This window comes from Silene latifolia, chromosome 1 (assembly GCF_048544455.1).
Source record: "Silene latifolia isolate original U9 population chromosome 1, ASM4854445v1, whole genome shotgun sequence".
Lineage (NCBI taxonomy): Eukaryota > Viridiplantae > Streptophyta > Magnoliopsida > Caryophyllales > Caryophyllaceae > Silene > Silene latifolia.
This window is the reverse complement of record NC_133526.1, coordinates 191,676,934-191,749,022: the sequence shown is the minus strand read 5'-3', so window position 1 is coordinate 191,749,022 and position 72,089 is coordinate 191,676,934. Positions and strand designations below refer to the sequence as shown.

Here is a 72,089-nt window from a genome sequence, read left to right as displayed (position 1 = left end):
CCTCTTCCACATGGTGTCTGCCGTAAAATTGATGCTCTAATTACCGCTTTCTGGTGGCGTAATGATTGGAACAAGAATACAATACACTGGCTTCGACGTGAGATTTTGCAGTCTCCAAAGGAATATGGCGGTCTCGGTATTAAGAATACATTCTTGCTGAGTCAATCCTTACTCCTCAAAAACTTCTGGCGTATTACTTCCCAACCGACTACCTTACTTGCAAAGTTTTGGACTGTAAAATACCGGAAGGATCTACCTATTCCGAACTCCGGGTCTTGTGTCTCTAATGTCTCTTATGCATGGTCTGGCATATGTCGTGCAGTGAATTTGACGAAAGATGCTATTTGCTGGAAATTAGGTAGTGGTAAGTTAGTTGATATTTGGTCGAGTCGGTGGGTGAATGGAGAATTACCAACATTCAATACACCCTTTTCAGACCCACCACCACCTTTATCATCTTTTATTTTGGATTCTGGGGACTGGAACCCGTCTATGCTTTTCCGTTATTTTTCTTCTAAAACAACCAAAGACATCATTGCTATGGAACCTCCAGCCCCTGATATTGACGACTTTATTTATTAGAAATTTACTGAGGATGGTCTTTACTCAGCAAAGTCAGGCTACTTCTTCCTTTGGTCACAAATTATACCTGCTACCTCTGCTCGCTCTAGGGTTCACCAATTTCCTTGGCACATTGTATGGAAAAAGACGATGCCACGTAAGTTGTCAATCCTTCTTTGGCGTATGGCACACAACATTTTACCAACAAATGTTAATTTACTATCACGCGGTTTGAATGTGGCGCAAGACTGTCATCTTTGCCACTCTTCCCATGAGTCTATGGGCCACTTGTTTAGATCATGTACGATAGTTCAGCACTTATGGAAATCTTCTTGGCTGGGTATTAATCCCATGGTGAACCCTTTTACTCCCTTTCTCACATGGATTGCGGATTTTCTATCTTATCTTACTCCTCAATCTTTTGGCTCGGACACGGACTCCAGCTTGATCTATTTTTGTTGTGTACTCCGTGCAATCTGGACCTCTCGCAATTTGGTTGTTTTCAAAAATTGTCCTGTTGAGCCTGAAGGTATTTATCGCCTCATTGGTGATCTGGTAAGTTCTAATTCTCGGCTTCATCTGAGTAAGTCTTCTTTTGAAACGCATGTTGTGCGCCTTCCTTTTATAAAAAATGCAGGCATTACTTCTGTGCAAGGGGAGTATGGTGTTTGCATTTTAGTCTCTACACACCAAGTTCGGTCCTCACAGTGTTTCACTGGTGTTCTATTGGATTCGGCTTTGGGATGTTCGGTTTCTAACACTGTACGGGCAGGATCGTCGTTCATTGCTGCTGCACGATTACTCATTCTAGCTATGTGTTATGCTCAACAGAATTAAGAACTATAGCCACGTTAATTTCCGTGTTACATGTCGAAAATTATCCTCCGTTCTGGCAAACATATTGCCAGTACCAATTACTGTACGACACTCTGTCTTTCGGATCCGTACTTTGTTTGTACTTCATCCTTTATGGTCTGTAAGCCTGGCAACAGGCTAAACTTTGTTGTATTTTGCTAGTCTTTTAATTATAAAGGGTTCATTGTTGTCAAAAAAAAAGACCTCCACGCTCGTGCCTGGGTCCGCACGTGGTGGCTCCACATATATTTTCAGGTGGAGACGTGATGGTTCCACGTCCTAGCCTGTATCCAACCGTGTCGGCTCCACTTTTCCCCTTTCTTTTTTCGTTTTTTTTTTCAAGAAAAAAAAATCAATTTGTTTTCGCTGATTTTCTTTTATGTCGTTTAGTTTAACGTTGTTTCGATTATTTTAGAAAAATCGATTCGTTTTATATTGATTAATTTAACATTATTCGATTCGTAATTCGTCGTTTTGATTTGATCGTTAATTATTCGATATTAGTTATTAGTTTTGATTTATCGATTAAATAGTTTATCAAAAGTTTAATTGAAATGTTTGAGTCGGGAGGGATAGTTCATTAAAATAAGCGACAATTTGAAGTAATCCGTCGACAATTGGGTTAATATATGTGGGTAGCCCATTGATCAGAGCGAACCGTATTGGTCCTTTGAACCTTGATGTAGAAATATTTTAGTTTGAGCAATATAAAGGCCCACGATGATGAACCGGAAATGGACCCAATGATTTGCCCGCTTAAACATGACAAGGAGTCTAATTACATCTAGCAACATACCGGTCAATCAAGTGCGGGTTGGATCAGTTGAGATTTGAGGCATTGGGTTAATAAGCATCTGTGTTGGGTTGCACTATTCCGGATGTAACGGAGGGGTCGGGTCAATTTGAACTTTGAGTCCTCTGTTTGGATGCGGATTGGGGCAACGACACTCGAAAAGGGCAAGCTGTGATTCGGACGTAGACAGAGTTGTTCAGTGGACCGGGCCAGAGCGTGTCGCGATGGGTCGTGGGGTTGCAGCCTAGGCACGACCCAAAAATGAAACAGGGCTAGGTCGAGCCAGTGTCGTGCCAGATTCTTCCAGCCCAAAACCCGCCCACTGAGTAGCGGGCCAAGGCTGGCCGGACCCCTTTGTTTTTTTTGTTTTTGTAGTACTGGACCGGGTCAAGCCTATGAAATGTGAACACTAGCCCAACCCGAGGGGAGGCGGGCCGTGTCGGGCTGTGCTAAGGGATGGATGTGGTTTTGTGGCCCAGAGGTACGGGCTAGCCCACTATGTTGTACACCTCTAGTCCGCGTATATAGAGTAATGCCGAGAATGCGAGTTTTATCTTTCCAATTAATCTTTCAAAGAAAAGAATTACAACGACATCGATTTGAACATACAACGATTAAAAAATAGTTGTCACTCCATCGGTCGCATTCATTTACTTTTTAATTTTTTGTGTGGGATATTTTAATCAAAGGTGAAAGAAACTTCCCATTTGTTAGGCTGTACGAGTATATGTCGACATGGTACATGACCCGTACACCGGAAGGCCTAAGAGTTTTTCCTAATGCCACAGAAGATTATGTCAAAGATGAATTACCACAGGAGGGAACTCAAAATTTTCGGGGAAAAATGGAATACTGCGCGGTTTCTTTACAAGCACGCGGTAGAAATCGTATTCTGCCTCATAATCGTGTGCCTTGGTCTCTTTCGTCCTATTAGTATGGTAATGATGTTTAGCTACACCCGATTTCCCAAACCCGAACAAGCTTACTCGATCACATATGCCCAATGCTAGCGTCACAGCCTGCATACCGGAAGAGTAATGAAACAAAGAATCATGGGCAGAGTTCCACTGTTCAAATCTCTTATTCGATCCTTCACTAGCAAATCGTTTCAAAGAGTAGTACTTCACAACTCGAGCACATAACACGTCAAATCGCGGGTCAGTGACAATCAAAGGCGATTTATGAGACGAGTTGCAAACCACATAATCTAGAAACTGTGCAGGATGACACATGTACAGAACAATCGGAATGTTAGTCCCATAAGAGTGGCAAAAACAATCGTCTTTTCTTGCACAAACGTGTAGAACAATGCTATGTATGAACGAGATACTCGTCTTGGATCCGACATTCTTTTGGTAAGATACGATTGGAGCGTTCTTTAACCGGATCACAGCTTTATGGGAATCAATCAATCCTCCATACTCTTTGTTCAGCAAAATCCCACTACTACTGGAAGTGACCCTAAGAAAGTAAGAATAAGTGATAGTGGACTTTTTAAACTATAGTTTTATCAATGAATTTTGTAAGTATTGATAATTGATAACAGAGAATATTATCTGCAACAGAATGAAACAAATTTGAAAGTTTCAAACTTTGTAAGTATTCATAGTTTGATGTAATATGAAGAGATTCTGATCTGGGAATTGATTTTTATAATGACAGTTGCTGACAATATGACATAACCTATGAAGTGGATCTGTCTCATTGCAAAGATGCTTCCGGTTTTGCACTTCATTGACGTACCTTTTGATTCAAGTTATGATCGGTGACCGATTTTGGAGTAAATAATAAAGGGGTGAGGGTTAAATTATTGATTTTGTGGGTTAATATTTAAGACTCCATTATTGAGTCAAGGCCTCAAGGAGTCTGGTTGATAATTCTACATTGTATTATAAAAATCAGCGGCTCAGACTCCCTCCTAGCATAACTAAGGGTCTTCTAGTGATTATGACCTGGATTTTTTTCCTCTGTTTTTCCCAGTTTATTTCAATTATTATAAGTTAAGTTCTATCCAATTCAATTTAAGACATTAAAATTTAGCTCCTATGGATTTAGTTCAATGACGATGCGGTTACTTTAGTTAAGTAAGTTTAGATCCATTCCCATTCAATTTAGTTTAATTTAATTCAAGTAATTCAGTTTAAAAAGAACCATGTTTATATCTGAAATTTTGAGAAGTAAGTTTCAACTCATCTAAATGTCATCGAGTGTTCCACATAGGCTATGAATGAGACATAGTTTATACCATCTTATAAGCCAAGCGAACTACTCATCATATTGGAAATGTTTTAAGATGGAACACTTACTATACTTTGTCAAATGAACCCTTCTGTCCCTGTGTGATCAAACTTGTTTTCCTTATTTCACAAAAATCGAAGGCTTTTATATTATTGCCTTTAATTTGACCTTACGAATAGTTCAACCAAATTGCGGCGGGTAGCGTTCGTTTGAGTCAGGTTATTTCACACTCCGTATTTGCAAGGATTTATGTCGGATCGGGCAAATCCGGTCAGTTTAAGCTTATGTATTTTCAAGTGTGTATTATCAAATTATAATAAGGACTAGGTTTGGTGCCCGGCTTCGCCCGGGCTACCTTTATTTACCGTTAAATTTTATTTTCAATGAAATAAACTATGTTGGAGTTGTCTAACTCACACGTTTACTATTTGTAATATATTTTTCTACGGCATATCTTGTAATTATGACGAAATGTAAAATTTATTTTCAAATTATGAGACACGTTCACTACCCCGCTATTAATATTATTACTTTCACGACATTCTTTTTTAATATCACTACGTTCACTACTCCCGTGGTTACTACTGTTTCTTTTACTAATTCCTCTATTTTTTCATGTTAAATTCATTATTCCCGTTAATTTTATCCGGCCTATATTTAAATAAATAAAATATTTTCTTGAGTCGATTGGTTATTTAATTGTTCATACTTTTTCTCATTGTTACCACTTTACTTTCACTATATTCGTAGTTACTTTCACTACTCCAACTATCATTATTATAACTCTCACTACTCACACATTAATACCGTTAATTTTATTAATCTAGTTGCTGCTACTATTACTTTTACTACATTTAATTTAATGTAAAATTCTACGATAATACTAATTAATTCTATAAGTGAGGCATGTTAATTTTAAGGAAAATCACTATATTCTTGTATTTTCTAAATTTAATTCCTTTAATTTAATGTAATTTCCATAAATATTCTTCATCAAGGATCTTTATATTATACTTTTAATCAAAACTATATAATATTTACACTGAGGTCCCTTAATCGGGTCCATCACACGGTGCTAATGATTTAAAACTATATAGTATAATTAATTTGTATAATTAATACCGTTAATTTTATTAATCTAGTTGCTGCTACTATTACTTTTACTACATTTAATTTAATGTAAAATTCTACGATAATACTAATTAATTCTATAAGTGAGGCATGTTAATTTTAAGGAAAATCACTATATTCTTGTATTTTCTAAATTTAATTCCTTTAATTTAATGTAATTTCCATAAATATTCTTCATCAAGGATCTTTATATTATACTTTTAATCAAAACTATATAATATTTACACTGAGGTCCCTTAATCGGGTCCATCACACGGTGCTAATGATTTAAAACTATATAGTATAATTAATTTGTATAACTTTGTTTAATTACATTGAAGTCCCTTGGTTTCTGGATTTAATATATAGTACTAGTATTGGTGCCCGGCTTCGCCCGGGCTACCTCTACTTACCATTAAATTTTTTTGTTTATTAAATAAAATTACTTAAAGTTGCATAACCCATAAATTTATCATTAATATATTTTTCTATGACATATCCTAAAATTACGATGAAATAAATTTTGAGACAAATTCACTACTCCCGCTATTAATATTTTAATTTTATTAATGAAACAATAGTAATAACATTTCAGTACTTGCCCGTAATCATTGTTACTTTCACTACTCCCGCCGTAATTATTGTTATTGTTACTACTGCCGTATTAATATTGATAATTTCACTATTCCCGCCGTAATTATTGTTACTTTCACTTTTGCCGCATTAATATTGATTATTTCACTACTCCCGTTGTTATTTCTACCACTTTCACTAATCTCGCTGATAATATTGTTACTTTTACTATTCAAATGAGTGATTACTATCATATAACTATATCCAGTGTTACTACAATTTTTTTCTTTACTGACGAAATTACTTTTACTACTTAGGCATGCAATTTTAAGAGGATTATATATTTATATAAATATATTACATATATGTTTTAAATCAATTCGGAAGAATTATGCAATATTATATATTATGGAATCTAGCTTGAATTATTTATAACCTACTTATTATATTTTTGTATGTTAAATAATTAACATCTCTATACATCTAATAAACTATAATAAAGTTTAATAAAATTGCATAGATTTTAAATTTAATATATAATTTTATGTTGATAATAATTAATACCATAAGTGTGCATGTTTATACTAATTAATTATTTTATTTTAAGGAAATTGACCATCTTTTAGTCTTGTATAAATATTTAGGAAAATTACCAAGCATCTCTTTTCTTTTAGTCTCCTTAAAATTGATCATCTTAATTAATTATTTTATTTTAAGGAAATTGGCCATGTTTTAGTCTTACAAATGTTTAGGAAAGTTACCAAACTTCTATATAATTTAATTTTAACCCAAACTATATAATATTTGCATTGAGATCCCTTAATCAGGTCCATCACACGGTGCTATCGATTTTAAACTATATAATATAATTAGTTTGTATAGATTTCTTTAATTACATTGAAATCCCTTGGTTTCTGGATTTAATATATAGTATTGATTGATTGATATGATAAATATTTAACCCGTTTGGTTCAAATATTATCCTAAACAATTCGAGGAATAATATTTTCATAATTTTTTTAATCTATAAAAAATAATAAATATTTTTAAAAGTAGTTTTATACTTTAATTCTAATCTTAACCAAACACTACATCCTATTCGGAAAAAAACACCGTTTACAAATAAAATAAAAAAATCTCGCGCAAAAACGACGAATTTTCCCTCCTTCCTTTTGTCTCTCTCCTCGATCTCTTCCATCACACGAAAACCGATTAATTTTTCCCCAAATTCAACCCTAAACCCTAATTCCCCAAATCAATTCAATCAAATCGTAAAAAATGTACAGCAATTTCAAAGAACAAGCAATCGAGTACATCAAACAAGCCGTAACAGAAGACAATGCCGGAAATTACGCAAAAGCCTTTCCTTTATACATGAACGCTCTCGAATACTTCAAAACTCATCTCAAATACGAAAAAAACCCTAAAATTCGCGAAGCAATTACCCAGAAATTCACCGAGTATCTTCGTCGGGCGGAGGAGATTCGAGTTGTTCTCGATGAAGGTGGCGGGTCGGGGCCTGGTCCGACCGGGGTTGATGCTGCTGTAAAAGCCCGGCCTAAGGGGAAACCGAAGGACGGCGAAGGCGGTGATGATGCAGAGAAGGATAAGTTGCGATCCGGGTTGAATTCGGCGATTGTTAGGGAGAAACCGAATGTTAAGTGGAGTGATGTTGCTGGATTGGAAAGTGCTAAGCAAGCTCTTCAGGAAGCTGTGATTTTGCCTGTTAAATTTCCGCAATTCTTTACTGGTAATTTACGGGTTTTGAAAAATGTATACAATTAAATGAAACCGATGAAGTATTGTTCACTCCCTCCGCCCCATTCATTTGTCTACCCTTTATATTCTTTGTGAGACGTATTTTAATCAAAGGTAAACAAATGATTGGGACGGAGAGAGTATAAAGTTGGTTAATTTGAATATGAGTGTGTTTTCTTGCAGCCTTTTTTTGCCGATTTTTGATGGATGTTGGTGATCAGTTATTTGTATTTGGTGGATTTCAATTGTGTTAGACTCTTAGGTGAAAAACTGAATGTTGATGATTAATTGGAATGGTTTTGGTGAATTTTGATAAAGTCTGCTGAAATTGAGCCCTTGTCGCGTTTTTTGTGATTGTAATTGTGTGATAGGTGAACGATTGAATGTGGTTTGTTCACCGTCTTTGCTGAGCTTAGATGAATCTTGTTTAGTTAAAAGTAAAAATAATCGTAGAGAACCCTATATTTAATGATTTTTTGTTGGTGGATTATAGTGAATAGTGAATTTGTACGCGGTTTTAACTGAACTGCAATATGAATTTTAACTGATTGGTCTGCCCATGCTTAGGTAAGAGACGACCATGGAGGGCATTTCTTCTCTATGGACCACCTGGAACTGGAAAGTCGTACTTGGCAAAGGCTGTTGCTACTGAAGCAGATTCTACGTTCTTCAGGTAAGTGTGCTAGGTGTATGTTTGTAATTTGGTTGCTTTAGGAGTTACCTTTCTTATATTTCCTCTAGGAGTGACTAGGACTAGGTAATTTGGTTGCTGCGTTGTTGACGGTGTTGCATTTTGTATACTGATCGTCTATGACTACCAAGGCTCTCTTTAGCTCACGATTTTTTGAATCGTATTTTATTTATCGGAGTTCTCTGCTCACTTTTATTCTTTCACCCGAGGAAAGATAAGTAAACAGACCCCAACCACTTGTAAGGTGCACTGATTGGGTTTCTCAATCTATTTGGGCCCTGAAAATTTGGCTCGGCTCTGATGAGGAAACCTAATAAATTTTCAAAGCTCCTTTCCATATCAATAATTTAATCACACGCTTATGGGCTACTCCTTATGTTAACACCTTCAAACACACTCTCTTGATCTCCTTTCCATATCTGAAAATTTGGCTCTGATGAGGAAACGTAATAAATATTCTCCAGGACTAGGTAATTTGGTTGTTGTTTTGTTTACTAGAGACTACAAATGAACCCCCTCCTTGTTGACGTCGTTGCATTATTATATTATGATTGTTGATGACTCCCATGGCCCTCTGTAGCTCACGTAATTTTTATTCCCATCGTATTTATCAGATTTTTCTCCTCACTTTGCCTTATTCGTCTGAGAAAAAGATAAGTAAACAGATCTCAGCGACTTGTAAGGTGCACTGATTGGGTTTCTCAATCTATTGTATGGTGTAGTATAGCAGTTAATAATTTTGTCACCATAAGGTCAATCTTTTCTGCTTCCTTTGCATGGCCCCGTTTTTCTTTATGAAGTTGAGGTTTACAATATTTTGTTACCCTCTTCAGCTCTTTATTGTTGTTTTGTCAGCATTTCTTCCTCGGACTTGGTCTCAAAGTGGATGGGTGAAAGTGAAAAGTTAGTTTCCAACCTTTTTCAGATGGCTCGGGAGAGTGCCCCTTCAATCATCTTTGTTGATGAAATAGACTCATTATGTGGTCAGCGTGGAGAAGGGAATGAGAGTGAAGCTTCCAGACGTATCAAGACAGAGCTGCTAGTGCAAATGCAGGTAAATTTGTTATAGATTGAGCTGGATAGTTTGTTATATGAGCATTTTTCCTTAGCGTGAATTAACTTCGCAGTGGTGGTGTATCTCTCTCTTATGGGCTACTCCTTATGTTAACACCTTCAAACACACTCTCTTGATCTCCATCTCAATCTCGACCTCAATATTTGGGCCCTGAAAACTTGGCTCTGATCAGAAAACCTAATAAATTTTCAGTAGTTTTGACTTTATTCCGTTCCTTGCCAATTAACATTAAAACATTAAGATGAATTGTATATATTTGTATTGCAAGCTTGCAAATATTATTTTTCAGTATGTGGGATACATTTACTGTTTATTCATGATGTATTTTCTGATCTCTTTAGGGTGTTGGGCATGATGATGAGAAAGTTCTTGTTCTTGCTGCAACTAACACTCCATATGCTCTAGATCAAGTAAGATTTTCTCTAAAAGATACGGAGTTAAGCCAACTTGTATCAGATATTGTAACGTAAAGCTGCAAATGTTATTTGCAGGCTATTCGACGACGTTTTGACAAGCGTATATATATTCCACTACCAGATCAGAAGGCTAGGCAACATATGTTCAAGGTTTTTGATTGTTGGAGCTCATTTTCTCCTATATATTCCTCTTATATATGGATAGTGTGTTCTTATTCTTTTCTGGTGGCCAGGTTCATCTTGGAGACACCCCTCATAACTTGACCGAGAGCGACTTCGAATTCTTAGCCCGTAAAACAGAGGGGTTCTCTGGTTCAGATATAGCAGTTTGTGTAAGTGTCCTGATAATTTGCCCTTCTACACGTTTTTTGGTGATCTATACAAATTTAGAATTGTGTTTTGCTCCGGAATGTTTTCTGTAAATTTTTTATGTGCCTTTAATTAAGCTATAAATCTGCTGACAGGTCAAAGATGTGCTTTTCGAACCTGTGCGGAAAACTCAAGATGCCATGTTCTTCTACCAGGAAAAAGGCGATATATGGATACCTTGCGGGCCAAGCAAGCCGGGTGCTGTGCAAACCACCATGGAAGATCTTGCCACAAAAGGACTAGCTGCTAAGGTACTTCCTAAGTTCCGATTATATGTGAGATTGTGAACTACAGCCCTAGGCTAGTAGCAAGTACTCTCAAGCCTATCCATTTTAACTTTCAATTATTATCTTTGAATGTTGCAGATAGTTCCTCCCCCGATTTCAAGAACCGACTTTGAAAAGGTTCTTGCTCGTCAAAGGCCTACTGTTAGCAAATCTGACCTTGAAGTTCATGAGAGATTCACACGAGAGTTTGGGGAAGAAGGCTAAATTGTAATTAACCGTTGCTACTGGTACATAAGTGGTGGTTTCGTTTTGTATTGCTCAACTACAAAAAATTGATGTGTGAAGTGAAATTAGACGAATTTTCTTTGTATGTAATAACTGCATGCTTGGCATTTGATACTGATAACCATTGTACCTATTACCCCGTATATACGAATTTTTGTTTCACGAAGTTCTCCAGAATGTGTTGTTTTTAAATTCATTGATAATGATAATACTTGCGTAGTATGGAGTACATACTACGTAAGTAGTATGATGTAGAATACTCTCTTCATGAGGGGTCGGGTTTTAGAGCTAAATATGTCTTATTCTAGTGGTTAAGCGATAAACAATGCATCTAGAGTTTTAAGAATTTCTGGTAGTGCAATGAAATTTCTCGAGTTATGGCGTTTAGAATATTATAAATATCCAGTATGAAAAATCTAGATCAATTTGCTATGCATAAAGGTTACATTAAGCAAGGTAGGGGATTATCTCCCGGTTGCCACAGTCCCGAACAACTTAGACCAGAGCCCCTCGTCTTCTTGACAATTTAATTGGGCAATCAACGACGATTCCATTGTTGGCAACGTAAACTAGTCGCCTGTTAATCATCTTTCCCCAACAGCTCATTTTGGTTGCACGTCGAGGCCGACATGACACTCCTTCCGACAACATTGCACAATACTTGAGCCACAAGATCATGGGCACCATAAGTCAACTTCCATGGCGTACTCAGACCCGACATACAGACTCTCCAGGATCACAATCTGAACATCTGATACTCTGATAGCCTGCTGCTATTATCTGCAGAGAACTAGTGCATCATCGCTAACCTGCCAAAAATTTCCACGCATTTTCGATCCGTTCAAAATTTTATAGAACCAAAGATCTCTCAGTTCCTTAGGAACTGTCTACATAAGCAAAGATAGTAAGAAACTAGTCATTCCCAAGTTACCTATCAGAAAGAGAGGCAGCATCCACTTTGGAATTTCATGCCAATCGAACTTCATATATATAGAACTCGGAAGTATCTTGAGATGTCAGTTAGCTTAGCTGGTAAAAGTCATTGAAGAATGGAACTTATAACCCGGGTTTAATACCGTCATCCTCAAAACTGCCTTTTGGGCTTCCTTTGCGCCAAAAAGAAACTTGGAAGAAACTTCCACCTCAGAAGGGACAGAGATCTGATATGCGGGTTTTGCCCTCCACGAGAAGGTCACCAAAAGTCACCACATGAGCATGACCCTCCTTTGAAGTGATGAAACCGGTTTGAATCTCGAACAGTTATGTCTCGTTCTTCAATCTTGGATATCATCTTAAAAACGGTATGACAATCTCCACAGACCCGGAGATTCTTTACAATTTGGATAGGAGTACCAGAAGGGGTTGAAATTAATCCAAAAGCTAATGCCAGTCTCTCACTGTGTTGAGATAAAATGGCTTCCTTGTGCTCATCTTCCACGTCATGAAGAACATATGTCAAATCTGGGTGATATCCAGCGTCCTTCAATCGAATACATAACTCATCAAGCTTTGAATATATTTGATCCGACAATGGATGATAACGATCACCTGCCAAGAACGAGTAACTTTTGTTTTTAACCTCTATCCAGCTATAACCAGCTTCCTTTCTCACATTTCTTTGATCCATTAACCTCCTTACTTTGGCTCGTTCTTTCCAGTCCCCGGATACTGCATATATATTTGATAACAAAACATAGGCTGACGAATCATCAGGCTCAAGCAAGATAAGTTTTTCAGCAGCAACCTTACCCACCTCTACATTCCTTCGAACATGGCATGCTCCCAAAAGACTCCGCCAAACTGTTGCACCAGCTGGAAATGGCATATCATTTATGAATTTCATGGCTTTATCGAGAAACCCACCTCGGCTATAGAGATCCACCATACAAGCATAATGTTCCATGGAGGGAGGAACATTATGCTCCCTGACCATTAAATTAAAATACTTTTCACCTTCTTCGAATAGCCCTGCATGAGTACAGGCCGAAATCACACCAATGAATGTTATCCCGTCCATCTTTATCTTTTTCCTCCTCATCTCCTGAAATACCTCAAGGGCGTTTTTGGCATAACCGTGTTGTGCAAATCCAGAGATCATTGAGTTCCATGAAATTAAATCTCTTTCCCTTTGCCTTTTGAAGACCTTATTTGCACCATCAATGTTACCTTTCTTTGCGTACAATTTAACGAGAGCACTACTAACACACAAAGCATTGTTATATGCATATTTGATCGAGAAAGCATGGAACTGTTTCCCCTGCTCAGATGTTGCTTCAGTCCCTGCACATGAATGAATGACACTGCAGAATGTATACTCATTTGGAGTCGACCCTTCCTTAGTCAACTGACGAAATATGCTAATAGCTCCCTCGGTGTCTCCTACTTGTACAAATCCAGTCAACATTGCAGTCCAGGTCACTATGTCCTTGTGGCTAATTTTTTCAAACACTCTACCAGCTTCAATAGTATTTCCAGTCTTAATATAAGCATCCAGGAGAGCAGTTCCGACACTTAGCGAGTCCAAATATCTTGTTTTGACCACCAGCGCGTGTATCTGATGAGGCGGAAGACAACAGTGAGCTGTGAGAATAGATGAATAAGTGTAATCATTTGGTTTGATACCCAATTTGTTCATCTCACGAAAGATGTGAACTGCTTTCTCCTTTCCGTCATTCTGCAAATACCCAGTAATCATGGCTGTCCAAGAAATTACATTCTGAGTTTGCTTCATTGTTTCAAACAACTTAAAAGAGTCGTCCATGACACGACACTTGCTGTAAGTAACCATTAGAGCTGTTCTTATATTTAGATCAAAGTCAAACCCACTCTTAGTAACTCGACAGTGGAGTTGTCTTGCAAATGCTAATTCCTGCATGTTGGCACACGCTTTGATGACGGTAGCAAAGACTAAGCGTGTCAACTGAACGCCTTCTAGCCTCATACGCTTAAATAAATCAAGAGCTTCACTGTTAAGCCCATTTGCCACGAAACCTGCAATCATACCATTCCAAGAAACAGTATCCTTAATTTCCATGACTAAGAAGACATCTCTTGCTTCTCGTACCATTCCCGATTTTGCATACATGTTAAGCAAGGAATTCCCAACTGAAGCATGCGAATTAAAAAAGCCGCTTTTAATAACTTGTGCATGAACTTGAGTGCCTTTAACTATCATACCGTAATCTGCCAGGGACCCGAATACAGTTGCATAAGTAAACGGATTAGGTGTAATTCCCTCCGCTAGCATTCGAGTGAACACACCTAATGCTGGTTCAATCAGTCCATGATGCGCATACCCGGATAGCAAAGAAGTCCAAGAAACGACATTTTTAACCTCCATTTCATCGAAAACACAAGTTCCATCATCCACATTATCAGTTTTCATGTACATATTAACTAAAGAAGTACCCACACTAACATCAACACTAAACCCTGATTTAATACTACAGCAATGCAACTGTCGTCCAACAATCACATTATTCGAAACACCAGACACTTTCAACACACACGACAGGCTCGACCCGTCATCAATCAAGCCCATCTTATGCATATGACAGAATAAATTCAATGCTTCTACGTTCCTGTTACTACGCGAATACTCAAAGAGCAAACGACTGCATTGATCAACATCCCACCTGGGCATTTCATCAAACAGTTGGTGTGCATTATGTAATCTTCGACTACTGTCACTGCACGCGGCGTGGGAACTAAAAACATGACTGTCGTAATGGCGGAAATTCTGGGTTAGGGTCAGAATTTGTGGGTTAGTAAGAAAGATTGAAGCATTCTTGACATTGGCTTGTGCAAATCTGAAGTGTTGCCGCCTTAGAAAAGACATTAATATAAGGCGGTTTTACACTAATTTAGTGTACTATCTGGACTAATGAAGACCAACAACCGTATGTAATGTTATGGGCTTATACTGGTACGGCTCCGTAACTTTCTTCTCATAAGTAGCTGAACTAGGCTTGGCAAACGGTTAATCGGTTAGGTGCGGGTTAGGCCAAATTGGCGCAGATAATTTTACGTGTTACAAGATTTAGGCCCTGTTCTTTTGGACTGAAATTGTCTGAACTGAATTGAACTGAACTTAATGGAGCTGAACTGAACTGAACTAAACTGATCTGAACTTAACTGAACTGAACTGAACTGAACTGAAATAATAATAAAAAGATTATATTAATAATAATAATAATAATAATAATAATAATAATAATAAATATTATAATAAAAATAATACCAATAATAATATAAATAAATATTATTATAATATTATTCATTAATAATAATAATATATTAATATAATCTAATAAGATATATAAAAAATAAAATATTAATATAATAATAAATAAATAAATAATAATATATTAGTAATATAAATGATAACATTATTAATAATAATATAATATATTAATAATAACAACTAAAAAATAAATAATATAATAATAATAATAATAGGTCTAATATAATAACTTATTAACATAATAATATTAAATATAATAATAATAATAAATATGTGATTAATAATATTAATAATGAGTATATTAATAAAATAATAAATATTAAATAATAACTTATTAATATAATAATATTAAATATAATAATAATAATAATAAATATGTTATGAATAATATTAATAATAATAAATATATTAATAAAATAATAAATATAATAAATATAATAATAATAATAATAAATGTATTAAATATAAATATAATAATATAAACAATACGAATTAATTATTAATAAATATAATAGTAATATAATAAATATAAAAATAATATTATAATAATAATAACAATAGTAAATACATTAATATAAAAATAATAATAAGAATATCAATAAGAATAATAATAGTAATGTTGAACTGAACTGAACTGAACTGAACTGAACTGAACTGAACTGAATTGAGCTGAACTGAACTGAACTGAACTGAATGGAGCTGAACTGAACTGAACTGAACTGAACTGAACTGATTAGAACTGAAATTAAGTCCAAAAGAACAGGGCCTTAGGTCGAGTCGTGTTCGGGTCATTTTCAGGTGTGCTGTACTGCTGTTATCAAGTTATTTAAAAATAATGGTAAGTATGCGGTAATAACATTCGATTCGGATGGTATGGGGTTGTTCAAAAGGCAAAATTGGGATGCCATAGAAGTATAGAACAATGGTTTTTTTTTGGTTTTTTTTTTGAGAAAAAATAATTCTTTATTATTTTTCAAGTCTCCTTTGTGACGGGCATATCCGTCACAGGCTTACGATGGGTCAAATACTACCCACATGGTTATATAAGACAAAACAAAATGCTATTCTCATTTCCCTAGGCACTTTGCTTTTTATCTTATCTCCTCATATGGAAAGTATTTGATCCGCCACAAGCTTGCGACGGCGATATATCCGTCACAAATGAGAATTTGTGTTTTTCAAAAGGCAAAATCAATGCCAATGACCAAACAAAACCTCAAAGCGTCTTGCCGTCACAAGCTTGTGACGGACACTATCCGTTACAAGCTTGTGACGGATAATAGCCCTCTCACAATAAGGCAAGTGAGAGGGCAAGTGGGGGGAAATGGAACATTATATGGATAGTGCCACTTGCATATTGTGAGAGAGGCACTATCCATCTTCAGTTTGTGACGGATAGTGCCCGTTTTCAATGAGAATTTGTGACAAAACCGAGACTTAAGTTTGTCGATGAGTGAACAATTACGACTGATTATCTGAACCAGTCCAATACGCAATCTTACTCGGAATAATTTCTTTGTTTGAATCGGATATGGAGATTAGTATTAAAATATTTGGATATCGGATTCAGATTAAAAGTACATTTTTCTATCATTTACAACTTTTCCTTGTACAATTAGTCTTCCTGAAGACGGGTCGGAGCAAGTGACGGATAATGCAACTCACAAAACGGATAGGGGGACAAGATGGGGACACCCCCATGTGCTTCCCTCTCTCCTCTATTTGGGTCATTTGTGAGGGAAAATGGTATGGTATACGTGCCGTCACAAATGAGATTTTGTGTTCCTTGTAATCCCTCCACACAAAAGTGTTCTTCCCATTTCTCTAATATATGTGAGACTGTGAGTAGTATTTTGTCGAACACAAATTCTCATTGAAGACGAACACTATCCGTCACAAGCTGAAGACGGATAGTGCCCTCTCACAATATGCAAGTGGCATTATTCATGGGGTGCTCCATTTCCCCCCACTTGCCCTCCCACTTGCCTTATTGTGAGAGGGACACTATCTGTCTTTAGTTTATGACGAATAGTACCCGTCATAAGCAAAACGCATTGTTGAACACAATGGAAGAACATAGGTGTGAAGAGGGAGTAGTTTATTTACCAACATTTGATTTAATGAGTATTTCTTGATTGTGATCCTTTTATTAAGTTGTATTTCTAATGTTCCATTTTTTTTCGCTTTTTAAAACTTTCTACTATATTTTAGGTATAATTCTTGAACTGCACAATGTTATTTAATTTGATATAACAACAATTTAATAAAGGGTTAAAATTAAAATATAATATCAATATGTAAGAGGTACTTCAATTTTATGGCTACATGCCTCGTGCCTAAATAATCGAGCTAGGGAAACAAAGAAAATTATCATGTAAGATGATGAATACGATAGTGTTTTAAACTTAATTATTCAGGTAAAATGCAAAACAAGACCATATTTGATCCAATTATTTTGAATATTCGAACATTTGACATCCAAAACATTTGGATCAAATATGACTATTTGACTTCAGAAATTTCTAATATGAATATCCGATTTAAACTAGCACTTTAATCGTTAATCCGTGATGTGCCAGTGATGTAGGTTTTGATTTTGATTTTTTTTTTTTTCGGTAAGAGATAATAGAAAAAAACAGGAATAATTTCTTTAGTTGATCTAACACGACAGAAAGATCCAACGAGAAACTTTCGTGTTTATAAGTTTTTATATCATTTACTCCACACCCTCTGTATATATATGTCGTCTCGGCCCGACGTCATTCTTTCATTTTCTTCTCAATATATATTTACGCTTCCTCGCTAAATAATATTGACCAGCTTAAATTCATAAGACTCTCACACATCTGCGGACCATTGAACTAACTAGCTAAGATAAATCCAATCATTATTGAGCTAGTAGGAATTTCACCCTCTCCCAACAAAAAGAAAATTCCCCTTTAGTTCACGTTATTACTATGTGAAACCTACTAGTTTCTCACATAAGAGATTAAATTGGTGTGACGTATTTTAACTCACAAGACATGACCTCAAGCACATACACAATTATCTTACATATTATGGGTTAAATGCAAGACTAATGACTTTTTCTGTCTCTTTAATACACTAAACTTACGTATTTGTAAATTTTGAAGTCTTACTAAAAGGCGTGTCTCAAACAATTAGTCTTATTTAAGGCGATTTTAAACTAATATAATATAAAACGGATCTAAACGCAACCGTATTAGTGGGTAAAAATGGGTAGAAAAAGATCTCATTTTACAATAAGTTTATGTAAAACCGTCTTATATAAGCTAAGCATTTTATGTTAAAATTCTTACATGGTATAACACAAATTTATTAAGTTAAAATTAACCTAATCCAAGTTGAGAACAAATCAATTATTCTACTAATTTAATTAATCAGATGCGTCTTGCCACAACCCTAAGGAAATCTTATGAACATGTGAGTTAACCAATCGACTTAATTAATATAGTAAATCTTTGACATCTTTCTTAGGACGTTAAGGATGTCCGTCTTAAGGAAAAATGGGTGAAATAACACTCACTTGCATAGATGAGACAAACAAACATTCTACTAACTTTAATACATTCTGTTTTTGTCTTATATATATTTGTGATACTTGACTCATCTTTAAGATTAAGACGGTGTCTTAAACCAAAATTGTTACCTTAGTAACGATTGATGCAACTGATGACCAACAATAATTTAGATCAACAATTATTAATCTGACATACCAATTGCAACAAAAGAAAGAGACAAATTATACGATTGGTCAATCTTGTATCAAAGTGAATAATATAATGCACTTTCGACCAATTTGTGAACACAAATAACGATTGTTATCTGCCTTTTTCTTCCCACCTTCTTTCTTTGTCCTCGTACAATTGATTAAACAAATATATATCGAATAGGATCAGATGACAAATGCATAAGGCAAAATATACAATATTCAAATCGTTTGTGAAAAGAGAAGGTAAAAAAGAGAAGGTAAATAGTATACCTCCAATAATCAACTTGAACTTCACCGATCTAAGCAACAATGCCCAAGCTCGGTATGCCTTAACTCAGTGACGGATTAAGGTGGGGTTAGTTTAAGAGCATCCGCAAAGGTGAGGCTCCCCATATCTTCTCTTTCCTTTTCTTATTCGTCCACCTCATTTTCCACTAACTTTTACATTTACCCTCCCCATTTCATAATTACATTTATGCAACAATGGGGTTCCCCAATTCACACACAAAAATTTGGGAACCTCCCCAAAAGTAACTATGAACTTATGAATGTGTAATGAATAAGAGGAATGAATCAGAAATATTATTTCATCAAAAAGTAATTTACAATGGTATGATCATGTGGTATATATAGGCTTTCTATAACCGACTTAGTTAAGTATTAGGTGTACAACCACCTCAACTATATTGTAACAAACTTTATAACTAACTTTACCAAGGTTAGTTATTTAACTATCTTTGCACTATAGCCTACTGTCCATAGCCCCCCTTCAAGCTGGACTTTCTGAAAATTGAAGTCCGAGCTTGTGAGAGAAGAACTTGTGCTGGTCTGCCCCTAAAGGTTTTGTCATTATATCAGCCAACTGCAGCTTGGATTGGACATGCTGTGTCTTTAGGAAACCTTCTTGCTGTTTGTCTCGAACAAAGTGGCAATCAATGCTAAGGTGCTTTGTTCTTTCATGAAAAACTGGATTTAGAGAAATATGTTGTGCTGCTTTGTTATCACACATTAGAGGAATAGGCTTTGGAACTTGTACCCTGAGATCAGCAAGAATCTTATCCAACCAAACTAGTTCAGATGTAGTGTAAGACATAGATCTATATTCTGATTCAGCTGAGCTTTTGCTGACAGTAGGTTGTTTTTTCGTTTTCCATGACACTAATGCATTGCCAAGGAAGACACAATAGCCACTCAGTGACCTGCAACTGAAGGCACATTGCCCCCAATCTGCATCACTGTATGCAGTTAACCTTAAATCAGATGTTGAGCTATAGAATAGGCCAGTGTTGATGGTAGTCTTCAGGTACTTGACTACGTGTAATGCTGCTGTCATATGAGGTTGTCTAGGCTGACTAAGAAACTGGCTCAAATGTTGCACAGAGTATGAAATATCTGGCCTAGACATGTTAAGATAGAGTAATCTCCCTACTAATCTTCTGTACTGATCTGGTTGTTCCAGTAACTCACCATCATCAACAGATAGTTTTAAACCTCTTTGTATTGGGAAATGAACTGTTGTGCAATTCTCCATTTGCAGATCCTTCAATATGTCCAATATATACTTTCTTTGGTTAATTAATAACCCTGTTTTGTTTCTAGAAATCTCCAAGCCTAGGAAATATCTTATATGACCCAAATCTTTGATGGTAAAAGCTGTATGCAGCCCTTCCTTAACCTTCTGAATTTCTGAGTCTGATGTGCCAGTAAGCAACACATCATCAACATATATTAGAGCAGCTGTGAAGACCTTTGTATGCTCATTGTATTTAGTAAATAAAGAATAATCATGTCTAGATTGCTCAAACCCCAGACTTTGCAAATACTTAGTTAATTCTTTGTTCCATTGTCGAGAAGCTTGTTTCAGCCCATAGAGGGACCTTTTCAGTTTGCAAAAATGACCAGGAGGCACTGTATATCCTTCAGGTGCTTTCATATAAATTTCTTCATCCAAATAGCCATGGAGAAATGCATTATTGATGTCCAATTGATGCAAATTCCAGTCCATAGCTGCAGCTAATGCAAGTAGGGTTCTTACTGTGGTGAATTTAGCCACAGGAGAAAAAGTGTGGGTATAATCTTTATCCTTAACTTGTGTAAACCCCTTTGCAACTAGCCTGGCTTTAAACCTTTCTACAGTGCCATCTGCTTTATATTTGATCTTATATACCCATTTAGAACCAATGGGTTTCTTACCAGGTGGCAACTCAACCACTTCCCATGTCTGGTTGTCCTCTAATGCTGTTATCTCTTTTTGCATTGCTTCTACCCACCTACTGTCTGTATTAGCCTCTTTATAGTTGTAGGGCTCATACTCTTCAAAGACTGTAGCTATAGAAGCTACATAGGACTCATCAAAGTCAGACATGTCCTTTAGAATAGAAGCATGTAAAGCAACTGATGATGCATTATGCTGAACAGGTAACTTTTGGGTGCATTTGAAACCCTTTAGTCTTGTAGACAGATGCCTTGTTCTGCTTGACTTTCGAACCTGAGGTTCTTCTTGAATAACACCAGGTGAGGTCCTTGAATTACTTGGTATACCAGAAACATCCATACTAGGATTAGCAGTGAAATGAGCATCATTGGATGAATTATCTTCTAGCACACCAGGCATGACAGAAGTACCAGTATGTGGACTATTGGTCTCTACATCAGACTGGACTGGTATAACAACTGTTGAGTCAGCTGGATTGACCATGTCCTGAGGATCATGTTGCTGGCTTGATTGTGACTTGAAAGGAAAGATTTCCTCTTTGAATAAAACATCCCTGCTTATAAAAATTCTTCTGGTGTCCAGATCATACAATCTGTAACCCTTTACATTATGGGGGTAGCCTAGGAAAATACATTTCCTAGCCCTGTTTCCAAATTTATCTTTGAATGTTGGTGGCATTGTAGCATAAGCAACACACCCAAACACCCTTAACATACTCAAATCAGGCATTCTTTTAAATAACAACTCATATGGAGTGCTCATATTAATAACAGGTGAGGGCATCAAATTTATTAAGTGTGTAGCAGTTAACAAGCAATCACCCCAAAACCTGATGGGTAAACCAGCATACAGTCTTAATGCTCTTGCTGTATCCAGCAAGTGTCTATGCTTCCTTTCTACTCGACCATTCTGCTGTGGTCTTCCTACAACACTAGTTTGATGCACTATACCCTTATCTTTAAATAAATCAGCACAAACATCTTGAATGAACTCAGTTCCATTATCACTTCGAATAATTTTCACATTATGACCAAATTGAGTATTAACATAACTAAAAAAACTTTTAATCAATCCAGGAACCTGGTCCTTTGTTTGAAATAGAATAGTCCAAGTATTTCTTGAAAAATCATCTAAAAGTGTCAAAAAATACTTAGCCCCAGAAAGTGCAGGAACTTTGTAAGGCCCCCACACATCCATATGTAACAATTCAAATAGAACAGATGCTCTAGCAATGCTTCTAGGAAAAGGAGACTTATGATGTTTAGCAAGAACACAGGTTTCACAAAAAACAGCTGATTTTATTGATACATTTGATCCATATACATTTTGCAGTTTATCAAAAGCAATATGCCCTAGCCTAGCATGTAACAACATAGCACTAGCATTACTACAAGAATGAGATTCAACATTATTCAAAGATCTAGCTATATTATGTCTACTGATCAAACTATTCTTTACAGCAATTAAAGCTTTATTAACTAGTCCATCAATCCCAAAAGTCTGAAACCTATAAAGATCCCCAATCCTCTGTCCTTTGCCTACAACAAGTTTACTGGAAATGTCCTGAAATACACAATATTTGGGATAAAACACAGCATACACATTTGCAGAATCAATTAACTTGGGAACAGATAGCAAATTTTGTTTAAAACCAGGAACAAGAAAGACATTATGCAAAACTATGCTATCAGTTAACTGTACCTTCCCCATTCTGCTAACCTTCTTAAAAGTCCCATCAGGTAAACCAACAAAGATAGGTTTAGAAAGAACAATTAAATCATGCAACAAATGAACATTAAAGGTCATGTGATCTGATGCACCAGTATCAATGATCCAATCATGGTATTTTACAGCAGAATGAACATTAAGAATCTGAGAAGAGTTAGAGGTGATACCAGCAAAATTAGAATGAGATATCTGTGTTTTTTCATCTGTCATTCTCTTCATGACTTGCACAACCACAGAGGAAACTATACCATCAATCATTGCTGCATCCAAGCCAGATGAACCCATTGCAGAATTATCTTGTTGATCAGAATCATCAAGAGGTGACTCCACATCCATAACATCAACATTATGAGCAGCTTGCTTAGAAGTGAACCTTGAATTACCAGATTTATTACCATAACCACCTCTTCCTTTCCCTTTATTGTGTCTGTCATTTGGAAACCCTCGAACATTGTAACAATTATCAGGTTTATGACCTGTTTTTCCACAATGTGGGCACTTGATGAGCCAAAAACATTCACTAGTATTGTGACTCTTGATGTTACAATGACTGCAGAACTTAGAAACACCAGAGGACTGTGTGTTCACTTTGGCTTTCTTGAAACCACCCTGCTCACCCATTTCTTGACCAGTGGCAGCATAAGCAGTTACATCAGCTATAACCTCTACTGCATCTGTTATTTGTTTCTGTCTCTCAATCTTTTGCAAGAGACCCAACACTTTGTTTATGGTGGGCAAAGGCTCCATGGACAAAATCTGTGTTCTGATTGTGTCATAACCCTTATTCAATCCCATTAAAAACTGTATCAGCTTACCATTATTCTCTCTGGCAAGAATCCTCTTGATTAATGTACAAGTACACAAATCAATCTTACCACAACTGCAAGTAGGCACTGGATCAACACTGTCCAATGTCTCCCATAACAATTTCATTTTACTATAATAATCAACAAGTGACATATTTTCTTGAGACACAGCATTGAGATCTTGTTTCAACTGGTAAATCTCAATAGCATTAGCAGTGCCATACCTCTCTATCAACTCTGCCCAAAGTTCTTCAGCAGATTTGACAAACTTCAGGTTTTCTCTGATGGATTTACCAAGTGAATTAAGGATCCACTTAGTAACCATCAAATCAGAACGAAACCACTGCTTGAATTTCTTGTCAGTAACAGGAGGTCTTGTGCAAGTACCATCCAAGAATCCATCTTTGTTCTTCGAAGTCAAGGACATAAAAACCTCCTGCTTCCACCCTAGGAAATCATGACCTTCAAACAGAAATGATGCTAAAGTTGCAGTAGGTTGATCAGAACTGGAGAGAAACAATGGATCTTCAAAGTAATCATAACCAGAATTCTGAGATGAAGTAACCTCAGGCATTGTTTCAGAGGAATTTATGACGAGAAAGAAAAAAGGAAGAAGATTGTTGTTGTGAAATGATGAAGATGAACTGCGGAAACTTTTTTTTTACTGTTTTCTTGATTCTTATGATCAAGAAAATTAACAATTTACCAGGATTCGAAAACCCCTGATACCATATGAACTTATGAATGTGTATTGAATAAGAGGAATGAATCAGAAATATTATTTCATCAAAAAGTAATTTACAATGGTATGATCATGTGGTATATATAGGCTTTCTATAACCGACTTAGTTAAGTATTAGGTGTACAACCACCTCAACTATATTGTAACAAACTTTATAACTAACTTTACCAAGGTTAGTTATTTAACTATCTTTGCACTATAGCCTACTGTCCATAGTAACACAAATTGTCTTACTTTTTTTTTTGGGGAGCTCCTCTAAAAACAGTGGAACCCCAAATGTTGGGGAGCTTTGTGCAACAATGAGAAGCCCCATATGAGAAGAGAGAGGACATATGGGGAGACACCTCCCCACCTTTGTGGATGCTCTAAAGACACTCGCCTCCCCTAGTTAGGAAAATTAAAATTTCTAAAAAGTGATATGAAACATTACTTATTCATCTCCAGTTCTCCACTAATATTTTTCAAACCTCAGGACCCACCCTATAAATCCTGACTCCACCTTAACCAGTCAACATGGAGGTATGGGTCGATCCACAAGACCATTAACCAAACTGACTGACTGGCAATTCCACAAATAAAATAAGGAGTGTCTCTCAATGCATCTGCGTTATGAGTCACGACAAATAGTAAATTATGCATCTAATAATCTTACCGTCTAGTCTTTATCTTGTAAGTAATTCATTAACGTATGGTATGCTGCGTTGCTGCCTTAAGCCATCTGATTATAACCTACACTGAATATTTACACAAATTCTCGTTTGTGGCGTTTAAAAACCGTTTTGAATAATGTCTCAAATACCTTTTCGTCACAAACAAAAGTAGTTGAAATATTTAAGTGAAATCCATCATATACGGTCTATAACGATTCTTTTTTATACTATTATATAACTCGTTTAATAATGATTAATCTAGGAATGTTAATTAAACATAAATACACAGTTGTACAACGTACATCGAAATGTATGATAATTTCTTATACCTGATGTTTAATATTTCACTTTAAAAATTAAGGGGCGGTGAATCTGTGACCCTTTAATCAGATGGCTAGCTCTCACATAATAAAAAGAAATCATCTCAACCAAAAATATAAGTCAATAATTAAAATTTCAACTTTTTATAGTCTCACATTATATGACAGAGTAATTGGTTTCATACTAACTATTGACATCCTAATATTTTTATAAACATGATAACCGTTGTTGGCGTTGTATAATGCACCTCTAACAATAGTAGTAAGTAATAAATTTATTAGTTATGCACTTATGCCATATACTACATACACACGGAATAATTAAATTATAGGGTCATACATACGTACAAACCAACCGTATTTTTAAATATCTTTTTATTAAACTTGTGGTACGAGCATATAACCTATGATCTATATAAAGATCATACTTGTACAAGTGAAATCACATAAATGCCCATATATATATTTCCTCAACACATCTATCTTTCTTTCTCAGTTCTCACCCCTTCATAACTTTCACACTATTATTCCTTTCACCACTATTTTTCTTTCATTTTCTTCTAATTTCTTGCTCTAATTTGTATTATTTAATTATTTTTAAGTTACTATAAAAAAATACACATTTGTACAACAATGGAGTTGAGTAGCATTTTGAAGTTCTTAGACAACAAGGCCATTTTAATCACTGGTGGAGCTGGATTCCTTGCAAAGAGTAAGCAAATTCTAAACTATTTTTACCCTTCGTTTTTGCCATAAACTATGTACACACCGCATTGGTGCAGTTAGTGGGGCTAGCAGGGACGGTCGCACCCTGAACAATGAGAATACTTTGTTTTGTAATTTTACTCCATTAATTAGTAGTCACCCCTGGAAATTTCCGTCCCCTAACTACAAATCATGTTTCCGTCACTATATATACATACATTATAATATAGTGAAATTAACTTTAATAATTTTTTTTATTTTTTTTGAATTTGGAATATATAGTTATGGTAGAGAAGATACTTAGGACACAACCAAATGTGAAGAAGGTTTACCTACTACTAAGAGCAGTTGATAATAAGGCAGCTTCTCTAAGGTTGCAAAATGAGGTATTATCAAAATCCCTTATTATTTAACCTCTACTCATGCATTTTAATTAATTTCGACCGATGCAATTTACAAGGCAATTTTCATAATGTATAATGTATGATGCTATGATAGTACTAATTGTTACACTATTTGATTTTTAGTTGAAACGGTTTTGCAAAACACACATTTTACGAGTTTGTTATATGAACGATCACTTAAAACACTTGGTTAACGACAACTAATTAAATCCGAGTCTTCTAACCCAATAATTAGCGGGGGCCGTTTAAGTATTAGAATAATGGACCGTCTTATTTTATAATTGGTGTTCGAGTTTTGTTTGTATTTTTGAATTTTAATTGAATAAAAGCTTGACGACAATCGATAGCATGTGTTTATTTGATGGTCCAGAAGTACATTTTAATGGACCGAGAGAATCATTTCCATTTTTTATACTTTCCACTTCAATTATAGATAGAGTGACCATAATAGAAAAATCTTTCCATTTCCATGATACATTCTTCATAATTTTAAGTTAGTATTTTGTAAGACGGTTTTACACAAAATTAGTATAAAACAAATATAATCAAATACCGAGTAATTATTAAAAGGTAAAATTTTACAATAAACTTGTGTAAGCTAGGCCGCACCTTAACCAAGTACGGAGTACATATATTTGTCACCTAAGTTATGGAAACTTTTATTTTATTGTTTCAATAATTATACTTGTATGATTTGTTTTGGATTAGTTGGTTAGATAAGTCGGCTTTTAGTGCTTTTTTATACTTTCTCTGTTTCAATTATTTCTTTGTTTTTAATTAAAATATTCCTATATCCTCACAGTAAATAAAAAAAGCGAATAAAATATATAACATTCTTTTGTTAAATACTGGTATAGTCGTATTATACAATTTAGCCATATCAAATTTAATTGATATTGAGCATTATTAAGTTCAAATTAGAAAGGAACATTTAAATATAAAATTTCAAACGCATGGAGATACTATATGCACACAATTATAAAGTAGACTATACCACTATTTAATAAATATTTGCTAGGATAAATATTAGTCTCTCCCTTTTAAAAATATCTTGTGTATTCGATTTCATATTATAGAGTCTAGAAGTTGAATTGAAATAGTGAAATACTTCGTACTATACAAAAGTACAAAACTACGAAAGTGAGAGATGATATTTCTGAATACAAGTTTTAATTTTGTGACGACTTACACCTTATTTAAACCTGATTTAAGTAATATAAAAAGGAAAAAAAAAAGTTGTGAGATATCACAAGTTTGTAACAGTCACATAGTTGTGAGTTTGTAACCGTCACACACAAGACTTGAAATAGAAAGAGTATCTAGTATTTTAACGTCATGAATTATTATTTAGAGGTTGTTAGGGTTGTTGGCTTCAATAAATTTGTGACTTAATGAGTTTGAATAATAGAGTACGGTCACATTATTAATAGGTGCATTTCTATTTTAATCTTGTACAGAAATGAAGCAAGAAGATAATAAATTTAACAAACGTTGTGGTACACAAATGATAGTTATTATAACATTTTTAAACATCATTTCTACGTTTTAAAACTCCTACTTTTTTGAGTTATTTTAAAACTCCTACTTAAATATTTAATATTCATGTAAATATAATAAAAATGTAAGCTATTATTGGATGTGCTTTAATAAAACAAAAATACTTGTGTGAGGCGATTTTGTACAAATTTATCGTAAAACAAGATTTTTTTTAGTAACCATTTTTGCTCACCTATTGGGCTGTGTTTAGATCCGTTTTATAATTATATTAGTGTAAAACCGCCTTACACAAAACCTAAAAAAATACTACTATATTTTATTTCTACAAAATGTATGATGAAAAATTCGTTCCGGTTCGATTTAGCAAGGAAAAAACTTAAACTTAACTAAGAGATTAGTGATAAAATAATATTTGAGTTTTAATGTGAAGTCATGATTATCTAGGATTTTACTATATAGCCAATTTTGAATGCAAGTCCTAATAAAGTGGTGGAATTGTTTTGTCATTTGTGGTACCAGAATGTCTTAAATTTGTGATCCCATTCATCATCTACAAATCTACAATCTACATGCATTGTCTCATAAGTCTTACATACAGTACCAAACAATTTACATCAAGACAAGGAAATGCCTTTTCGTCGGTGTGGGATCGATTGTGTTAAATTTTATATGTAGAATCTTAATTATGATTCTCCGATTGTCGAGTATTTTATATAGTTTATCTTGATCAGTTAATTAACCATGTTAAAATGATGGTCACCTAATTCATAGTATTCTTCGGTATACATGTGTAATAACCTAACCAAGGTCGGGTTAGGGTTGAACTTTTCTGACCCAGCTAGCTCGCGCCAACTTGTCCAAAAACCTTATTAAGTAAACTGGATTAACCTGCCCGACCCATAACCGGGCAACCCTATCTTTGGACTGATTTTAGGCGGGGGTGGGTTAACTTTGACCCGACCCAAACCCGGCCATGGCCACCTCCAGTATTAATTGCAAATACATGAGAATCGGTTCATGATTCATTGGGATTTAAGGTAATTGAGCGGTCTGGGTTCAAACCTGTCATCATCAAAAGTCGCCATCTTATATATTTTTGTTGTCTTTTGGTATGTTAGATATTGGGAAAGGACTTATTCAAAGTATTGAAGCAAAAGATGGGAGCAAACTTCAATTCCTTCATATCAGAAAAGGTAACTGTGATTCCAGGTGACATAACTTGTGAGGAATTAGCAATTAAAGAGCTCACATTGAAGGAAGAATTATGGAGAGATGTTGATGTCATTGTTAACCTAGCTGCTACCACCAACTTTGATGAAAGGTACAATTAATAGCAATTAAGTACTTGTAAAGTTATGTGAATAATACGACATAAACTATAAAATAAGACGGTCTCACGCACACTCTGAGATGGTTCATTATTATAAAAAAAATTATTCATTCAATGCTAATAAACAAATTATCTTTTTATATAATGGAACAGTCTCACGCAATAATTACATCTAATACAAATATCATTTGCAAATCAATATGTTTCTTAACTCTTAACTTAATTCTTTATTAAGACAAACATATATTTAGGGTTAGTTATTAATATTGAAATAATTGAGAATATTAATTATGCAGGTATGATGAATCATTATATCTAAACACTTTTGGAGCTAAGCATGTTTTGGACTTTGCCAAGAAATGTACCAAATTGAAGGTGCTTCTCCAAGTATCAACTGGTTAGTACATAACCAAATCTTTATGATCACACATTCACACCGTCTTACACAAGTACTTCCGTATCACTAAAAGTTTATCAATTAAATAATACAGTAGAAAAAATAAACAAATAATTAAAACGGATTAAATCAATGATAAAACACATCAATACTATATATTAAATCCAGAAACCAAGGGACTTTAATGTAATTAAAGAAAGTTATACAAATTAATTATACGATATAGTTTTAAATCAATAGCACCGTGTGATGGACCCGATTAAGGGATCTCAATGCAAATATTATATAGTTTGGGTTAGAATTAAATTATATAGAAGCTTGGTAATTTTCCTAAACATGGTCAATTTCCTTAAAATAAAATAATTAATTAAGATGGTCAATTTCCTTAAAATAAAATAATTAATTAAGATGGTCAATTTCAAGGAGACTAAAAGAAAGAAGATGTCTGGTAATTTTCCTAAATAATTATAGAAGATTAGAAGATGGCCAATTTCCTTAAAATAAAATAATTAATTAGTATAAACATGCACTTATGGTATTAATTATTATCATCATAAAATTATATGTTAAATTTAAAATCTATGCAATTTTATTAAACTTTATAATTTATTAAATGTATAGAGATGTTAATTATTTAACATACAAAAATATAAGTAGGTTATAAATAATTCAAGTTAGATTCCATAATATATAATATTGCATAATTCTTTCGATATGATTTAATACATATATGTAATATATTTATATAAATATATAATCCTCTTAAAATTGCATGACTAAATAGTAAAAGTAATTTCGCCAGTAAAGAAAAGAATTGTAGTAACATTGGATATAGTTATATGATAGTAATCACTCATTTGAATAGTAAAAGTAACAATATTATCAACGAGATTAGTGAGAGTGGTAGAAACAACAACGTGAGTAGTGAAATAATCAATATTAATGCATCAATAGTGAAAGTAACAATAATTCCGGCGGGAGTAGTGAAATTATAAATATTAATGCGGCAGTAGTGACAGTAACAATAATTACGGCGGGAGTAGTGATCGGTCAAGTAGTAAAATATTATTACTATTGTTTCATTAATAAGAGTAAAATATTAATAGCGGGAGTAGTGAATTTGTTTCAAAATTTATTTTATCGTAATTTTAGGATATGATATAAAAAATATATTAATGATAAATTTATGGGTTACGCAACTTTAAGTAATTTTATTGAATGAAAAAAAAAAATTAATGGTAAGTAGAGGTAGCCCGGGCGAAGCCGGGCACCAATACTAGTGATAATTAATTACGGAGTAATTTAATTAGGCTCGATGTTGTGTTAATTAACCTTTTAATTAATTAAAGTTACGTACCCATTTGTGTCAGCTTATGTATCCGGTGAAACAAAAGGACTCGTAAAAGAGACGGCTCACGACATGAGAGACGCGCTTAATGGAAGACCAGGCCTTGACATTCAAATGGAGAAAAAACTTGTTGTGGACAAATTAGAGGAACTCCATGCTCAAGAAATTACAGAAGATAAAATTAAGCAAATTATGAAGGATATGGGCCTTGAGAGGTACTATTTAAATGCAATGCTCTTTTTATTATTTTATGATCATAAATTAAAATTACTAACTTTGAAAATAATTAAACTAGTTTTAAACCCGTGCACGGGATGCTCTTTAGGAATTCGTTATTAAGAAAATGTAAATATTCAAGATTAAGTTATATGCTATTTAATTATCTATTTTGAAAGTTGACCAAATCCGACATGTAAATTCCAAAGTAAACAATAGGCTAATTTTATCTGTTATAATAAATAATATAATAAACATGGATAGTTATAATAAGGAAAAATTACAAATAACCACCACGTATTTGCGTATTTTTACAAATTACCACCTTGTATTTATATGAAGTATAGTCGGTTAAAGATTAGTTAGTTGACTGTTTAGAGTTGGTCAATTCTGTTGTAACAGAATTCTGTTACACTCCTTCTGTATATAAAGACATCCCCTTGTACATATCATTTAACTTAATACAATCACACTTTATTTACTTTCTTGTCTTCTTACATTTCTTACTGTGTTCATCAATGGCGACCTTCAACATCATTAATGGCGTCTGGATCACTTGATCCTTCTCAGTTTCACATGGTATCAGAGAACAGGTTGTTGTGATCTGTCTCTTAACGCCATTAACAATTCATCATTTCATCAAATTTGTTCTTAAATTCTTCCGCTTCGCAATTTTTTTTTACATAAAATTCCAAAAAATTTCACATATTCATCTTCATTTGTGTTTCCTTCTTTCTTTTGTGCTTCGTTTACTCTACTTGCAGCTCAAATTTCATCTTTTTTGAGTTTTCCCCAAATTTCTCAAACCTAGGGTTTGCGATTTCTTTTTGTTCTACGATTCTTCGTCTTCGATTGTATCAATTCGTCTTTCATCATGCCTGAATTTGCGACTTCTGCGACGGGTGATGATTACAGCAATCCTTATGATGATCCGCTGTTTCTTTCAAATTCTGATTTTCCTTCGATGTCGCTTGTTACCACTCCTTTTACTGGCAAGAACTTTCTCAATTGGAGTCGTGAAGTTCTCATGGGAGTTGGAGCTAAGAATAAACAAGGATTTCTTGATGGATCCACAGCTATGCCTTCTATTACTTCTTCAAAGTATCAGCAATGTCGACGCTCTGATAATATGGTCCGATGCTGGCTTCTTCATGCTCTTTCGCCAGAAATCAAAGCCGTATTCATGACGACTAAGTCTGCTAGACGTTTATGGACAGATCTTCATGAGATGTATGGTCAGAGTAATGCACCATTGTTGTACCAATTGAAGAAGGAGATTAAAAATATTTCTCAGTCCACAGACGAATCAATTGTTGAATATTACAACAAATTGAAGCGTCATTGGGACGATATTGAAGATCTTGAGCCTTATCCTGATTGCACCTGTGGAGTTATGTCTAAGTGTACTTGCAATCTCCTCAAGAGGGTGCTGGAAATGGCTTCTCGAGAGAAAGTCATCACTTTCTTAATGGGATTAGATGATTCTTATGATAATCTCCGGACAAATATCTTGTCAATGGAGCCTCTGCCTACTATTAACAAGGCCTACTCTCTTGTTCAGCAAATTGAAAGTCAGAAGTCTTTTTCTAAGCTTGTTCTTAACCAGGCAGAGTCTAGTGCTATGGCGGTTAACCGGGGTAAAGGATCAGGCCACTGGAACAAACCAAGTGATGCCAAGAACTGGAATGTTTGGTCTCGAAATGGTGCTGGTACTGGTGCTAGTACTGGGAAAGATGGTGCAGGACAGCATAAAAAAGGGAAGCGTTGGTGTGATCACTGTAATAAAAGTGGTCACACTAGGGATGCTTGTTTCATTCTCCATCCAGAGCTGAGGGAGTAATACAATGCTCGATTTGCTAATCAAACTGGAGGTTCTGCGCATAATGTCAGTAAAGAGGATAATCCTCTCATGGGTGATGCTGATCATTCTGGTTTCACAGTCACTGGGGTTGCAGATTCGTCAAAGCTGGATATAGATCCTAAATCGTTTTGACAAATTTATCAGCAGATGATGCATTATAAACAGCAAGGTGGTCATGATCAGTCAGATTACTCTGTTGTCAATTTTGCAGGTAATTCTCTTGTGACCAATGCTTATACTACTCTTTTTCAGTCACCCACTAGTTCTTGGATTATTGACTCTGGAGCGACTGATCACATGAGTTCTGCTATGCATCTGTTTGTTAACAAAAAATTGTTACCTAAACCCATCAAAGTTGGTCTCCCTGATGGAACCTGTAAGTTTGTGACTCTTACAGGAGATGTGGTCATTAATCAGCATCTGATTCTTCATGATGTTTTCTATATAGCAGATTTTAAGCATAATCTGTTATCTGTTGGAAAGTTGTTAGCTGCCAATGGTTATTCTGTCATTTTTAACAATGATGGGTGTGTGCTACAGGACCATCCACATAAGGTCACTGTGGCTGTAGGCATAAAGGAAGGAGGCCTATACAAATTGGAATCTCATAAAGATGACACAACTTGGGAGCATAGTAGTTCACAAGTTAGTATTAGTTCTGTTTCTCAGAATAAAGTTTGTACTTCTGATTTAGCATTGTTACATGCCAGACTAGGGCACTCTTCTTTGTCTAAAATGAGGCACTTAGATTTTGTCAAAAGTGAGGGAATGGATAAATTTGTATGTGAAACTTGTGCTTTGGCAAAAATGCACAAATTGCCTTATAAAAGAAGTGATTCTCTTGCTTACTCTTCTTTTGACTTGGTTCATATTGATCTTTGGGGACCTTATAAACGACCTTCTTTGACTGGGGCTACCTATTTTTTGACCATTGTGGATGATCATACCAGGGTCACTTGGACATTCCTTTTAAAGGATAAATACCAAGTTTTTCAGACCATTAAGGATTATTTAGCTCAAATTAAGACACAATTTCATAAGGATGTCAAGGTTGTTAGAAGTGATAATGGGACTGAGATAGTACAACAGGCTTGTGGGAGATTGTTTTTAGACAAAGGCATCTTGCATCAGAAGAGTGCACCAGGGTGTCCTCAACAAAATGGTCGAGTTGAGAGGAAGCATCGACATTTGATTGAGACAGCCAGAGCCCTGATTTTGTTTGCTAATCTTCCTAAGAAGTTTTGGGGTGAATGTTTGCTGGCAGCTACCCATATTATCAATAAACTGCCTAGTTCAGTCTTATCCTGGCAAGTTCCTTCTGAGTTGTTGTTCAACAAGCCAGTGTCCTATGATGAATTGAGGATAATAGGTTGCTTGTGTTTTGCTTTATCTCCTGGTCATTCACGGGACAAATTTGACCCTAAAGCTAGGAGATGTATAATGTTAGGCTATCCTTTCCTACAAAAAGCCTATAAACTCTATGACTTGGAGAGTCATAAGATTATAATAAGTAGAGATGTCCTTTTTCATGAATCTACTCTACCCTATAAAGCTGGCACACCAGCTGATACATCTTTATCAAAAGCACCTTTGCACGTTGTGGACCTACATTGTGCAGAAGAAGATAGTAATCCCATTGTCACAAACAGTACTCTTTCACCTACTAATACAACTACACATACTCCAAATACTACTTATGATTTCACTCCTGACAATCATACCAACAATTCTACCCATACTACTATTCCTTCAGATATATCTCCCATTTCTCCCATACTCAATGAATATGTTTCTACTACTTCTACTGATCATATTAATGAAGTAGCCTCTCATGTACCAAGAACTTCAACAAGAAATGTGACTATTCCAGCTAGGTTACAAGAATGTGTCTGTCCCATCTTGCCACGCAAAACTAGACTCAGTCCAGAGAATTTATCCACTGAATCTTCTTCTTTCACAGCACACAAAGTATTACTATCTGCTTCCCAGACCCCCCTTATTCCTGAACCAGCCTCCTATCACCAAGCTAAAGCAGATAAGGAATGGGTGAGAGCTATGGAACAGGAACTGCATGCCTTAGAGCAGAATGGGACTTGGGATATTGTTGTTTTACCTCATGGTTATAAACCCATAGGCTCCAAATGGGTATATAAAGTCAAGTACAAGGCAGATGGTACTGTTGATAGGTACAAAGCTAGATTGGTGGCTAAAGGATATAATCAAGTTCAAGGAAAAGACTATAAACACACCTTTAGCCCTGTAGCAAAGTTTACTACTGTTAGAGTGTTTCTTGCTGTTGCAGCTGCTAATAAATGGGCCATTCATCAGCTTGACATAAATAATGCCTTTCTTCATGGCTTTCTTGATGAAGAATTATATATGGTGCCACCAGAAGGTTACAAGCCATTACTACCTGGACAAGTATGCAAACTCAGGAGGTCTCTTTATGGCTTAAAGCAAGCCTCTAGGCAGTGGAACCTTGAGTTGACTAAGCTGCTTTTAGCACAAGGTTTCAGTCAATCAAAGAATGATTATTCTTTGTTTCATAAAAATAACAATGGCAAGTTCACAAGTGTGCTTGTATATGTTGATGATTTACTCATCTCAGGAAGTGACTCTGCTGAAATTACTCAACTTAAGAAAGCACTGGATGCAGCTTTTACTATCAAAGATTTGGGGCTTATCAAGTACTTCTTGGGTCTTGAAGTCAGCAGCACAGAAAAAGGTCTTTATTTGAATCAAAAGAAGTATGTCAATGATATCTTACATGACACTGGAATGTATGAATGCAAGTCTAGTGCATTCCCTTTACCTAAAGGACTACAGCTCTCCACAGATGTAGGAGATATTTTGCCTGATCCAGAGGTGTATCGCAGGTTGGTTGGGAGGCTATTATATTTAAACCTCACCGGACCGATCTTTCCTTTGCGGTTCAAAGATCTCGGTCAATTCCTTGCTTGTCCAAGGCAACCTCATTGGCAAGCGGCTCTACATGTGGTGAGATATTTGAAGCATACTCGTAGATGCTTTGCCATTTTTTATCCCGCAAACAATCAGGCTCATTCTCGGGCATTCACGGATGCGATTGGGGCACTTGTAGCTTCGATTGCGGTCTATCACAGGACAATGCGTTTTTCTGGGAAATGCTTTGGTTTCCTGGAAAACAAAAAAGCAAAAGACTGTGTCCAAGTCTTCAGCTGAGTCTGAATATAGGGCAATGTCCTATACTTCAGGGGAAATTGTATGGCTTCAGAGATTATTGTTGGATTTCAATATCAAAGTGCCTACCCCTATCACCATGTATTGTGATAATAAAGCTGCAGAGCACATTGCAGCCAATCTCGTCTTTCATGAAAGGACTAAGCACCTTAATATAGATTGTCATTACGTCAGGGAGAAGATACAAGAAGGATTGATTGCTACTTCTCATATACATACGGGCTCTCAAATTGCTGATATTCTTACCAAACCTTTGGGGCAGCAGCAGCATGAATTTTTGTCTTCCAAGATGGGCATGTTCTTTCATGTCACACGCCCACCTTGAGGAGGGGATATGAAGTATAGTCGGTTAAAGATTAGTTAGTTGACTGTTTAGAGTTGGTCAATTCTGTTGTAACAGAATTCTGTTACACTCCTTCTGTATATAAAGACATCCCCTTGTACATATCATTTAACTTAATACAATCACACTTTATTTACTTTCTTGTCTTCTTACATTTCTTACTGTGTTCATCAATGGCGACCTTCAACATCATTAATGGCGTCTGGATCACTTGATCCTTCTCAGTTTCACAATTTACGTTTTTACAAATAATAACACCCAAACTTCTATGTATACTCCCCAATCACCACCGTATTTTTTTCCCGAGTAATATTTTTCTAATTTTCCGACTTGTTAAGTGACGATTTACAGAAAATTCCAAGACTACCCTTGTTGACTTGGCTGAATCATTAACCAAGAAAACATAACATTTCCCTCTTCTTCGTGGTCATTTCCCTAAATTCTCCAATTATTTCCAACTCCTAAATCCCCAAATCCTAAATCCTCTAATACCCAATTCAATCGATAATTTTATCTTGGACTCTGCCACCATCCCAATCATTTCCTGTTGCGAACCTCAAGAGCCAACACCACCAAACCCGAATACCCCTACCCTAAAAAAATCTTACTGAGTTACTCGATTTAATAAATTCTGGTATGATGAATAGTTCGAGTATGGGTTCTATTTCAAAAAGATCGGAGCATCATTTATGGGCTGATTTTGTATAAAATGTCATGTGGACCTATTTGGTAGTTGGGGAATATACATTTTATGCAAGGCATTTTTTATATTGTTAATCAATAAAACAACATTTCAAATAAAAAATAGAAACAAACGTGCAATTAGAGAGTTAGTGTTTTGATTATCAAATCTTTAAAATTATCAGTTTGAATTTTTTTTTGTATTAAAAAACTTAAAAAATAATGTTTTAAGTTTTATTAGTCAAATTTAAGACTTTGGATTTGTATTGTAATTTTATTTATAATCATCAAGTTTGTACATTGCGAATGTATATAACAAATTAATAATATTTCATATATAACCCGTGCAATTATTTTTGCACTTATTATTTCAAATATAACATTATATAAATATAAATGAATATATAAAAAATATATTTATGAAATAATAAAACTTTTAAAAAATAGTTTTACATGTCATGAAATTTCAATAAGCATATACACCATTGTACAATATACGCGTATTAAAAAACCGTATCATATATATTTATCACCTCAACGATCTAAGAACTTAGGGAGGTATACATTTTGGGCTTATGCACAATAATCAGAACATGGGACGATACATATTATCACAAATCACAATAATTATTATTATTATTTGAATTTAACTTGAGTCATGTACATATTCAGTGTTGACCTGTCAAAACTTGACACACCCGTAAACCCGTCCTTATTCAATCAGTTAGTTCACATCAAAGACTCCTAAATCCTCACTCGCGACACGATTGTCCCAAACTCAAAAGGACCCGTTATTTTATATAACTATACTAAACTATAGGCTAGATTTATTTTAATTTAAGGAAAAACAATAGGCTAATTACGTAGTGACATACCACAAATCTCACAAATCATGGGTGTGTAAATTGATGTTAATAAAATCGTGTCGGGTGGCCTATTTTTGCACGGGTATCCTACTTTAAAAGCAACCCGTGCCTTTATTGAACAATCGGGCCCATTTAATTAACGATTAATCTCACTATAGACGGATATATTCGTCTATAGTGAAAGACGGGTTAAATATTCTTAAAGTGGTGATATTTTTGGGCCCCATCATGAAACTTGTTACTTATCCTATACTTAAAGTGGGTGGATATTTGGCCCGTCTATAACTATTGACGAATATCTTCCGTCTATATTGAGAATTTGTGATTAATTAAACCTAAAACTTACACTTTCCCATTATACCCAACCTAGGAGTCTAGAAGACTAGAACCCTCTTCACAATTCAGCTCTCCGGCCTTTTTAATGATGATGAGTTTACATTCCATCTCATTGAAGACGGCCATTATTCGTCACAAGCTGAAGCTAGACGGATAGTGGCTCTCTCACAAAATGTAAGTGGGTGGCAAGTGGGGTATCCATTTTCCTCCCCACTTGCACTATCCATTTGCATTTTGTGAAAGGGACAATATCCGTCTTCAGCTTGTGACGGATAGTGTTCGTCTTCAATAAGAATTTGTGATGAGTTTATGATTTTACCCTCTAGTAATTACATACATTCAAATATCTAGACTTAAATTCATTTTACCCTGTACTCCCTTCACCTTCCCCAATCTCCGCCCATTCACATCCCTTCGTCCTCGGTCCTCCATCCCAAGTCCCAACACATGCCATTCCCCCAATTTTATTCTAGACTTAAATTCATTTTACCCGATACCCTACTCTTATAAATTCAGATCTGACGAATCCGGCGATAAAAAACATGAATTTTCGAAGGTTTGATTTCTACCTTTTTTTTTTCTAAAAAGAAAAAATAAAGTTTCAAATGTCGATTGTGTTTTTAATTTGAAAAACTAAGATTTCTTTCGGTTAGTTTTTTTTTTGTCATTTTTGTATCCTAATAATTTCTTCACTTTTTTTTTCTTTTAATACAAATTGAATTTACATTTTTCGGCTTTATATTTGTTCACTTTCAATTTGTTCTGAAGTCAACAAAAATGAACGACATTACAGTGAGTATGAGAATTGCTTTTCAATTGTTACCTAAATAAATGGGTGGGTATGAGAATTCAAAAATGAATTTGTCCCGTTCTCTCTCTCATATGCAATCCTTTACAAATTTTACCTATATTTTTCGATTTCAATAAAAAAATTTATGTTAGTCTTTTTTTGGCCTTATTTTTTGGGTTCAGTAATTTTTATTTTTGTAGCTAAATATTTCAGATTTTTTTCCAACGTAACTAATTTTAACAATTGATTTTTTTTCTATTAATTTGAAATCTCAAAAATTTCCCGAAAATTTTACACCAAGATAATAGTTTTCTTTTATTTATAAGTTGTTTTAATGTGCTACCATTGAATTTAATAATTGTCATCTTTTTTTCATTTTTTCAACTCGGCAATTTTTTTTGGGAGAAACCTATCCGGTGTAATCCGTCTTATAAGTCGTTTTTTACATATATTTAAATCACATTTCTTAATCCCTTTTTGTTGTACACCGCTGAACTTTTTTTTTGTGATATTGATGGTTGTAAATTATTCCAAATTACTGTAAATTGTAATTTATTGTGAAAAAATTGAGTCTGGAAAGAAATGATAGAGTAGAACGTGGGGTTATAGGGTGGGCCATCTAATTAAAAGAAATAAAATAGTGAACTTTCAACCACATGCTGACACATCAGCACTGTGGTTGTTCCTTTAATGAATAGGATTATAACTATCGTCACTAACATTCGTCCAATATTGCATGTTTAGTCGCTAAACTAGCTAATCATCAATATGTATTTAGTTCTCTTAAATATACTTATATAAACCCAAATCGATCAATAATATTTGAATTTGATAAAATCGATCTTAATAATACAGTTTATTAAAAATGTATTTTCTAACGTTTGACTCCATACCATACTCAAATAATATTCATTTTTTAGACCAATAATAATAGAATGTGTTCTAGTAGAAAACTTACAATATATTTTCTTTGATGAAATGTTTTCCAAACTTGTGTTACATAAAGAACAATGATAGTGACTTTGATGAAAATTTGTGTGTCTGAATTGAAAAGACAAGCTTTCTAGTGTTATCGGTTGTCATAATAATAAAAGTTGGTGTGTCTTTTGGGAGAACCGTCCTTTCAGTTCATAGACTATACATCTGAGATAGTACCTTTTATTGTTTATTTTCTGAGTTTTATTTTAAAGTTTTTGAGTTATGCTTTAGTATAAAGTTTTTGAGCACATTTACTAAAACATTACACTAAAAAAAATATAATATTGCTCAAAAACTATATTTATAAATGGTAATATCTTTAAAAAATGTGTATATCTTTCAAAAACTACAGTGTCAGTGACTACCTCGGATCGTAATCCTTTTTCTTCCATCCTTCTTATCCCTAAAGACAATTTACCAAATAAAATATTGTAAAAACTTAGGTATAAAAAGTACGGTTCTTCGGAAAGATACAAGAACTTCTCATCACAATAATGTGACCGCGGTTGCATGAAAAGCGAAACTATTATTTCATGTACACTCATGCACGTTATATGCATAAAAATTTGATATGGTAATGTTATGTGTATGTCTCATTGCCCCAAGTGTTCACTCAAAGCCAGTGTGACTGGTGCCTACCAAATACCAACTACACAACCGTTTTTTACGCATTAAATTTCTATTGGTAAGTGTTAAATCATGCAAATCGATCTTGGCCACAACTAAATGGAGAAGAGTAGAGTTCGCTTCATAAATCCAATGAGCTTCACTCTATTGTTAACTAGCAATAGAAAGAGTTGTTCTTTAAGTCTTATAAAGAGATAAAGTCTCACTTATTTTATCTAAGACACTCACATATAAGAGTATATGGATTTCTTCACGGTAAAGACTAGTCGTTATTTAGTCAATTAATGAAGTTTGATTGATAGTTTGCCTTATATTTCGTAGTACTGCGTGTTATGAAACTTTTTCTAAAGCATTGAAAGTCTTTTTTTTTGTGTGTAAATGGAGTCATAAGGGTGAATATTATGCTAACGGGATGTAAATTTATGTTATAAGTATTGAACTTCATAATTTTAGCAGCTCAGATAACTAACATCAGCTTAAAAGATTTAAAGTTAAAGACAACCCCATTATTATCATAAAATCTAACTTGGATCAACCTACCTATATTGCTACCTAATTATCACATAAAATTCTTTTATTAGATCATAAAAGCAATCCCATGTTCATTGTCCTTGAACGTACACCCTATCCCCATCTAAAAAGACTTATCGATTATTCTATATTACTAACTTTATGGTACTAAAGATCGGTAACCTAGAAAATTAAAGGACAGGGTCACAAGACTCACAACTCATAATGACAATTAAGGGAAATGGGCCAATTATCAAACTTTGCCTCATCTTGATTTTAAAATAAAGCGTCGGGAGTTGCATTTGACAAAAAAACTACTCCGACCTAATTAGTGGATTACGAGTTAAGACTTCTGTTCAATCCTTTTAAAATGTTTAGCACGATTCATCAATTTAATAAATTCTACATATTGTATATGAGAGGATAGTACTAACTACGGAGACTCGACACTCGACCCTTCGTAGTAACGCTATCTCATTTTTTACAATTTTAGAACATGAATTTTAGCAATTTATTTGGAGTATATGATTGAGAACAACCTGTCATTGTCTATTACAAGTAGGGAGTTGAATGAGCCAAAATTGTAAGGAAAATGAAAGTGGTGAAAACTTGCAAGTTAATGTTTGCCAATTTGCGTGAAAAATGGAGCCTATAGAATTGTATGTATCACATCAGGATTATTTTTGTCCCTACACAGAAGTTGTAGAAGTTATGGTTTACTCCTATTTCAGAGTTTGGGTCATGTACGTATGGATGACAATTGACAACAGTCGATAGGACCATTACTATTTTATCTACTACAACATAAAAATAATTTTCGATTCTCTTTGATTGACATTTAATGCGTATGCATTAACCCGACACATATAATACATTCAATAAATGTAACGTTAGTAGGTGATCATGAAAATAAAATCAATTAAAATCTTAAAAAAGAAATCAATTACACGTTTGAAAATGTGTAAGTTAATTTATAACCTTTTGGAGTGTGCATGATACATTTTACTCCCTCCCATTCACAATAAACCTCCCTATTTCCTTTTTCGGTTATTCACAATAACCTCCCTATTTCCTTTTTTGGTAAGTGTTTGTGTGATCCAAATTTAATTGTATGGTGGGGTAGTGTATTTGTGTGGTTCAAATTTAATTATATGGTGGGGTAGTGTGTTTCCTTAATTTTTGTGCCAAAATGAAATGAGAGGTTTATTATGAATGAGAGGGAGTATATGTTATTTTAATATACGTAAGATCTATTGATGATATACACGGAGTAGTGAGTACTATCTATTCCTTTAATTTCGGAAGTATTGCTTATACAGTTGTACGGTATTCAGTGCGGTATAAAAGTATATAAGTCGAACTTCGCATTGAAGCGGCTATATAGTAGATACTTTTATATTTAATTCAGTTGATTTATTAGTAGTAAGAATATTTTTCTATTTCGTTCCCGATAAAAAATGCAAATGTTTTAGAAATCAAGTTGAATTTTATTTATTTTACATGGCATTATCAATTCCACATTTGAATTTGAGAGTTTCATATAAATAAATACAAGTCTAGTTCATATCGATGATAGGGTCGTTAATTCGTTATCAACAAATAAAAATGTTTGTCAAGTTTTTTTTTTACTCGTATACTTTTGCAATAAAATTATTGATTGATGTTAACACTTAACATTACATAGTGACATGGAAGTGGAAGGAAATGAATCCTCTTCATTTCTTTTATCTCTATTTCCTCTCACAATTTATTTAAATAATAATTACCCCTTTCACCCTCATTTTCACTTTATTTGTATGCGTAAATTTAGAACCGTTAGATGTTGTCAAGATGCGATCCAGACCATTAATAGAAACTTCCCTCTCCATTTCTTATATGTACTCTGTACTACGTATAAATGGGAGCAAGTAGGTAGTTCCACTTCGAGCTCATTAATAACCTAAATAAGATACATCCTTTTCTTTCTGTATTTCATCATAGATGCTACTCCATTCTATTCACAATAAACCTCCCATTTCATTTTGGCACAAATATTAAGGAAACACACTACCCCACCATATAAATAAATTTGGACCACACAAATACACTACCCCACCATACAATTAAATTTGAACCACACAAACACTTACCAAAAAAGAAAATAGGGAAGTTATTGTGAATAGACGGAAAAGGAAATAGGGAAGTTTATTATGAATAGGACGGAGTATGTTTTTCTACTTGCTAGGCCCTATTGAGCATGTGATCGATGTTATTTCCCGTTCCAGTGAATAATTTACGTTTGTTTTGAAATGTAAACTATTCACTGGAACATAGTGCGTAGCTTTTAGCATGTACTACTAGTTAAATCTATGTTAAATTGCTTAACCTGAGTTTAAAAATTAATTTATTAATTAATATGATGATGTTAGGGCAAGGCATTGGGGATGGCCAAATGTGTATGTATTCACCAAGGCATTAGGAGAAATGATGCTAATGCAAGAGAAAGAAGACATTCCTCTTGTTTTTATTCGTCCTACAATTGTCTCAAGCACTTTCAAAGAACCTATCCCTGGTTGGGTTGAAGGCATCAGGTATTTTGCTCTAATCCTGTCGATATCCACCCATCCTAGTATTACAAATCTGTTGTTCTCAGCTCGGGATTGAAAATCAAAACTCGTCTGCGTCAATATCCAATAGATTAAATATAACGTTTCATAAAATAACGTAAAAATATGAACGTACATATTGTCATACTTTTGAATTAAATACACTTTCAATTGAGTCTGAGCATCATTACTAGCATGGATGATAATATGATAATAAATGACTTTTTTATTTATTTTGACTTTATTTACTACTTATATTGTTGAATTTTTTTTCAAAATAGGCGATTTTCACTAATTAATTAACAAAATTGGTCAAATTCCAAATTAATTACCCAAAATGGGTCCACATCATACCCGAAGCTAGGTTCGTATGTAAGTCGCCATCTCGGTCGGCGACCAAACCGAAAGTGTAACCAAACCTGACTTTTGCGGTTAATAGCATTCAGGGAAATCGCCAACGCGGCTGGCGACCTCGCCAAGCGGCATGGCGACTTGAATTCAGTATATGACTCAATTTTTGCCAAAGAAAAAAAAAAAAAAAGAAATCGCCAGGGGGGTGGCGATTTGGTCCGAGGTCGTCGGCTCCCTTGGCGACTTCCTTCTTTGTATATGACTTGAATGACAATTTGAATTCAGTATATGACTTCGACACAATCGCCACCCGCCCTGGCGACTTGATCCCTCACAGTAGCTTCGTCAATACCAAGCCTACGTGGACCCATTTTCGACAATAAATTTGAGACTCGACCCATTTTGATAATTAATTGGGGAAAATCGCCTATTTTGGAAACTTATTCATATATTGTTGGACTTTTTGCAGAACAATAGACAGTTTAGCAGCTGCTTATGGCAAAGGGAGATTGCCATGTTTCCTTGGTGACCCCAACTCAGTTGTTGATGTGGTAATAAATAACATTTGTTTTGCAAAAACATTATCTAAAATTTCGAATTGGAAAAAAAAAAAAAAAAAAAAAACTCATTGATATTTTGAAAATGTAAAAGCAGATTCCAGCCGATATGGTAGTGAATGCTATGTTAGTAGCAGCAATGGCTCATTCAAATGACGGAAATGATGTTACGATTTACCATGTTGGTTCATCTGTGAAAAACCCCGTGAAATTCACGTGTTTACATGAGGCCGGGTACCAGTACTTCAAGCGTCATCCATGGGTTAACAAGGATGGAGATCCGGTTATAGTTACCCATGTCAAGGTGTTAGACTCCATGGCTAGCTTCAAGAGATACATTACGTTACATTATTCGCTACCGTTGAAGGTAATTAAATTCGTGTAGATAGAAGCTTTAATTTAACCGTCTTAAACAAGAATTTGTGTTAATTTAATCTCTCTATCTGATAGTTTACATATTGATTATGAAGGGTCTGGAGCTTGCAAATATGGCATTTTGTCAGTACTTTAAAGGAACGTGCATGGAGATGAACCGGAAGATTAATCATGTGTTGCGGTTGGTTGAGATTTATAGACCATATTTGTTCTTCAAGGGAGTGTAAGTTTTGTTAGCTAACACCGTCTTTTTTAATAGATCCCGCACATGAATTGACCTGATCCATATGACCTAGAGCTGGCCATCAGCATGGGCTGACCGGCCCCTTGCCCCGTTATTTCATGCAACTCGACCCGACCCGACCCGGCCTTGGCCCACCCTTGGCCAGGGTCCTAAAATTCCAGCCCGGCCCACCCTTAGCCCGCCATTTTAGCAAAAATAAATAAATAAATAAATTGGTAAGGCTCGCAAGCCCGGCTCGCCCTTGACGCGCCTCAGGCCTTGGCCATGGTTAATCATATCCCAGCCCAGCCAAGCCCCCCTGGCCTGGCCCGGGTCTGATCAGGAGAGCTCGGCCCGGCCCGAGTACAGGTCTAATACGAGCCATAGTTTAAACTTTGTTAAGACTTGATGAACTTATTTGAAATAGACATAGTGACAGATACGGTTGATGTATCAGACTCGACCGGCCTATTTTTCTAGTATTGACCCAAATGACAAATTTTAAATGCAAATGAAACCTGCTCGAATTGCTCTGACCCAAATAACTATATAAGTGACATATGATTGTAGATACGATGATACAAACACGGAGAAGCTAAGGATTGCAGCGGAAAATAAAGGAGTAGAGACCGATTTGTTCTACTTTGATCCTAAGGTCATCAACTGGGAAGAATACTTCAAGAACACTCATCTTCCAGGAGTGGTTAAATATGTTTTGAAGTGATTCCACATATATCAGTCGAAATGCCATAAAAATAATTTAAGAAATTATTATATTGATTTAATTAAAAATAAGATTTAAAATTTGAAGTATTAATGTGTAATTGCTTGAAAAGAGGTTTCGAGTATGAGCCGCATCAAGCCGTCAATTGTATTAAATCGTGTCAAAAAGTCATGGTTAAAAGTTTCAAGTTTTTGATTTGTATTTCATCGTGTCTATGTACTATAATTACTATATAACTCATATTATGATTTTAATCTTCAAAAGAAAAGAGTGTGATAGCGTGGTACGGGTACCCATTGGGTCGGACGGCCGTCTGACAGCGCCATTTCATTTTCCTTTTTTTTGGGGAATCAAATCGAACCCCTGACCACTTGTTTAAGAGATGAGAGCCCTTACCACTCACACCAGCCAACTTTGGTTTTTCATTTTCCTTTTAAAAACGATATGATTACAATTAAAACTTGAGTATGCAAATAAATTCAATAATTCAAAGGATAACAAATTCAGTAACAATCACATAACAATATAAATAACACATGAATTATAATTACTCCATTGCATATAACTGAATTAAGCCGTGGCCGAACCAGGAATTATATGTATCCGCAATCCATCAATTAACGTTTCTTGCAAACAACTCCACGGCCAGTAAGCCCAGAACCACAATTAATATCCGCGAAATCGAACCCGCTCGAAGAACTCTGATTCCCTTTTCCAGTAAATTTAGCCACATGACAATCCGTAGCAAACAGACTCGAGGAACGAAACTCCTTATCGCCTCCAAGAACCGGCATTGCGATTCCCATCTTAACCCGACTCACATAATTTTTACCATAAGTTTGCCCTAGAACTCCATCAACATCTCCACTGAAAGAGTAAAACTTAAAGTTGAGGTCAAGATGAGCAAAACAATCGTTTTTCGTAATCCCATACTTGTGAACCAAGTTATCTTTCATAGTAATCGGTACCACATTTGCCGTGAGTTTGAAGTTTCCTTCAACCGTGATCTCTACCGCATTTGTAGCCATTAACCTCGTGATTGTCACGCCGTCCTTGGACGAACGCCAGCTTGCGCCCTCGGTTTCGTTGAGGTTAATTGGATGGTCGTCGAAAGAGAGGGAGAGACGGTCTAGAGCGTCATTCCATGTTGCGGTTTTTTTAGCTCCTACGTGAATTTGGTGGTTGTCGAAGAGGATGCCTAGGGATTGGACCCAAGTGAAGTCACGTCTAATGTCGGCGTTGCGATTCCCGATGAAGTGGGCGTTGATGTGGAGGTTGGTGTCGGAGACAAGGCAGAAGTGTTGGTCTTTCTTGCCATGGAAGTAAAATGTGAGTCCGTCTGCTCCGGTGAATTTCGGGTCTTGACATACTGTTCCGGGCTTGTCACAACCTATACAGAGTACTCTGTAGTAAGTAATTAAAGAGTCTAAAGATATTTTATATAATTTTTCTCGGGAAATGTAAATTACTTTCTCTGTTCCACTGAATTGTTTACGTTTTTCAAATTATGTGAAGAATTTTGAAAAACGTAAACAATTCAGGAAACAGGGGAAGTATAGTACAAGAGAAATTAGATAACAAAGTTTGTAGACGAGGTTACTACAAATAGAATTTTGAAAAACTTAAACAATTCAATGAAACAGAGAAAGTATAGTACGACTTTACGAGTATAAGAGAAATTAGATGACCAAGTTGATAGACGAGCTTACTACAAATAGGACTGCATGTGACACAATCAACATGACATGTCTCGGCACATGTAGGAGGGCAAGCAAGCCCTCCTACAGTCCTACATGTAACATATACTTTCTTTGTTTCATAGAAAAATTTGAGTATGAAGTCTCAGATAACATAAAATTTAAAATTTCCATCAAAACTTTTCTCAAGACATGTAACATATACTTTCTTTGTTTCATTGAACTGTTTTTGTTTTTCAAAATTCTCCTCGCTTTTTTTTGAAAACGTAAACAATTCAATAGAACAAATAAACTATATATACTCCGTATATAGTATAAGCGAAATTAGTTAAACAAGTTATTAGTAGATGAGCTTACTACAAACAGGACTGCAAGTGACACAATCAACATGACACGTCTCGGGACATGTAGGAGGGCAAGCAAGCCGTCTTTGATAACAATGAGGATAGTCCTTGCTCATGCATCGTCCAAAGCGCTTTGAACTCGCTTCTGAAGCTGGCGGATTAGGGGTGGCGGTCACAGATCCTGATGAAGTGGTTGGGGATGGGGTTGTAGTCGAGGGCGGTACCTGTACGGGTGGTGTGTATATAGGCGAGGGTGGCGGTGGTGGAGTATAAACAGGGGAAACAGGGCTACAAACCGGTTGACACGACCCACAATCGGCTACACACGTGCGAGGGCATGAAGCCGGACATAACATTTTTTTCTTGTTACAAGACGGGAACAATTTATTAGTACACTTGACCTCCTTAGGTTTTATTATCTTCGGACCGCAAATAGGCTGACAACTATTACAATCGACCGTGCAATTGCTAGAACAAGTACTCGGACAATTAAACTCTTTGTGAAAACATGTTGTGAAATGATGATCGGTACACCTCACTTTCTTAGGCGGTAACACCTTAGGTGGCTTCGGCGCTGCCTCGACAAATGCCAAGGCAAGGAAGAGGACGGCTAGTGCGACCGCTACTTGCTTCATTTTACGTATTTTTGATGATTAATAAGAATATTGTTTGTAAATTGTAAATTGTAATGTGAGATTTGAAAATGAGAATGAGAAGCCTCATTTACATGCTTTATATATGCATGATTATCGATTGCATGGTTTGGTAAGGGAGCAACTTTTACGTGGTGTTCAATGTTAAAGTCTATTCTAGCCAAATATATAGGCCATATCCCAAATCTCGTGGGTTTGGACCTTAATTTTGCTCCATTTTTTTGTTAGGTCAAAGTCAATCCAAGGTTTAGTACATTTTTACCAATCACACTCTACTTTAGCTTGACTACATTATGAATAGTTAGTTGTCTAATTTATTAAGATAATATTCTGCCGTCTCAATCATTTGTTTGCCTTTAATTTAAATACATCTCGGAAGGAATTAAAAAAAGCAGACAAGTAGTTGGAAAAAAAGGAGTATATTGCCATTATATATAATCTCTGTTTATCAATTTAGACTTTTTATTAAGATAAATCAAGTACATTTGAAACATAAGAAAATTATCTCTACCAAAATCTAAGTTAATGGTTGAAATTCAATCTATGGTCTATATTTATTCCAGTATATCCTTTGTCACAATTATTTATTTATTTATTTTATTTATTTTTATGAGAAGTTTTTTAATCAAATGATTAGGACGGAGGAAGTATATAAACTTGTCGGATTGGAATTTTCATAGTAACACATTGTAGTGATTGGGAACATGGTTAAGGTTTGGCTTAAAATGTTTCCTCCATCTCGTTATGATCTTCCTATTTCACCTTTTTAGGTTAAAATTTTAAAATTTAAACCATAAATATGTAAAAAAAAATATAAAAAGATGTGTTAGGATATTTGAACTAGTTTTTGAACCCGTGCACTGCACGGGTGGTAATGTAAAATATTATTTTGAGTGTATATTATGTAGAGATATATACTATGTAAAATAGGTTAAATGTTATTAGTAAATTTTAAATGGTACTGTTCATTTTAAGTTTTTTTACTAGTTGGTAAAGTATAGGAAACGGTCGACATACAACGTGATTGAGCCAAAAAAATGACATACGATATTTGTGACAACCCAACAAATAACCCAAAAAGGCCCAATCCAGAGTACCCAGCCCAATCACAAAATAAACAATAAGACCAACAAAACCCGATTAATTGATGAGGTTGTACTAAATAATCAGTCAATCAAAATACTCCCTCCTATTCTGCATAACCGTCTCATTGTGAAAATGGCACAGGAATTAAGAAAGTGAGTTTAGACCACACAAAACTGACAATGGGACAGTTATGTGAATAGACGGAAATGGAATTGAATTTGGACCACACAACACTTACCAAAAATAGACAATGGGACAATTACCCGACTAGACGGAAATGGACAACGGGACAATTATGTAGAATAGGAGGGAGTATCAAATGCGTTTAATCCTTATCGCAACGTCCGCTTGTCTCTCTCTCTCACTCCTCATCTATTCTCTTTTTTTCGACGAAATGTAAGTATATTATAGAAAAATTGGAACCGTCACAATTTTTTGCGAGTTTGGAACTAAGCCCAAAGACTCGTACATTGCGAGCTCAAATAATCTAAATCGGAAAATTTCATCGCTTTGCAACCACACTTCAATCTACCTTTACCTCAAAAATACCCTTGGTCCTGATATTTTTATTTAGAAAACAGTATTTTCGTATCAACAAAAGTAATCATTTTAAAAACACCATTTACTAAAATTATTATAAGTACATAACACTCTCCTCGTCCTAATCAATTATTTTCCTCTATTTTGTTAAACAAATAACTTGAAAAGAAGTATACTCGCTCCAATCCAATCCATTAAACACTTAATTTTGGAGGTCGAACTTCACAAACTATAACCACAAATATAGAAAAAAAAAACTATAAAATCTTAAAAGATGAAACTAACATATTAAATTTGAAAACTAAATGTTACCGGTAGATTGGAATCAATGAAGAATTTGAGATTCTTTTTTGGTCATGGAAAAATACAATATCTTATGGGTTTATGGTCTTAGCCTAAATGATATATCGATTCTCATAATAATTTTTGAGATATATCATTGTGCATGGACACCAAATGACAAAGTTCACTAATAGATTTTTACAGCAAAGACATTCACCTAAAAATGAGTTGTTCCGGGTGTAATTCCGGAGCAGGATTGTGACCACTTGATCGAGCTTGTAGAATGATGTCGTTGCTCGTCTCTTCCTTTCACTCTTTCCTGTAAAGATGAACAAACTGAGGGCTCGGCTTGGGGCCGAGCGTACTCACTCCGACGCTCAAGTCAGTAAACTTAGAGAGATAAGTTGTATGTTTAACTTGGCAAAGTATATTGTAGAGCAATTGGTCTCCCTTGTGACGGGTTACCATTTGTGGTGGATATTTTGTGAGATAAAATGGTAACAAAATGGGTTAGTGGAGAAAGGGGACCACATGAATAGTGTTGCAGAGAGAGAAAAAGTGGGTACTTTGTGAGGTAAAATGGTATCCGTCACTCAAAAGTGACGGATATGTGCCGTCACAAACAAGAATTTGTGATTGTAGAGAGATAAGGGAGTTTTTATATTAGATTTTCCGTTCCTTCTCAATGAGAGATGTGGAGTATTTATAGACTTTCACCTTTTGTCACGTAGTGGCCAAGTGGCGTAGCAGGTGAAAAGACTGTCTTACCCTCGGCCGAGGGACCCATGACAGGCCGGCATGCCTGGTTGACTCCATGCCGAGGGGACTGATTGTGAGTATACGGATATGCCTCTCGACAGGCTAGTTGCCGAGCCGAGACCCAAGTGACAGGCCGACAGGCTTTGTCGGTTAGGCCGTTTTTCTTTTGACTTGTTGTCTTTTAGCTTTGACCTTGGTCAATATGTTGACTTGGTCAGCGGGTGCAGAATATGCCCCATCAATTTTCCCCCAGCGTAGTCTATGCCGTGGTATGGACCTTCGATGCGTGTTGAGCGTATTCTGCGCATGTCGAACTTCTTCCTCGGCTTGGTCCTGTTCAGGCCGTACCATATCCCCCCTCCACATTGTTGTGTAATGGACATCGAATGTGGAAAAGGAAATGGCGCTGGCCGAGACCAAGGTTGGGAGTGCCGTGTGCTTTTGATTGCCCCGGCCGTCTTTGCCAAGCTTGGTTGATCACCGGTGGCGTTGGCAAGTAGATACCAAGGAGCGTGTCGAAGAAGATTTGTCACCGTATGTCGATTGACCTTCGTGGGCTGCATGCTTGACACGTGGCCTGGTATTGATTGGTGGACGTTTCATGGGCTTTGCTCTTGATTGGTTCACTGAATGGGCTTTACTCTATAAATAGAGCAGTGTGCCCCTCATTTTGCTGTGCAAATTTCATTTTCAAGAAAAATTTCCTCTCTCTAGTTTTCGAAGAGTTTTATCTCTCTAATTTTCGAAGCGTTACTCGGCGTAACACTTTCTTTCAAGGTAAAAACAAATTCTTCCCCAACTTTTATTTGTTAAGTATTCGTTGCCACCATATCTGCTGCTGACGCTCCGCCTAGTACCTCAACCCCGGGGGACGAACCGCCGCATCCTGATGAACAGGAGCCACTGGTTTTCTGCCCGGTAGGGTTCGGGGGTCGCAAGTCGCCTTCTCCTGAAATCGACGGGAAATATCTCGAGGATTTTGATGATGAGGAGGAGGAAGAGACCCAATCTGATTCAGAGAGGCCGCATTACTTGTGGCACGGCGAAGCCTGCTCGATTAAACCTGATCGCGTTTGGACGAACAAGTTCGCTTCTGTCTCCGGGCCTGAACTTTTCGAAGACCACTACAACTTCGGCAGGGGGTATAGAATTATTGTCCCTGTGGGTGATCAGGCAGTCTGTTGCCCTCCCGAAGGTTGTATAGGCGTGTATATTAGACATCTGGAGTATGGGCTCCGTTTTCCTCTTAATGAACGCGTCTCGGCCATAATCAAAGCCATGAATGTCGCCGTGGCACAACTGCACCCGTTGGCCATTAGGACGATTATTGGCTTCGTATGGTTTTGTCTTTTTAAGGGGGTGGCCCCAACGGTGAACCTTTTCCGCCGGCTCCACCATCTTCGGCTGTCTACCCAAGGCGTCATGGGGTGGTACAGCGTGCAGACCGAGCCGGGTTACGTGACCGTCTCCAAGCTGACATCCTGCAAAGACTGGAATGGGCGGTGGGTATATGTCGAGGTTCCGGAGGACTATCCACTACCCCGGTCCTTTCAGCGCCGCGTCAATTTGCGCTGTGAGAGTCAGGGGGAGCATGAAAGATATGTCTCCCGTAATAAGATTAAGATGGACGCCAAGAAGGTTTATCTTAATGACGACGAAGTGCGGGCAATGAGCATGTTCGAGGCTGAGAAGGATGGCACGCCGAAGGGATGGATGCCTCCGACGCAGATCGTCCTTCAAGACGAGCCGCTTTGTCACGTCGGCCTCATACCGGTCCTCAGCCAGGGTGAGTGGGGTCGGTATGAGGCCCCCTTTTACTTTTATGCTTCGATATTTGAGCCTCGGTTTACTTCTTTTGCTTAACTCTTGCTTTGTTTCTTGCAGATCGATTTGGCCGGGATCTCTCTGTCTCCATCCTAAGCAAGTTGGGACTTGACCAGGACAGGAGAGTTGTTGAACTGCACCCTAAGGCCGCGCCGCGTGATCGCAAGCAGGCCCCGCACGAACTCATGGAGCAGGCGTTGAAAGCAATGGATGTGGGGGCGACTCAAGCAGAGATTGGCGGTAACGTGCCGCACCGGAGACCAAAAGCAACGTCTTCGGCGGCTACGACGTCAACTCCAACTCGATCTCCAATCCCCATTGTCCAAAAAGATAAGGAGGTCGTCAATGTTGACGAGGACGTCACCGTTCTGGAGGGTCCTCCTTCACATAAGAGGAAAGAAGCAACGCCTGCTGCTGCTGTTACCGAGGCAGGGAAAGAAAAGGGGTTAGCCGACCCTCAATCCAAGAAGGCTAGGACTGGTACGGATCTAACCCATGGCTCGGATTTAGCAGGTTCCTTATGCATTCCTGATGACAGGCTTTCTGATATGTCGATGAATGTTGACATGGACGCTTTGTCTGGGTTTTTTCTAGATCAACCGTCGCCAACTGTTGTTCTCACCGAACGTCAATTGGAGAAGCAGCCTGTGCAGATGGGCGACAAAAATGTCACCGCCGACACCTCGTCCGAGAAGGCTTCCTTCGTTCAGCTCAGGGCGTACGGCATTAGGTTGGCAAAAAGGCTGGTGAAGTGGGCTAAAGTTGCCGGCACTCATCTTATCGAGCAAGAAAAGCTCGTGGCTCAAACTGCCCATTCGCTCCAATGGCTTAGACTTGAGCTTGCCGCTTCTAGGGAGAAGGCCGAGAAGGCGAAGCAGGACTTCCTCGCTGAGCGAAAGCTTAAGGAGGATGCTGAGAAGGTGGTCCTGGCCGAGAGAGCTAAGGTTGAGTCCGCGTTGGCTGATGCCGCTAAGTTGCGGGAGGAGAGAAACAAACTTGAAGGCGGTTATAAGGCCATGGTTGAGCAGAGGGAAAGATGAAAGACCCTGCATTTGGCCGAGGCGAAGGAACATAAGGGCACAAAGGCTATCCTTGCTCAGAGGGAGAAGGATATCGAGCTGCTGAAAACCGTCATCATCCCTGGAATGTGTGCCCGGTACCGGGACCAAGCTGAAGATGCTACAAGGGATGCGATTAAGGAGCTCCTTCCTGAAGGCACTTTTCCGTGGCAAGATTTTGACAGACTTCTGGATGAGAAGGCGACTGCGGAGGAGGCCAAGGCCGCGGCCGAGGCGAAGGCGGCGAAGGCTGCTCAGGAAGCTGCGGCCAAGGCGGCCCATGATGCTAAGGTGAAGGAGGCTAGAGAGGAGGCTGAGAAGGCAAAGGCACGTGACGCTGCCAAGTCGTCCTCTGGGCCGTCCACCGACGGTGATGCTGCTGCTGCCGGTGGCGAGCGGCAACAAGCATAGGGAGACGGGCGGTCGTCACCAGATTCACCTGGCCCTTCGGACAGCCTCAGCTGTTCGGGGGCCAATTTTTGAGCCTTTCCTCCCTGCCATCCTTTTGGCGCTTCATGTCTGAAATGTTGTAATTTTTGTTGTTCCTTCTTTTTTTGTTAAACTTTGGTAGGTTGAGCTTAGGCTATCCCTATGGGGACGGCCGTCGACTTTATTTTGTCTCACTTGTAAACATTTTCAATGAAGTTTGTTTATTTGCCTTCGGCTTGGCCGAGGCTTTGATCTCATCCTCCATTCAGTTGTCTTCTTACGTTTTTAAACATATTGAGCGCTTTTCTCGTTTTACCTTCGGCTTGGCCGAGGCAATTAGATTGCGTATCTCAACTGTACTTAAACATTTTTAGCATATTGGTCGTGCCCTCTGCTGCACCTGAACAGGCCGAGGTAGCAAGATTCACGTTTCCCAATTTGCTCAGCAACATGTTGGCATGTCGGTCGCTTCCTCCTCCGCTCTCGGTCTGGCCGAGGCGGTCAGATTTGCGCTTCCCAACTGCTGTTGTAAACATGTTAGCATATCGGTCGTTTCCCCGTCACTCCCGGCTTTGGCCGAGGCAATCGAGGTTACGGCTCGACTGCATTCGTATCTATAGACATATTGATCGCTTCCTCTGCCACTCCCGGATTGGCCGAGGCAGTCAGATTTGCGTTTCTCAACTGTAATTATACGTTCTTAAGCATATTGGTCGCTTTCGCGAGTATCAACTGCATTTGTAGTGACTGCCCGACTTTGGCCGTGGCGTCTACTTTGGTACGACTACGGAGGGGACAAGCATTTCGATGGAAAACTTGGATCACTCTTCATAAGATATAATCACGCGTTGGGGTGCCCACAACAGTCTCGGACACCTCCGCCGCTATACGAAATATTTCCTAAGGTTGTCTGTGTTCCAATGGCTCATTAGAGGCACACCCTCCATGTCTGTCAGCCGGTATGTCCCCGGCCTCATTTCTTCAACCACCTTGTAGGGTCCCTCCCAGTTGGCCGTCATCTTACCATGGATGTTTCCTTTGTTGGTTGCGGCCGACTTTCTTAGGACTAGATGTCCTACTCTCAAGTCCCTTTTGTGGACCCTACGGTTGTAGGCTCTTCTCATTCGGTTTTGATATACTGCCAAGTTGAGTCGTGTCGTATCTCGGCTTTCTTCGACCAGGTCTAGGGAGGCTCTCAGGCCTTCTTCATTTTCGACTGGGTTAAAGGTTTGTGTTCTGAATGTCGGCACCGCTGCTTCAATTGGCAGGACGGCCTCAGACCCATAGACTGGGTGGAATGGACTGTACCCTGTTGCTTCTTTCTCCGTGGTTCGAAGGGACCACAGGACGCCGGGTAGTTCATCAGCCCATTTTCCCTTTAGATCTTCAACCTTCTTCTTCAACCCGTTCAGTATTGTTTTATTAGCTGCCTCCGCCTGCCCGTTGCTCTGAGGGTGGCAGACGGAGGAGTATACAAATTTGATACCGACCTCTTCCAACCAATTCATCACCGTGTCGCTCCAAAACTCTCGGCCGTGGTCAAATACAATGACTTGGGGCAACCCAAAACGAGTTATGATGTTCTCCCAAATCATCTTTCTTACGGCCGCCGTGGTCTTGGCAGGTACCGCGACAGCCTCGACCCATTTGGTGAAGTAGTCAACGGCGACAATCAGGTACTTCCTTCCTCCGGAGGCCGTCGGAAATGGTCCTAATAAATCCATCCCCCACTGTACAAATGGTAGGGGATTAAGTACCGGTTGCAGGTCTCGGGAAGGTGCATGTATTACCGGAGCATGCATCTGACAATTCTTGCACTTCTTGGTTTTTGCCCTGGAATCTTTCAGCATGGTAGGCCAGAAGTAGCCGGCTCAGAGAGCTTTGTGGGCTAGCGTTCTCGCCCCCATGTGATGTCCGCATATGCCTTCGTGAATCTCTGTCAGTATAAGCTCTGCGTCGGCTGGGCCGACACATTTCAAGAGTGGTCTTATTACGGACCTTCTGTACAATTCTCCTTCGAACACTAAGTACCTTGCAGCGATCCTTCTTATCTTCTGAGACAGACTGCGGTCCTCCGGCAACTCTTTTGTCAGCTTTTATTTCATTATCGGAGTCATCCACGTCGTCTCGGCTTCGATGTATCCCACCATGCCGATGGTCTCAGTGATGCTTTTAGCATTTCTGATATCCACCAGCACGGTTCGACTGACATTTTTGATGCTTAAATTAGTAAGTTTCGAGAGAGCGTCGGCTCGGTTGTTCTCAGACCTGGGGATGCACTGTATTTGGAAAGATTTCAATTTTGAGGTGTCAGCTTTTACCCTCTCCAGGTACCTTACCATACCATCGTCTCGAGTCTCATACTCTCCTCGGATTTGATTAGTCACTAAGAGCGAGTCTGTTTTCAACACAATATGCTCCGCCCCGGCAGCTCTAGCTAACTCGACTCCAGTTATCACCGCCTCATATTTGGATTCGTTGTTTGAGGCCGAGAAGGTAAACTTCAAGGCGTACTCAAACTCGTTTCCTTTAGGGCTGATGATAAGGATGACGGCTCCTAAGCTGTTCGCCATGGAGGACCCGTCGGTTCACTTCCCACACGCCGGGATGTGATTCTTCTTGATACGTGCACTCAGCCAGGAAGTCTGCAAGCGCTTGCCCTTTTATCGAAGGCCTCGGCTTGTACTGAATGCCAAAGCCGGAGAGCTCCACTGCCCATTTGATAAGTGTGGACAGCGGGCCGCCCACGGGGGCGCTTGGTGAAGGTCGAAAACAAGCGTTTGCATTTTGTATGGAGTCGCCACCAATTTTTATGGGAAATTGGAACCGTTCGAGTACCTCGTGTCATGTCAAGACACAAAGTAGTGACATGAACACTAAGCAATCGTTACCCTTAGCATTCTATGTCTAGAATGACTCTCGTGGATGCCAATGAACACGGGTGCTCACGGAGATCTGGAGTAAGGGGTGAGGGTACGTATTAGGAAGCTTGATAGGCTTATCGCGTACCTATGCAAAGATAAAATTCCCTAAACACAAATTAATGTAGCAATAGGGGTCGAACACAAGGAAACGGGAATTACTTCGTGAATTGCTATGGGTAGATTCTTATCAAGGTCGATTTCGATTTTGGTTTGATTGGTTTGTTTGATGATTAATAACAATAATGAAGTAAATTATATAATAAAAGAGAGTCTAAGGGGTTCGGGTCACGCATGCAAAGGTAAACATATAATCATGATAAACTTGGTACTAATAACATTGTCAATTGCTTAGGCTTAAAGATACCCATCTTACGATATTAGTATCAACCATAGACCGGGTCCTAGAGAAACTCTCGTCCATGACTAGGTCGTCCCACTATACATGCTTAGTCTAATTCAATTCCGTGCCTCTCGACTTATAGAACGAATAAACAAACTTAATCGAATGAATAGGGCCCTAAACAAAGATTAAACATTGTGGCACAAGCATGTGATAGAAGCAAGATGAACAATATTATTATTAATCTATTTTATCATGTTATATACTTGATTATTGCATGGCTCCCCTAGCCCTTAGACTAAGAGAATTAGCTACTCATACTAAAATGTAAATTGCAAACTAAACTATAAGAAGTGCTAAACATGGTTGTATGATTTATATGGATTTGATAATATAACATGTAAAAGGAATAATGCTAATGTAAAATGGAATACTTGATTATAAACTATGTGGTAACTAAAATAGAAAATGTAAAATTGCAAACTAGAAATAGAAATACCTTAATAATAGAGAACTTGTATGGAAGAACAATGTATAACCAAAAGCTTGAAATAACTTAGAACCAAATGTTTAAGAACTACAAGATTAACTAATTTGTAAACTAATATGAAAACTATTGAGAGATTATATTGCTTAAGGCTATGAAGAACTAAAATGAGACGTGAATAAGAGATATCCCAAAACCCCGGAACACCTCTCCTATTTATAGGAGAGGAAAAGAAACGTAAATGGGCTAGATGCATGCGGCCCCGATCGGGGTTAGGTGGCCCCGATCGGGGTCGTGTGTTTCCGGGTATTTTCGCTTAATTCCTCACTTAATTGCTTGAGGAATCCTAAGTGCGTGATTAATGACCCTTAATGCACCCGGGTAAATGCCTTCTCTATCATCTTTAGAGCCTCCAAAAAGTATCCCATGCATGTTGGAATCCTAAGCTTTTTCATCTTGACTTGGACTTGATCATTGGGCCTTGACTTTGATTGTTGGCAACATTTGCAATTCTCACTTCAATCCATCAATTTCTCCATGCAAAACCCAATCCAATGCTCCATGCTTAGTCCAACACTTGGTCTTGTTTAGCTTAGTGAACTTAGTGTGTAAAATGATAGGAAAAAGCCTCTAAATGCTTAGATTCCTACAAAAACATGTTAAGACAAGCAAATACACTAGAACAACAAATATTAGCTTATGACACTATGATAAGTGCTAAATAACAATTAAAATGGAGCTAATATAGGGGATGAAAGTATATAAAATATGCACTTATCAAACTCCCCCAAGCTAAACCCTTGCTTGTCCTCAAGCAAGAAACCAAATTCCATCAATTGCAATATCCAAACAAGCTAAGCATAATGATTTAAAAACCCGAATCAACATGGGCAAGGAACAAAGCAAAGCATGGTTGAGATTTACACGACGGCGTAGCATAGGAAACTTTGAATGAACCTTTAAGCTCTTGCATGATCTTTTGACTTATGGACTCTCACGGGACACTCAAACTCATTTATATGTGAAAGGACAATTTTTGTGAGTAAACACTCAACTATCCTCGACTTATAATAATGTGCCCGCAATCTAATATGGTAATCAATCAAAACTAGTAAGCCAAAACAATCAAATGCAAGCATGATAAAGAAGCCAAATGGGTAGGAAGAAGGCAAATAAACATGGGTAAGAAGGGGGAACAAATGAATTATGGTAATGTGGAGCTAAGTCAAGCTAGCAACTACCAAAAAGGTGCTCAATCCCAATTCCAACCCAATTTTGCAATTCAAATCATAAGAAAACTCTCCATAATGTATGAATAATACTTGAGAATTTCTCACTTCTTTTTATTCTTCTCTTTTTTTCCATTTCAATGCAAACTTCTTTTCTTTCATTTCACTTTCATGCTTTTTTTTTTTCATTTCTTTTTTCAACCTCTTTCTTTTTTTTCATCTTTCTCAATTCATCATTTCTTTTCTTTCATCTTTCTTTTTCATTTTCCCTTTTCTTTCCTTTATTTTCTTAGAGCATTAAGACCAAGCTCACATGAAATTCACACTTTGAAACAAATCCCAATTGAGCACCCAAACAAGACCAAACAAGCTACTAGCTCAACAAGGTAGGCAAGTTATAATGTAGCTATGGAAAATTGTTTGTGAAGGGGTCAATAAGGCAATTATATTCATGTGAATGGCTCCAAAATGCTATAACAAATGAATGCATGCTTACCAAGAGATGACATGAGAACCATACTTGTGCGTTTTGATGTAACACACATCATAAGGAGACCTACACTTACCTAAGAGAGACCGGATATGGATGCATCGGTCAAAAGAGGTTCTACCTTACCATTTTGTAGCTTGCCACAAGTCAAGATCAAGCCTATTCGGTTCATTCTCCATCTCCTACCTACTATGTCAAGACATCCCCATGTAGCTAATATCCCAACATTAAAGAATAAATCATTAGCAACAAGCCATTATTAGGATAAGCAAAGAGCAAAGTAGGCTACAAGCAAGCACAAAGCAAAAATTTCTCTCAAACATTTTCAAATTTTCTACACTACATGCAAACTATGCTATATGCAAATGCAATATCTCCCCCCAAGCTAAACATCACATTGTCCTCAATGTGCCAACAATTCAAAACACCCAATCAAACCATAAAAATGGCTCAAGGCACAAAACAGGAAGGACTAGAGGTTATGTTTAATGGGATGCAAGATCTAAACTAAAATGCAAAGCAATTAAAGACTTACTCGACTTGCTAATCTCCCCCAAGCTAGCATGAACTCGGGTGACGAAGATGTTTCCTTGTGATTGAGGTGAAGAGAATGAGCAAATATGAGAGAAGGAGGGAAGGGAGATACCATCGGGTTTTTGCACAAAGGTCGAAAATTTTTCCTTTTTTTTTCTTCTTTTTACCCGTATAAAGAAACACGCAAACAGGTAGAAAACCACGACCCCGATCGGGGCCACCCAACCCCGATCGGGGTTGACCTCCTCTTCAGGTTTTGCCTTTTTTCCGCATTGATTTAATTCCCTTCTTGTTTCTCGAAAACCACGTCCCCGAACGGGGTTCTTGCATGGGGTTGCGTGCCATATTCTCTTCCAATTCTTCTTCCTTCATTTTCACCTAAAAATCACAAAAAGAAACATTATCAAGTCGAGTATTTTATTACTAATCTACGAAAAACAATAAATTGCAGAAAATTAATAAAAACAAAATAAAAAGCTTGGGTTGCCTCCCAAGAAGCGCTGGTTTAACGTCCCGCACGACGTAAGAAGCTATTTGATTCAAGTTTTGTCATTGAGCTTGCCACCAACCAAGCTCCATTTCATAGCTATCTTTGCATTTCTCAACCATTTGAAATTCTTCAAATAAAATTTCCCTTTCTTCCTTTTTCCACTTTTAGCAATAGTGTCCTTAACATCATCACCTACAAAGAAAACAACACCCATATCGTCCTTCAACGGATCCGTTAGTGAGGATCCAAGCATGGTAGAGGCATAAGAAGAGTCCACAGTGCTAAGTAAATAACAAGACTCTTGTAACATTGGGCTTCTAATGGTGTTGTTTTTGCTAAAGGAAACCCGGTCATCACCCACTTCCAATGTCAACCTCCCATTTTTCACATCAATCAACGCACCCGCGGTGCGCAAAAATGGCCTACCCAATATAATTGGGGTTTGTGAATCCTCGGCCATGTCAAGTATGAGGAAGTCTACGGGTATGAAAAACTTACCAACTTTGACGGGAACATCTTCTAAGACACCTAGAGGTTGCTTTAAAGAACGGTCCGCCATTTGCAATGTAATACTTGTGCATTTTAAAGCACCCATGTTAAGTTTTTCACAAAGGGAATAGGGCATGACACTTACACTAGCACCTAGGTCACAAAGGGCCTTATCAATGGTATATTTGCCTATAGTGCAAGGAATAGAATAGCTACCGGGGTCCTTAAGTTTCGGGGGAGACTTGTTTTGTAAGAGTGCACTACACTCTTCGGTAAAAGCAATGGTCTCAACCTCATTGAAGGATCGCTTCTTTGAGAGGATTTCCTTCATAAACTTTGCATAAGAAGGTACTTGGGTAATCAATTCCATAAACGGGATGGTAACTTGCAAATTTTTATAAACCTCCAAAAATTTAGCAAACTTACCTTCCTCCTTGTGCTTTGCTAGACGATGGGGAAATGGTATTTGAACAATTTCTTTGGGAGGAGCATCCTCCACATCTTTCTCATTCTCATTCTCATTCTCCTTAGGAGCATCCACTTTCTTTGAAACGGCATCACTCTCCTTAGCATTAGGAGAGATTTCTTCAAGAAATACCTCATCACTTTCTTTGGGTATAGAAGACCCAACATCTTTGGCATCAAGCTTGCTCTTCCTCTTTAGCATCAACAATCGATGAGGAAATGGCACACGATCTTTAACAATAGGCTCTTCACTAGCCCTCTTTTTGTCATTTCCCCTAAGCTTAGCTTTTTTGGCAACCACCTCTTCATCCAAAGTCATGGATGGCCCATCATAGCTTGAACCACTTCTCAAGGAAATAGAATTAACGGTTTCATGTGGTTGCTCACCTTGGGGAGGTAGTTGATTATTCTTCCTTTGAGAGCTAGAAGCGGCTAGTTGAGCCACTTGTTGTTCCAACATCTTGACCGCGGCACTATGAGCTTGATCATTCTTTTGAATTTGAGCCAACAATTCCCTTTGCATTTGAACTATCATGCCCTCGAGCTTACCACCTCCTTGATTGTTTTGTTGGCCATTTTATGGTGGATTTTGTTGGTAATTGTTTTGTGGGGGCCTTTGTTGATTTTGATAACCCGGTGGAGGGATATACTTTTGTTGTTGAGGAACATAGGCATTTTGTTGTGGTGGGGGTTGAGGGTTAAGCACATTGTTGCTATTTTAAGACAAGTTCGGATGGAATTTTGTATCCGGGTTATAAGTGTTGGAAAATGTACCCGGTGGATATAAACTTTGTCTTAAAGCTTGAAAAGCATTTACCTCTTCCATAGGGGCTCGGCAATGAGCGGCATAATGACCCGCACCTCCGCAACCGTCACACACAATGATTTGGCTTGTTGAAGACATGGCATTGACTTGTTGAATGGAATCTCTAGCATCCCTTTCCGCTATTTGTTGTTGGAGCAAAGCAATTTGAGCTAGCAAAACAGAATTGTTAGAGGATTCTTCTTTACCTTTGGATGGCACAACTCGGGAATTGACATATTGGGCATCATGGATCGCCATAGATTCGATCGTGGAATGAGCAAGATCGGTGTCAATTTGATCAAACCGCCCATTGTTGGCGGAATCAAGAATCCTTCGGGACTCGGCACAACATCCATTGTAGAATGTTATTGCAAGAAACCATTCATCTAGCCCATGGTGTGGGCATTGCCTTTGAAGCTCTTTGTACCTCTCCCAAGCCTCATATAAGCTCTCAAGAGCTTGTTGACGGAATCCGGTGATTTGGCTCCTCAAAGTTTGAGTTTTCTCCGGTGGAAAAAACTTTTGATAGAAGGCTAGAGCCAAAGTCTCCCAATTGGTGATTCCCAAGGTGGTGCGGTCAAGGCTATTGATCCAAAGCTTGGCCTTGTCCTTCAAAGAAAAAGGGAAAAGTATTTCCCTTATTTGGGCTTGGGTGACACCCGTTTGCCGAATCATGGAGCAATAGTCACAAAAGTTTTGCACATGCAAATTGGGATCCTCCAAAGGACTTCCTCCAAATTGCTTTCTCTCCACAAGGCTAATGAAAGCCGGTTTGATCTCGAAGTCCGGCGCGGTGATTTGAGTGGTTGTGATTCCGGCCGGAAGCATGGCCGCGGTGGGCTTTGAGTGATCGGAAAGCTTCACCATCTTTTTGGTAGTAGATGGTGATGGTGGTGGAGATGATGAACTTGAAACCTCCTCTTCTTCAAGAACCTCTAGATCGTCTAAGTAAGACTTTCTAGCACTTTCAACTTGGATGGGTGAAGTGGCTTCTTTAATTTCCTTCCAAAATCGTCGTCTTCTCCTAAATGTTTTCTCGGGCTCGGAATCCGGTGAAAGCAATTCTCCACTACGAGAGGACCTGGGCATAAGACAACAATTTCTAGGAAAATGATAAGTAACGGTTTCAAGGAACAAGTGTTCCTCAAGACAAAATAAAACAAGATAAAAATCAACAATTCAATAAGCAATAAAACCGTTTCCCCGGCAACGGCGCCAAATTTTGATAGGCTTATCGCGTACCTATGCAAAGATAAAATTCCCTAAACACAAATTAATGTAGCAATAGGGGTCGAACACAAGGAAACGGGAATTACTTCGTGAATTGCTATGGGTAGATTCTTATCAAGGTCGATTTCGATTTTGGTTTGATTGGTTTGTTTGATGATTAATAACAATAATGAAGTAAATTATATAATAAAAGAGAGTCTAAGGGGTTCGGGTCACGCATGCAAAGGTAAACATATAATCATGATAAACTTGGTACTAATAACATTGTCAATTGCTTAGGCTTAAAGATACCCATCTTACGATATTAGTATCAACCATAGACCGGGTCCTAGAGAAACTCTCGTCCATGACTAGGTCGTCCCACTATACATGCTTAGTCTAATTCAATTCCGTGCCTCTCGACTTATAGAACGAATAAACAAACTTAATCGAATGAATAGGGCCCTAAACAAAGATTAAACATTGTGGCACAAGCATGTGATAGAAGCAAGATGAACAATATTATTATTAATCTATTTTATCATGTTATATACTTGATTATTGCATGGCTCCCCTAGCCCTTAGACTAAGAGAATTAGCTACTCATACTAAAATGTAAATTGCAAACTAAACTATAAGAAGTGCTAAACATGGTTGTATGATTTATATGGATTTGATAATATAACATGTAAAAGGAATAATGCTAATGTAAAATGGAATACTTGATTATAAACTATGTGGTAACTAAAATAGAAAATGTAAAATTGCAAACTAGAAATAGAAATACCTTAATAATAGAGAACTTGTATGGAAGAACAATGTATAACCAAAAGCTTGAAATAACTTAGAACCAAATGTTTAAGAACTACAAGATTAACTAATTTGTAAACTAATATGAAAACTATTGAGAGATTATATTGCTTAAGGCTATGAAGAACTAAAATGAGACGTGAATAAGAGATATCCTGAACCTTTTAACACCTCTCCTATTTATAGGAGAGGAAAAGAAACGTAAATGGGCTAGATGCATGCGGCCCCGATCGGGGTTAGGTGGCCCCGATCGGGGTCGTGTGTTTCCGGGTATTTTCGCTTAATTCCTCACTTAATTGCTTGAGGAATCCTAAGTGCGTGATTAATGACCCTTAATGCACCCGGGTAAATGCCTTCTCTATCATCTTTAGAGCCTCCAAAAAGTATCCCATGCATGTTGGAATCCTAAGCTTTTTCATCTTGACTTGGACTTGATCATTGGGCCTTGACTTTGATTGTTGGCAACATTTGCAATTCTCACTTCAATCCATCAATTTCTCCATGCAAAACCCAATCCAATGCTCCATGCTTAGTCCAACACTTGGTCTTGTTTAGCTTAGTGAACTTAGTGTGTAAAATGATAGGAAAAAGCCTCTAAATGCTTAGATTCCTACAAAAACATGTTAAGACAAGCAAATACACTAGAACAACAAATATTAGCTTATGACACTATGATAAGTGCTAAATAACAATTAAAATGGAGCTAATATAGGGGATGAAAGTATATAAAATATGCACTTATCAAAGCTCTTTTGATCGAACACCTAATCCCGCCCGCCTCGATAGCGGCCTCTACTAATGATTAGGGAAGTTGTCTATACTCGACATATCGTCGGCTATATGCATGCAATGCAACATCCAAGTTTTAATCCTAGCATGTGAGAATTAATACTAAGTCGGTAGACAATTAATTAGCATACAATTGGGTCGAAGTAGGGATTTAATGCTCATTTACATGTGAAGCATACAAATGATAAAAGAAATACAATAATTGTAAATTACAATAATTACATCGGATAGGCGATTTATGTCGAAAATACCTTTAAAACGGATAATTTGAGAAAAGGAATAAAAGGAAGAAAGAAATAAATTAACGAACGAAACAGAAAGTGATAATACGGGTAATAGTTAATTAATGCGTAAACTAATTAAACTAGGTCAAGGCAGAAACGGAGTTCAGGGACAGAATTCATCCTGGAACAGGCGCAGCAGATCGCGCCCTCGGAAGAGGTGCGGCGATTCTTGCGTGCGTCTGTTTCCAAGGGTGAGTTCTCGGGCGTGAAGCGAAATCGCAAATCGTTAATTTGAATTGATGAATTTAATGATGGATTGAAATATTTACTCGGATGGAAGTGATTAATAGGTTAATTACATGTGATTGACGGTCATAAAAGCGATAAACATGGATAGGATGAATCGGAAACGGATTATTTACATGAAATTACGATGAAAATATTAATGAGTCCTCTATTGAAATAAGTCAATTAGGCTAAATACGACGGATATACAACGAATATGCGACGAATATGCGAATAAACAGATTAAACTATATCAATGATGAATTCCAGAAACTCAATATGAACAAATTGAATCTCTAAAATCCGGGTTTGAATTTAATGACGAAAACCCGTAAATATTGGATTATTTAGGATTTAAGTCGGATTTATGATGAATTGAACATGCTAATGATGATGATTAATATACATGTGAATTATATGCTATTTGTAGACACCTCGTTTCTGCACCCCTCGCAAACCACCCGGTGATGATTGGGCCGCATGTTTGGTTCGCGGAACGATTAGTGACAGTTCGTAAGATTATCGTCAAGTGATTGCTCAAATATTAATGTCAACCTCTTAAATGTCATCTACGTCCCGATACGGTCGTTTTGGCAGTAATTAGAGTACATTCGGAGTCCGGTCAAAAACCGTCTCCATTTTCTGATAACTGGTTAAATCCCGAGTCAGAATGTTCTGGAATGTTCCGGATATTTCTATTCCATATTTCTCAAATTTTATCTTTTGGCAAATAATATCCCGTAATATTTACATAAGATATTAAAGATAATCGAATTAATTCCGTCCTACCATAACTTAAACACGGAAATCTTTCTTAAGCAGGAGGAAACCTCCTGGGAATAGACGCAACAGCGGCCAGTCTTTGCGCCTCTTCCAAGAGACGCAGTGGCTGCTGCGCCTCTTCCCAGGCCCTTCTTTGCATGATTTACGTATCTTTTTTATATCTTTCCGAGATTCACTTCCAAAGAGTCTCCGAAACCCTATTCCTTCGCGTGATTAGTATAAATAGGAGCCTTCGTTCCTCATATTTCTCACGCGAGTGTCCGCCCTTCTCTTATCCCTTTGCATTCTAGACTTCGTTCTTACTAATTGGCGCCTACGTGCTTGGACTTCCGACCACGTAAGCTCGGATCTTTCCGGGTACCAGCCTCTCCGTTGCATGACCGACCAATTTGACCAACTACACATCAATCAACTTAATTAATCAATCGTTTTCCTCTTACGAGGGCACTTTCCTTGCATTCGCGTCGAGCATTCACTAATCGATATTCTTAGTTCCTTCTCGTTTCGTCAACATGTAAGTCTGAGGGTGTATAATCCTCTTTTTATTTATTGTATTTACTTTTCGTATCACCATTGTAAGATTTATGTCGAAAACACCATTAAAACCAATTTCTAAAACCGTCTTTAAAACTCTGCTTTTGCGGATTTCCAGTAGACAGACGTCGAGAAAAGACGCAGCAAAGAATCGCTGCGCCTCTTGAAGGAGCGCGCTTCTGCTGCGCCTCTTCGTGAGGCCGCCGATTCTCGCTTCTTTTCTTCTTCCTTCGTCCTCTGTAATTCCGTCTTCCTTATTTGTTTTCATATGTTTGTTCTTTAATTCTTCATCATCAATAATTCACATGTATATAATTCATCACTCATCCACATGTTTTAATCGTCATAAATTCGACTTAAATCCCTTATAATTCATATTTGCGGGTTTTCGTCATTAATATTCAATTCGGGTTTTAGAAATTCAATTTGTTCAATATTGAGTTTCTGGAATTCATCGTTGATATATTTTCATCTGTTTATTCATTAATTCGTCATCATTCATTATGTTTAGTCTAAATTAATTTGTTTAATTAGTTTAAATCATTATTTCATGTAATTAATCCGTTTGCAGCCGTCTCGTTCATATCGTACCATTTTATGACCCATTCATATGTTAAATAACCTGTTAATCACTTCCATCCGAGTCAAATAATTTAATCATCCCTTAAATTAACCAATTAACATTAACGATTTGCAGTTCCGGCTTCACAGCCAGAACTCACCCTTGGAAGACGCAAAGAATCGCCGCGCCTCTTCCAGAGGGCGCGATCTCTACTGCGCTGTTCCAGATGATTTCGTCCCCAACTCCGTTCGCCTTGACCTAGTTTAATTAGTCCATGTATTAACTAACTATTATTCGTAATATCACCTTCTGTCCTGTTCGTAATTTATTTATTTCATTAATTTTATTCTTTTATTCCTTTGTTCTTTCTTTCTCAAATTATCCGTGTTAAAGGTATTTTCGACATAAATCGCCTAATCCAATGTAATTAATGTAATTTTAATTATTGTAATTTATAATTATTGTATTTATTGCTTGTATGCTTTCACATGTAAATGAGCATTAAATCCTACTTCGACCCAATTGTATGCTAAACTATGTGTCAACCGACTTGGTCTAATTCTCACATGTTAGGATTAAAACTTGGATGTTGCATTGCATGCATATAGCCGACGATATATCGAGTACGAATAACTTCCCTAATCATTAGTAGAGGCCGCTATCGAGGCGGGCGGGATTAGGTGTTCGATCAAAAGAGCTTCCTAATACGTACCCTCACCCCTTACTCCAGATCTCCGTGAGCACCCGTGTTCATTGGCATCCACGAGAGTCATTCTAGACATAGAATGCTAAGGGTAACGATTGCTTAGTGTTCATGTCACTACTTTGTGTCTTGACATGACACGAGGTATTCGAACGGTTCCAATTTCCCATAAAAATTGGTGGCGACTCCATACAAAATGCAAACGCTTGTTTTCGCTCCTCACCAAGCGCCCCGTGGCGGCCCGCTGTCCACGCTTTGGCGACTCACTGGGGATAATACACTTACGTGTAGCCAAAAGGGTGAAACTTGAACAAGGTTAGGGAATAGTTTGTACAAGACAATTGTCGGTTTTCATAACTCGGTCTTCCTAGACCGTTTTATTCGGCCTTCCTAGGCCCAACCCAACCCATTCGACCAATCTTTCCGTCTAAACGGTCCTAATTCTTATTTGGGCCTAAGGATGGATAGCGATTGACGTCATCCATACCATGATGCTTACTCTTGTTTGTATCAAGGGCCTTCACTACTTGAGGAAATGGACTAGGAATCGGCCTTACTCTTGTTTGGCACGAGCCTCTCCACAGACTTCGGGTTTGATGGTTCGGTATGGCAACCCACCCTTTAAACCAAAACCCTTTTAAATGCACTCAGCATCCCGTTATAATGCTTGTATATTGTTTGTACCTCATGTGATCACCATTTTCTAAACAAAACCTTTTTTTTGTAAAATCAAAAACGTTTTTGTAAACCTTTTTTCGAAAAATGCCTAAGCCGAAACTCTGTCCAATTGTCGAGTCAAACGTCGGGCCTAAAAAACAACAAAAAAAAAGAGTCCAAAAAAAAAAAACGAAAAAAAAAAAGTCCAAAAAAAAAAAAAAGAAAATTTTTTACCATAGTATTTTCAAACCATGTAAATGTAGATATGTAAATTCAATTGGGCTAAGTTAGAGTCAAAGTTCAAACCGATTATGTCCTAGTCCGAACTCCGTCGAGTCATGAACCCGTCTTCCATTATATTTTGGGTCTTTTCAAATTCAAGTCAAGTCCTAAGGCGTCACACCGTCATTTTGGACCCCCTACCCCAATTCAGTTAGGATCTAAACACTCGAGTCACACGTTCCGAGGCTCAACACACGAGTTTTAATGGGCCTCATATTTGAGTCTAAACTATAATAGTCTTCTTAACACCTATAAGCAAACCTCGAGTCTAGAATCAACACGTGTCATCAATCCCGTCAATCAATTCAACCACATACGGGTCACTTCGTCAAAGTCAACACTCGAGTCTAAAGGTCAAGGTCAAGCACCGTGAATTCAAACACGAGAAGTCGCTCACGACATTTCATGAATTCACAAGTCAAGTCTAGATTTGTCATCTTATCCATTTCTTTGTTGGTTGCCTTAGTATGCGTGATCCCATGTCAAATCGAGTTGTAATGCGCCTCATTTCTGTCGAGTAGGAATCCATCAAGTTCCGTCAGTCAGCAAAGTCACGAAGGAGTTCAAGCCACCATCATCGTGTCTCTCCAAGATGTATATGCCATGGTCCTACGAGTTCAAGCTACAGTGGAAAATTTGAGCATTCGCGTCCTCACCCTTGAAAATGGAATGGTGGAAAAGAACACGCCATCTAGAGAAACCTCTAGTCTAGGTCATCCGAAGCTTACCTCTTGCAATAACCATCGTCCTAGAAAGCCGAAAACAGCTGAAATGAAACCTGGGAGGCATCAAAGGGTGCTTACCGATTTAGGCATGTCTTATGCCGATGCTTTGAAGAGACTTTCTGCCCAAGGCAAGCTACATCCAATAGGTCCGACTCCGGATCCACCTTTGGAGAAACAGGTGAACCTCTGGAAGGGCAACAAATACTGCTTATATCACCAAGGTAGAGGTCATGATATCGAAGAGTGTTTTCTCTTGAAACACACCATCCAAGATATGATCGAAGAGGGCAAGCTTCCTAAGCCACCTTCTGTCGGCCAATCCAAGAAGACCGACCCTCTTGGGTCTAATATCGTTAAACATGACGAAGAATCATCTCTAAACTGTTCTCATCTCCTCGATCCTCGTGATGACAAAGAAATCAACGTGCTTGAAGACGACGATATCCAAAATGGAATGCTCATGCTTTCCAGGGCCTTTGACATTAAATTTTCCAAAATAGAAGGAGCCATTGATATCCTAAACTCTCGACTTTCCAACATAGAGAACCAGTTTGCTGAAATGGGTAAGAAGCTTGATGCCCAACCTTTCAAGATAAAGAATGTCCAGACAAACCCTCAACCTCATGGTCTCGAGGAGAAAGCAATAAGTGAGCGACCTGTTCCTGGTTCTTCTCATCCAAGAATCGGAATCTACAAAGGCAACCTCATGGAGCCTTCATCAAAGAAACCTAACAACCCTCCAGGGTCATTTACAAAGGCTTCCAAAAATAGAGGCACACCTCCTAGGGAATTTACCAACATTGGTATTACATACACCGATGTCCTTCAGAGACTCATGGAACAACGAATGTTGAAGTCTATAGGACCTACTCCCGAACCCGAAAAGAAATCCAAGTTCTGGGATGAGGATTCGTACTGCAAATACCATAGAGGCAAAGGGCATGATACAGAGAAATGTTACAAATTAAAACATGTCATTCAGGATATGATCGAAAACGGGAAATTGTCTCTCTCTACTTTTAACCCACAAGGTAGCTTAGGCAATCCTCATGGATATACCACTTATCAAGAAACTCTTCTTGACTGTTATCCTTCCAGTGTTCCCAATAATGAGGACGGGGTGCTCAAATGGATGAATGCTCAAAGTCGGATGCCAAAGCCAGTTACTGGAAGAGAAAACGTTCAAGCATGGGCCGATGATTACGAGTCTATGTCTAAGATCGAGTCGAAGTCCGGGTCCGAGTCCGAGTCTTAGGGTTTCTATCCCATAATATTATTCTAGTATCTTTC

The 72,089-nt window shown here is 37.3% G+C and overlaps 5 protein-coding genes and 1 non-coding gene across 7 annotated transcripts; 3 read left to right on the top strand and 3 right to left on the bottom strand.

Moving 5' to 3' along the window:
• Window positions 1-3,006: 3,006 nt before the first annotated feature.
• Window positions 3,007-3,816, bottom strand: LOC141590051 (beta-1,6-galactosyltransferase GALT29A-like). The gene is made up of 2 exons (XM_074410669.1): window positions 3,802-3,816; window positions 3,007-3,708 (listed from the first exon to the last, which is right to left on the bottom strand). The coding sequence occupies exons 1-2, from the start codon at window positions 3,814-3,816 to the stop codon at window positions 3,007-3,009; spliced, it is 717 nt and encodes a 238-aa protein (XP_074266770.1).
• A 3,406-nt stretch (window positions 3,817-7,222) lies between these two features.
• LOC141614326 (protein SUPPRESSOR OF K(+) TRANSPORT GROWTH DEFECT 1) lies at window positions 7,223-11,117 on the top strand. Its single transcript, XM_074433085.1, has 8 exons — window positions 7,223-7,880; window positions 8,456-8,561; window positions 9,435-9,633; window positions 9,996-10,064; window positions 10,146-10,220; window positions 10,304-10,402; window positions 10,535-10,690; window positions 10,805-11,117. The coding sequence occupies exons 1-8, from the start codon at window positions 7,409-7,411 to the stop codon at window positions 10,928-10,930; spliced, it is 1,302 nt and encodes a 433-aa protein (XP_074289186.1). The 5' UTR covers window positions 7,223-7,408; the 3' UTR covers window positions 10,931-11,117.
• Window positions 11,118-11,317: 200 nt separating this feature from the next.
• On the bottom strand, window positions 11,318-14,995 carry LOC141614319 (pentatricopeptide repeat-containing protein At2g27610). 2 transcript variants are annotated; one of them, XM_074433075.1, is made up of 2 exons: window positions 11,883-14,995; window positions 11,318-11,760 (listed from the first exon to the last, which is right to left on the bottom strand). In XM_074433075.1, the coding sequence occupies exon 1, from the start codon at window positions 14,787-14,789 to the stop codon at window positions 12,144-12,146; it is 2,646 nt and encodes an 881-aa protein (XP_074289176.1). In that variant the 5' UTR covers window positions 14,790-14,995; the 3' UTR covers window positions 11,318-11,760; window positions 11,883-12,143. The 2 variants fall into 2 exon arrangements, with proteins under 2 accessions (XP_074289176.1, XP_074289180.1); XM_074433079.1 differs by having other exon boundaries at window positions 11,318-11,731.
• A 10,733-nt stretch (window positions 14,996-25,728) lies between these two features.
• Window positions 25,729-46,512, top strand: LOC141614313 (alcohol-forming fatty acyl-CoA reductase-like). Its single transcript, XM_074433070.1, has 10 exons — window positions 25,729-26,100; window positions 26,376-26,479; window positions 29,113-29,315; window positions 29,621-29,721; window positions 31,092-31,284; window positions 43,905-44,066; window positions 44,902-44,983; window positions 45,087-45,356; window positions 45,460-45,587; window positions 46,158-46,512. Exons 1-10 carry the CDS (start codon window positions 26,022-26,024, stop codon window positions 46,309-46,311), a joined length of 1,476 nt encoding a protein of 491 aa, XP_074289171.1. The 5' UTR covers window positions 25,729-26,021; the 3' UTR covers window positions 46,312-46,512.
• A 301-nt stretch (window positions 46,513-46,813) lies between these two features.
• On the bottom strand, window positions 46,814-49,035 carry LOC141617984 (uncharacterized). The gene is made up of 2 exons (XM_074435128.1): window positions 48,366-49,035; window positions 46,814-47,701 (listed from the first exon to the last, which is right to left on the bottom strand). Exons 1-2 carry the CDS (start codon window positions 48,985-48,987, stop codon window positions 46,929-46,931), a joined length of 1,395 nt encoding a protein of 464 aa, XP_074291229.1. The 5' UTR covers window positions 48,988-49,035; the 3' UTR covers window positions 46,814-46,928.
• Window positions 49,036-63,624: 14,589 nt separating this feature from the next.
• Window positions 63,625-63,731, top strand: LOC141619658 (small nucleolar RNA R71). Its single transcript, XR_012531777.1, has one exon. It is a non-coding gene; the product is annotated as a small nucleolar RNA R71 (small nucleolar RNA).
• Window positions 63,732-72,089: the final 8,358 nt, after the last annotated feature.

What these genes read in the sequence shown, in the direction of transcription:
- LOC141614326 (XM_074433085.1), top strand. Translation starts at nt 7,409, where the DNA reads ATGTACAGCAATTTCAAAGAACAAGCAATCGAGTACATCAAACAAGCC. An exon ending in CTCCATATGCTCTAGATCAA is followed by an intron (nt 10,065 to 10,145) that starts GTAAGATTTTCT and finishes TGTTATTTGCAG; the next exon opens with GCTATTCGACGACGTTTTGA. An exon ending in CTAGGCAACATATGTTCAAG is followed by an intron (nt 10,221 to 10,303) that starts GTTTTTGATTGT and finishes TCTGGTGGCCAG; the next exon opens with GTTCATCTTGGAGACACCCC.
- LOC141614319 (XM_074433075.1), bottom strand. Translation starts at nt 14,789, where the DNA reads ATGTCTTTTCTAAGGCGGCAACACTTCAGATTTGCACAAGCCAATGTC.
- LOC141614313 (XM_074433070.1), top strand. Translation starts at nt 26,022, where the DNA reads ATGGAGTTGAGTAGCATTTTGAAGTTCTTAGACAACAAGGCCATTTTA. An exon ending in AGCTGGATTCCTTGCAAAGA is followed by an intron (nt 26,101 to 26,375) that starts GTAAGCAAATTC and finishes TGGAATATATAG; the next exon opens with TTATGGTAGAGAAGATACTT. An exon ending in CCAACTCAGTTGTTGATGTG is followed by an intron (nt 44,984 to 45,086) that starts GTAATAAATAAC and finishes ATGTAAAAGCAG; the next exon opens with ATTCCAGCCGATATGGTAGT.
- LOC141617984 (XM_074435128.1), bottom strand. Translation starts at nt 48,987, where the DNA reads ATGAAGCAAGTAGCGGTCGCACTAGCCGTCCTCTTCCTTGCCTTGGCA. An exon ending in CACTTGCAGTCCTGTTTGTA is followed by an intron (nt 47,702 to 48,365) that starts GTAAGCTCATCT and finishes TACTCTGTATAG; the next exon opens with GTTGTGACAAGCCCGGAACA.